Source organism: Eucyclogobius newberryi, unplaced genomic scaffold (genome assembly GCF_026437365.1).
Source record: "Eucyclogobius newberryi isolate DKJ021-1_F unplaced genomic scaffold, fEucNew1.0.hap1 SCAF_15, whole genome shotgun sequence".
In the NCBI taxonomy this organism is placed as follows: domain Eukaryota; kingdom Metazoa; phylum Chordata; class Actinopteri; order Gobiiformes; family Gobiidae; genus Eucyclogobius; species Eucyclogobius newberryi.
Genome location: NW_027315779.1, coordinates 32,031,048 through 32,103,136, shown reverse-complemented (window position 1 = coordinate 32,103,136; position 72,089 = coordinate 32,031,048). Strand labels below are relative to the sequence as shown.

The window sequence follows — 72,089 nt, the reverse complement described above, 5'->3', positions numbered from 1 at the left end:
TCTCAGATGTTTCTCACACGTCTCTCAGATGTTTCTCACACTTCTCTCAGATGTTTCTCACACGTCTCTCAGATGTTTCTCACACGTCTCTCAGATGTTTCTCACACGTCTCAGATGTTTCTTAGACGTCTCTCAGATGTTTCTCACACGTCTCTCAGATGTTTCTCACACTTCTCTCAGATGTTTCTCACACGTCTCAGATGTTTCTCAGACGTCTCTCAGATGTTTCTCACACGTCTCTCAGATGTTTCTCACACTTCTCTCAGATGTTTCTTAGACGTCTCTCAGATGTTTCTCACACGTCTCTCAGATGTTTCTCACACTTCTCTCAGATGTTTCTCACACGTCTCTCAGATGTTTCTCACACGTCTCTCAGATGTTTCTCACACTTCTCTCAGATGTTTCTCACACTTCTCTCAGATGTTTCTCACACGTCTCTCAGATGTTTCGCAGACATCTCAGAGAAACATGTTTCTCACATGTTTAGTGGCTCCTCTGTGAACTGAATGTGCATTTGTTTTGACACAGTGTCCACTCACTGACCACAGGACCACATAGGGCAGACACTCAGCAATAAATGCTGCGCAAACTCTTGTTTGCTCTAATTTGAAGCTAGTTAAATGTTTAGTTTGAGTCAAAGGTCAAACTCCTGTATTTCCATGATTAGAAATTCCATAACCTAGCGCTTTGATTCATGCTGCTCACCACTGATGTTGCCATTTGTCCTGCCTTTAGTGCTATAAAGGGATTATCCATGTTTTATTTCTATATTAAGAAGTTGTTCGTCCTCAGTGCGTAGGTAAACCAGGGTCATCTCTGTAGACGATCATTCACTCATGATGATGATGAAAACTTGTTTTATTCTAGTTATGATTCTAGTTATTATAAGCCATAATTCTACTGCCAGGAGGCAGGCGTCCTCTGTGGAGTCTGCTGCGTCTGTGTGATTCAGGGACAGTCCATATCATTCTGCATTAAAGGTACTGTATTGTGTTTCTGAAGTGCAGCGCCCCCATCCTGCTCCGAGGCGTAAGTGCAGACATGTGCCTTTCATTTGACTCCAGTCACTGAGGTTCATTTGAATTTAGGAGAAAGTCCAAGCATTCTGATGAGAGACGCTGAACTGACCCGCTCTGCACCAGCCGCACTGACGCCCCCTGTTGGACATCACCCCCTCACTTCCACAGCCCCTGTAACAAAGCAGCTCGCTTTTCATCCGTCCATTGTGGTAAAGTCTTGTAGCTATTTGGGAGCGAGAACATTCAAATAATTCTATATAAACAGTTCAGAGGTTAAACCCCGCCCCACTGGGTCAAGATGTCAATCCACTGACATTTTGGGGGTAACCATTAAGCAAAAGTCTCAACTCGCCTTTGTAATAACACTTTTATAGCCTTAATGAAGCATGAACAAAGACTTCAGTTCATAATGAACAAGCAATTTATTAAGAATGAATCGGGCTTAATAACTACTTATTTATACTCATAACCACTAAAGTACCAAGCCTGAATCATTCTTAATTAACAACAAATTATGAATTAAGACTTTTTTCATGCTTTTTTAAAGCTAAGATAGACTTATCTTAAAGTTACTATAAACTCTTCGCTGAGAAATTGAGGAAGGAGTGTTCCTCTTCTTTGTGTGTGCGCTCAAAACGGCTAAAAGCAGATGAGAATCCAGGCTGCCGCTCCCTTCAGTACATACTATGGTCTAACCTCCCGACCCGGGTGCAGCCCGACCTTCCGACCCCGGTGCAGCCTGACCTCCCGACCCCGGTGCAGCCTGACCTCCCGACCCCTGTCAGGTCTGACCTCCCGTCCCCGGACAGTGCGGCCTGACCTCCCGTCCCCGGACAGTGCGGCCTGACCTCCCGTCCGCGGACAGCGCGGCCTGACCTCCCGTCCCCGGACAGCGCGGCCTGACCACCCGTCCCCGGAGAGCGTGGCCTGACCTCCCGTCCCCGGACAGCGCGGCCTGACCTCCCGTCCCCGGACAGCGCGGCCTGACCTCCCGTCCCCGGACAGCGCGGCCTGACCGCCCGTCCCCGGACAGCGCGGCCTGACCGCCCGTCCCCGGACAGCGAGGCCTGACCGCCCGTCCCCGGACATTGCGGTCTGACCTCCCGTCCCCGGACATTGCGGCCTGGACAGGTCAGGCGTGCGGTCTGACCTCCCGTCCCTGGACAGCGAGGCCTGACCTCCCGTCCCCGGACAGCGAGGCCTGACCTCCCGTCCCCGGACAGGTCAGGCGTGCGGTCTGACCTCCCGTCCCCGGACATTGCGGCCTGACCTCCCGTCCCTGGACAGCGCGGCCTGACCTCCCGTCCCCGGACAGGTCAGAAGTGTGGTCTGACCTCCCGTCCCCGGACAGCGAGGCCTGACCGGCCGTCCCCGGACAGCGCGGTCTGACCTCCCGTCCCCGGACATTGCGGCCTGACCTCCCGTCCCCGGACAGCGAGGCCTGACCTCCCGTCCCCGGACAGTGAGGCCTGACCTCCCGTCCCCGGACAGCGCGGCCTGACCGCCCGTCCCCGGAGAGCGCGGCCTGACCTCCCGTCCCCGGACAGCGCGGCCTGACCTCCCGTCCCCGGACAGCGCGGCCTGACCTCCCGTCCCCGGACAGCGCGGCCTGACCTCCCGTCCCCGGACAGCGCGGCCTGACCTCCCGTCCCCGGACAGCGAGGCCTGACCGTCCGTCCCCGGACAGCGCGGTCTGACCTCCCGTCCCCGGACAGCGCGGCCTGACCGCCCGTCCCCGGACAGCGCGGCCTGACCGCCCGTCCCCGGACAGCGAGGCCTGACCGCCCGTCCCCGGACATTGCGGTCTGACCTCCCGTCCCCGGACATTGCGGCCTGGACAGGTCAGGCGTGCGGTCTGACCTCCCGTCCCTGGACAGCGAGGCCTGACCTCCCGTCCCCGGACAGCGAGGCCTGACCTCCCGTCCCCGGACAGGTCAGGCGTGCGGTCTGACCTCCCGTCCCCGGACATTGCGGCCTGACCTCCCGTCCCTGGACAGCGCGGCCTGACCTCCCGTCCCCGGACAGGTCAGAAGTGTGGTCTGACCTCCCGTCCCCGGACAGCGAGGCCTGACCGGCCGTCCCCGGACAGCGCGGTCTGACCTCCCGTCCCCGGACATTGCGGCCTGACCTCCCGTCCCCGGACAGCGAGGCCTGACCTCCCGTCCCCGGACAGTGAGGCCTGACCTCCCGTCCCCGGACAGCGCGGCCTGACCGCCCGTCCCCGGAGAGCGCGGCCTGACCTCCCGTCCCCGGACAGCGCGGCCTGACCTCCCGTCCCCGGACAGCGCGGCCTGACCTCCCGTCCCCGGACAGCGAGGCCTGACCGTCCGTCCCCGGACAGCGCGGTCTGACCTCCCGTCCCCGGACATTGCGGCCTGACCTCCCGTCCCCGGACAGCGAGGCCTGCCCTCCCGTCCCCGGATAGCGCGGCCTGACCTCTCGTCCCCGGACAGTGCGGCCTGACCTCCCGACCCCGGGCAGTGTAAGCCGCCTCTGCCTGCTGCCCTGAGCGTTCTTCAGCACTGTATAAGCAATAATCTCAGCGGGAGTCCAGCAGGCGCTTGCTTCCCCTGTAGTGGCTGCGTGACTGAGCGTGTGGGCAAAGCTGTTGGTCAGGACGCGGTCAGGAACCCTCGTGCCCACGTGTGTGCCATGTGGCGAGCTGATGTGTAGTGCAGGGGCCAGGAACCCAGCTCAGGATCAGAAACAGGACCGCTCCATCACTTTAGAGAAGAAAGAGGTTGTTCTCAGTATAAATGCGATTGTGTGTGTTGTATGTGGATTATTTATCTGTAAATATTAAAGCCTAAACCCTGGCCCTGTCTGTGTTTGCTTCCTTTTAGTTCATTTAGGTGGTCGAAAGTATAGTATTTATTTTTTATTCAATCAAGAATTTTTGCAGATCCAAATCATTTAAAGTGCATATTACAGGTTCTAGTTTTTCTAATTATGACTTAGTTTGGTGAGATCAAACCTTTCTATCACAGTTTTACATCAATCAAGTTGCAGTTTATGAAGAAAAATCGATCAATAAAATAATACATCATAAAGTTCTACTACAGAATCCCTCTGTGATGTCATCAATAAGCGACATTTCATCCAAAATGCAGAAACTTGGCTGCTAACCTGTGCCATCTGCCCCTCTGACCACCAAACATTCATTCACATAGCACACTCAGTCTGAGGCACGCTGGGTGAAATGACAGCACCAACAGTAACACTGTTCGGGCTGAAGGTGGGATCAAATCACCCTCAGGTTATAAGTAACTCGCTCCACGCCAAAGAAGAGTCCGGGGCTCCAAACCCACAAGCCTGGCAGGGGCCAGGCTTCTGTCAGACTGCCTCAGGGCGGCTCTGTTCACTCTGGGCCAACAGAGGCATTTTCAGAGCCATGTGGTGAAAAACAAGAAACATACGTGTACAGAGGTAAGTGGGGAATCTATTGTTTTATAAGATAGTATCCAAATCACTGAATTGAAATGAAACATTATAAAATAGAGTAAAATTATCATAAAGATTTGAAAAAAATAAAATAAAGATATTAATTTGCAGAGTAATTGCTCAAACAAGAGCATGATGTGTTGTCTCTGCTTCTTTATTTTCGGTGGTTAAGTTACAGTCCATTCACTTTTATGCGGTTCTTTTACGGCAAAAATGGGCCGGTGGGCCAAACTTGGCCCTTTGGAGGTCTGATTTGCCCATGGGTGGCACACGCCAAGGTCTTCACCTCACAAGTTTAAGATAAGATAAAATAATCCTTTATTGTCCCACATGGGGAAATTTCATTGTTGCAACGCAAAGGTTCCATAACATGCAAAATCGACTTTTCAGAGCTTCTAACCTTCTTACAGTGCTATTGGTGCCTCATACATGTGCCCAAAGTGTTTTTTTTCTAATTGATTCCCGCAGTTTTTAGCTGGAGAACAGACTATATCCTTTCCTCGAATCTGCAAATTGACGGGGGGTAGAACCGCGTGTCATAATCACAAATCCCTTCCTCCTCTCCCCGGGGGAGGGAGGGTGAGTGGTGCCACGGAGTCTGTTGCTCCGCGTGTGAATGAGGAAGAGGTTTCACGTTGCACAGGAGAGAGCCTGCTGCGCTGTGAATCTTTGGACTTGTGTTGTGGAACTTACAACAGACGATGGAGCGCGAGAGATGTACAGGCTGTGTCTCCACGCTGAGACTACGTCACGGGGTGGGCGGGGGACACACGCTCACGCTGAGACTACGTCACGGGGTGGGCGGGGGACACACGCTCACGCTGAGACTACGTCACGGGGCGGGCGGGGGACACACGCTCACGCTGAGACTACGTCACGGGGCGGGCGGGGGACACACGCTCACGCTGAGACTACGTCACGGGGCGGGCGGGGGACACACGCTCACGCTGAGACTACGTCACGGGGTGGGCGGGGGACACACGCTCACGCTGAGACTACGTCACGGGGCGGGCGGGGGACACACGCTCACGCTGAGACTACGTCACGGGGTGGGCGGGGGACACACGCTCACGCTGAGACTACGTCACGGGGCGGGCGGGGGACACACGCTCACGCTACGTCACGGGTTGGGCGGGGGACACACGCTCACGCTGAGACTACGTCACGGGTTGGGCGGGGGAGCCAGATCGCTCTTCGCAAGGGTGGGGGCGAATCACAAACTAAGCCGTTTGCTTTTCCGGTTTGTGAGCGGGTCCAAGATATGGGTGATATTTCATAACTATTATGTTATGGGTGTTGCACAACCCTTATTATTATCAAATATACCCTTAGGGTGGACTAAGAAACGGGGAAAAAAGCATGATATGGCACCTTTAAATGTAGTGAATTATAAAAAAGAAAATGTCATAACAAATCGATTTGCAGACAAACTTGCAACCCATAATTTGGCACTAATGAAGCCTGCGTAAATTCAGCCTGGAAGACTCCATCCATCCTGGAAGACTCCACCCATCTACGTCAAGGCCTCCATGGAAGGACCCGTCTCCCCAGCGCCATCATCGCACTCAAGCGGGCGCCCGCCTGTCCGTCTGTGAGAGTCAGATCCCTCACTTCACCATGGACTCTCCCAGGTTTCTGCGCTTATCCCAAAGAGGTTATGCAATTTTTCCCGGCCAAGAAGGAGGTTGAAAGGACAGGGGGCGTCTGTACCATGGCCCCTACACCTGCTCCTCATCCCCAATCAACGCTCTCAAGTGACTCACCGCTCCCAATCAGCGCTCAGACGGTCACATTTAAGCCCTCAGGCAGATGGCTCGGCCGCTCAAACCGTACTGCGACCCACCACCTCCCCAGCTCCTCCTCTACATTCCCCTCATCCTCTACCTCCTCTTCACATCTACCACCACCAGTCTCCAGGCTCCGGGGGGAGACATCTAATACAAATAGATCATGGAGTGCCCATGATTGCAACGTCTTCCGCCGGGGTCTGAGCGCCAAATAACTCAAGAATAAAGCTTGCTAAACAGTCCATTCTCGTGGTCTCTTTGTCTCTCCAGGGTGAAATGCCTATTCACTAGCAAGGACCACGCCACAACAATGGAATATGTGAGAATTGTTAATAATAATCATGATGATGATGGATCGATGATGGATCTATTAGAGTTGGCTGACGGGGGCTCCATCTCAGGTAATCAGTCCAGCCGATTCAGAACCTGCACTTCCTTAGATGTGAGGTGAAGATGATAGAGAAGGTAGGATCGAGAGAGCAGAGACAACCAGAGATGCTGGGACAGGCCTTTATAAAAAGGGCTAATTAGAGGAGTGGTTGCAGAAGGAGGAGTGGGAGGTTGAGGAGTGATCGGCTGCAGACTTCCATCTCTGCAGGACCTGTACGTCTCCAGGACTCTGGGACGAGCAGGTCAGATTACAGCCAACCCTTCTCACCCTGGACATGGACTATTGAGCCACTCCCCTCAGGCTAGAGGCCACTCCCCTCAGGCTAGAGGCCACTCCCCTCAGGCACGAGGCTGCATTAAAGGAGGAGTCCATCTGGACCAGAACCTACCGCCATGAGAACAGTTTCTTTCCTTCTGCTGTTGGACTCATGAACACTTCTAAACACTGTCACTTTAACCATAATTTAATCACTCACTGTTCACTTTCTGCACCATAACTGTAAATTGTGTACATAGTAAGCCAATTTTATTCTTATTTTTCTTTAAACTTATACCCTATTGTTATTTTTATCCCATTTGAATTTGTTTTTCTTTCTGACTAATATCGTTTGTTTTATCTTTGTTCATTGTTTTATGTTGCACTGAATCACCAGGACAAGTTCCTATGTTTGTGAATTCTGTTCATTGACAAATGGCAATAAACCTTTTCTGATTCTGATTCTAACTGTGTTTAGTGCCCACTGAATAAAACCCTGAATTATGGGGACATTTGATCATATTTCTAATGGATTTCAATCAAACATCTGATTAAGTCATATCCTGGTGAACCCTCTTACTCATGTCATCAACACTTCAGAATTGGTCAGTTTCCTTACATATGGAAAAAATAATTTGTCAAACCGGGATATAAACCAGGGAGCATTGAAGAAGTTGTCAACTATGGGCCAATCAGCCTTCTACCCGTCATGACCAAAGTTTTGGGGGGAAAAAAACGAAACTAACAATTATTAGATTATTTGGAAAGCAAACATTCTACATAATCTTCAATTTGGTTTTAGAAATAATGATTCAACATAAAAAGCTACAGGTGAAGGAGATAAAAACTTGGATGACGCTTAACTATCTGCTTTTTAACCCTGAAAAAACCGAGGTCATTGTGCTGGTCCTAAACATGTACGAGACACTTTATCTGAGCAGATAGTCACACTGGACAATGTCAGTGTCGCCTCCAGTTCAACTGTAAGAAACCTCAGAATCTTATTTGACCAGGAGCTCTCATTTAAAGCTCATATAAACCAAGCCTGTAAAACAGCCAATTGTTGCCAAAATCAGAAGAATCCTGCCCAAAAGCGATGCTGAAAAACGTATCCATACATTTGTAACATCTAGATTAGACTCCTGTAACTCCTGCTCACAGCAGGTCCTAAAAGCTCCATAAAAAGTTTTCAACTGGTTCAAAATGCAGCAGCAAGATTACTAACAGGAACTAAAAGAAGAGAGCACATTACGCCGGTGCTGGAGTCTCTTCACTGGCTCCTGTCGAGTTTAAAATCCTATTTAAACTCCTCCTCCTGACGTACAAAGCCATAAATGACATGGCCCCATCCTACCTCAAAGATGCTATAGAACCATTTCATCCAAACAGAGCTCTTCGCTCTCAAAATGCTGGCCTTCTGGTGGTCCCAAGAGTCTCTAAAAGTACAGTAGGAGGTAGAGCCTTCTGGTGGTGCCAAGAGTCTCTAGAAGCACAGTAGGAGGTAGAGCCTTCTGGTGGTCCCAAGAGTCTCTAAAAGCACAGTAGGAGGTGGAGCCTTCTGGTGGTCCCAAGAGTTTCTAAAAGCACAGTAGGAGGTAGAGCCTTCTGGTGGTCCCAAAAGTCTCTAAAAGCACAGTAGGAGGTAGAGCCTTCTGGCGGTCCCAAAAGTCTCTAAAAACACAGTAGGAGATAGAGCCTTCTGGTGGTCCCAAGAGTCTCTAAAAGCACAGTAGGAGGTAGAGCTCCTGTGTTATGGAATCAGCTCTGTCCATGTTAAAGAGGCCGACACAGTCTCTTCATTTAAGACCAGGCTCAAAACGTTCCTCTTTGAAATGACTTATGGTCAGGCCAGTTAGGAACAGAAATATAAAACCTACAGTTTCAGCTACGCTGCCCTAGTGGCAACTACGGGGGAAGTATGGCAGCTTGAGCACTATCCTCTGCTAAAGACTACTTATTCTATCAAACAATATTTAATATTTAATTTAACTTGAAATCTGTTCATTCCCTTTTCTTCTTCTTCTCCCACTTCCCACCAGGAGTGGAACAGACACATTGATGACCTGTGGACCCCAATTGTATTTTATTTATTTATTTAAGGACATAGCATTGGACGAACCAGATGCAATGTTTTAAGTGTATGTTGCAGAATATGCTAATTTTCAACACCTGTCCATGATTCAATGTGGCATGAACGGGGTTCAACTATAAATTAAAATGAACTTTACATTAATAAAGAAAACAAAACAACCAACAAACCCACCGGGCTTTAACCCTGGAAAGGAAACTAAAAGGACACACAGGTTTGTTCTTGATTACAAAGAGGCAGATTCCAGTTCCATGACAAAATGTTATTTATTTAATCCAATCCAATCCATTTTATTTATATAGCACGATTTACACAACCAGAGGGTTCCAAAGTGCTTCACAGCAAGGTAAAAGACTACAGAGGCATAAATAGGATAAAAGTAATAAAATAAGATATAAAAACAAAATCAAATAGAAAATTGAATCAAACAAACACACTAAAATCAATGGAATAAAAATAAATAAAAGGTGCTGCCCTCCCAACACATATAAAACATACAATCAACAAACTACATGGTGTTAAAAGCCAGAGAAAACAGATGGTTTTAAGAAGCGATTTAAAAAGAGGCAGTGAGGAGGCTTTTCTTATGAGGAGTGGCACTTTGTTCCACAGTTTTGGAGCTGCCAGGTCACCTCTGACCTTTAGCCCGTGGCACTGTAAGGAGCTGGTCAGCTGACCTGAGGGAACGGCTGGGAGTGTAGGGGTGTAGCAGCTCGGAGAGGTAAGGAGGGGCAAGATCATTTAAGACTTTAAAAGTAAATAGCAGCACACATCAGCTTCAAACAGTACAGGCATATGATCAGAGAAGATAGCATCACAGATCTCCAGGTTAAAAACAGGCAAACCATAAGATAACACAAGATCAAGTGTGCGACCACGTTCATGGCTGAGGCCCACGTACAGACTGCACAAGATTGACCTTACGGCCTTACGGTGTGTAGGTCAGAGAATGAATGACCTCGGTCATAATTAGGCATTATATCCGCCGGGAAAACAGAAAACTCTGTTAAAAAGTCTCTGTTATATTTGGGAGGCCGGTAAAGCACAGCACACAACACCGTGTGAGAACGTCCCAGCTCAAATAGACTCATTTCAAAGCTGGTGAAGGATGACAGCGATAACCGTTTGCATTTGAAGTCTTTTTTAAAAACAGTCGCAATTCCTCCTCCTTGACCAGTCGTCCGAGGAGAATTAAAATAGCAGCACTCATCAGGTAAAAGTTCTGTGAAGACACTGGACTCACTGACACTCAGCCAGGTCTCGGAGATGAAGAGGAAATCTAGTTCCCGGGATATGAAGAAGTCCCTAAGGATAAACGATTTATTCCCCAGTGATCTGGCGTTAACCAGGCCAAACCCAGGAGCTGTCGCGTCGGGGCGAACAGCAGGTGAGGAGGCCCGAGTCAGAGGCCGCAGATATTCCAGATTCACTCTGCGCCAGCAGAGACAAGGGGAGCAAGACACGCGACGAGGCTGGAACACCACATCAGAACCAGCAACGGGGACCAGACCGGCAGGAACAAGGTCCAGGGAACGACGAGACACACACAGGCGAGGACCAGCTCCATGTCCACCACGATCAGGACGTACAAACCCGGCCCTCAGCCTCACAAGACAGCCGCTATGTTTCCCCCGGCGTCGGCGGCGTTTTCGGGGGTGGAGGTGGCGCTAGAGTCCGGCGGAGATATGGCAGGATATCCGATAAGAAATGAGACTCAGTTTTTTTGTCGTAATAGTCAAAATTGAGAAGATTTTCCGCGGTGATTCTCAGATCTAGCAGCGTTTGGCGATCATACACCAGCAGCGTGTTAACGGTACAACAAGTGTTAGAAACAGCAGCAACACACACAACAGCTGGAGCAGCTGACGGCCCGCCTGACACACTGGCGCCATCTTTGTTCCAGAGATTTAACACCCTACACATTTTAATAAATAACATAACAAGCTCATATTCAGTAGGGTAATAGATTACACACTAGGCTGCCGACAAATGTCTCCCACTCAGGATGTACCATGTTAGCTGCACGGGGCCACGTGTTCTGGGGCTATGACGGTGAGACCACCACAATCCCAGAGTCAGCAGAGATCACATCGGAACGTTAACCAAAGCGGTGCCAGGTGACAGGCCACGCCTCTGGAGAGCGGAGGTCTCAAGGACCCAAGGACCCAGGAAGTGTGTAGGTCAGAGAATGAATGACAAAACGGAAGCGCTTTTTATTGGTCAACAGCCATAACGACCATACTGCCACACCCTAACACCATGTCCCGAACAACCTTGTTTAATCTCTGTTTCACTGTCGCCCCTCGAGGCAACTGCTGTTAAAAATAAATTGAAATGAATTGAAACACAAACAGGAACTCCTCAAGGAACCATTCTTAGCCCCATTCTCTTTAGTCTATATATCAATGATCTCATGGAAATCTGTTCTGAAGTCAGTTTGCAAATGTATGCTGACAACACAGTTATTTGTGTGACTGGTAAAAATGGTACGGCATTCAGTGAAATGTTTTACACTTTTACACGCTAAAGAAGTACTTCCTAACTCTTACCATCAAGTGTATTTGTTAAAAAAGTGTGTAGAAAGATTAGATCAAGGCACTGCTGTTGTAGAATTGAGAAATTGATCCACATAATCCCCGAAAAGACAAACAAGAGCAATAAAACGTTTCTGATTCGGAAATGATCGATGGCAAAATCAATTCAATTAACCCGACGGCATCGGACGTTTTACAAGTGGCATCCTTTAACATCAACGCCAGATTGACCCCAATTAATAGATACAAAATGTTAACAAAAATGAGAAAGATAAGACATTATATATTTACCATAGAGCAATTGAACGACATTGAACAACAAAAACTAACCAAATGTTGTTATGTAAAGCCGTGCTACTCGTCATACAGGGGCGAACCAGGAGGAGCTGCACTAGTGAAACGCTTTTCAACAGTTTAGAATGTACAGAAAACCTTGGATGTGCCAGCATCAGCACTGCACTCACGTTTAATGTGTTTCTGATGTAACTTTTCTTGTCCATGTCCCAGTGTTGTACATATCTGTCTTTTTTGTGTGTGAAAAGGGACAAATGACATTGAAAGAGATCCAGGTTTAATAACACTTAACACACAAAGTAAACACATGGCACATTGTTACTGATAAACATTTTATTTATTTGAATGAACATAAATAAGACAAGTCAATTCACAGTCCAACATGCGTCGTCTCCTTATCCCATCGAAATATCCATCTGAATGTGTCAAATATCCAAAACATCTGAACAAAGTGTCGTCCTCACAATGCAAACTTCATGATCATGCATACTATGTAGGTTTATTTACAACAATTACACTTAAAATGTATATAAAAACAAGTATGTTTAGCTGATATTGCACTATATTATGAAAAAATGCAATGGGCAGCAGTAAACCAACTCAGAATCTATTCCAAACCTCTGCCATGTGCTGTACCGTCAAGTTAAAAGTGCTTATTTTGAAATGAAATGTGTCAAAAATATAAGATGATTGCTTTATGCAGATGGCATATGGCTCTATGAAAGATTCTTAGATTAAGATGTTTTTATGTGGCATTTGTTTCAGTGAAAGTTCAGGGTTAGTGTTCGGGTAAGTGTAGGGCTGGGATCCTTCAGAAGAATGGCGGGTGTTCAGGTGCAGTCACCTGTCAGACGACAGGCCCATGTCCTCAGACAGGAGCTGCTCACCTGCAACACAACCAAACGCTCACAAATACAGATTCCCCAAACGTTATTTAACCTATAACCAGTACCACGAGCTGGTGCTGCGCCCAGTCTCGTACTGCACTGAAATACTCACCAGCTCTCAAATACTCTCTAATGCGCGGGTCGAGTCACGCTCGGGTCGAGTCACGCTCGGGTCGAGTCACGCTCGGGTCGAGTCACGCTCGGGTCGAGTCACGCTCGGGTCCAGTCACGCTCGGGTCCAGTCACGCTCGGGTCCAGTCACGCTCGGGTCCAGTCACGCTCGGGTCCAGTCACGCTCGGGTGGAGTCACGCTCGGGTCGGGTCACGCTCGGGTCGGGTCACGCTCGGATCAAGTCACGCTCGGGTCAAGTCGATCAAGTCAGGCACATCACATGCACACATATTAGGAGTGCAAAAAATAGGGCCGATAATTAAGACATAAATAAATAAGGGCAATAAAGACACACTCAAAAGCAGAGACATTGTTTTTACAATATTATTCAACGCACGTGCACCTTCATGTGATGTTGATTAGGGGCCCAACCAAATAAAAATAATACTGAGATCGTAACCCATATATTGAGAGAAGAATGTGACTTGTGACTTAAAAGAATTGTCCCCCTCTAACAGTTTGGTGGTTAAGTGGTTAGTCTATGCAGCTAAGAGACACAAAGGACTGAGAAGTGGACTGGTACCTGTAGGGGGCGTGTGGGGGCCCTCGTCCTCTGTGCCGCTGTCACTGCTCACAGCTGAGGCCTGCTCTGAAACAGAGACAAACCTGTGACCATCCTGAGTGAAGCATTACAGCCAGTACAGCCAACAGTTAGTGAGCAGAAAGTAGAGAATATACCTGTGTTGAGCTGAGGCTGTGTGCAGGGCTGAAGGGCCCCAAACCCCGGCTCCACGGCCCCCCTGAGTCACACACACCAAACACAAGGCCATCCTTTAGTCACAGCCCAAACAATGGCATTTCAATACATGATTTGAAAGCACAAATATTCTGCAGGATCAACTTTAATGAGCGTTATGTTACAACAATGTATCCTCATCATTAGTTGTACTTGAATGGATTCTTGTATGTTTGAGTAATCCTGTATCGCTCGGCACCTGCGGCTCCAGTGCTCAGAAAAATCCTGTTTTCACCTCGTGCCTATCCCCGCCCAAGTCCAACCCACTTGGTTATGATTATTTGAAAAATGAAGACTTTGGGCCGTATTTTGCCCCCGGACTTGGTGTTAACGGCAGCCTTTTCCAGGGGCCAGTTCCAAGGGCCAGTTCCAGGTCGCTCTTTTGCTTCCTTCACGACGTTAACGTTGGAGTAAAGAGGCCGGGCGTGGCCGCTGAAGGGGGAGGGGGGTGGTGCCAGTCCATATATGGTGATAGTGTTTGCTGTCGTGCCTCATTACAGGAAATGAAAGGAGGGAGGAATGACATGTTTTAATTTTCCGTTTTTCCAAATTTCATTATTCCTAATAATAAAATTTAGGGGATAGATGATATTTATTATTTTCACTGTACATGAAGTTGATGGAGAACAGTGATTTTTATGAACTAAAGCATAAATTGAATTTGCCCCGTCTTAGTAAAAGTGTAAAATGTGGAAGAAATTCAATAATACTAAATTAAAACAAAAAAATCCAATATATTAAAAAGCCAACATTATCTATATGTGAAGTGACTGGGCAAATTCAACATAATAATGTCTGAAAAAAAAAATTTGTTTGGTATTCTGTTTTTATTATTTAGTAGGATGATGGTAACTGCAGCCGAACATTTGTAAATGTGCAACAGTTAAAGCATTTCACTCTGAGCGAATGATGTTTGTACCAACAAGGACCTCAGTAGAACCTTCATATGAGCTCAAAGACTGTGGCTCCTGATACGTGGGCTGCGCCTGGTAAGTGACATTGGGCCTTGCAGGCTCTGAATTCCTCCACTTTACAACTGTCACTACATTGCTTGGTTTTTGTGGGATCTTGTCCTTTGGGTGTTTAAAACAAACAGGGACTTTGTGTTGTCTAAAAATCCTTCCCCAGTTTTTCCGACAGTCATAAGGGACCATTTCTTCTTGGTTCCGTTTCCCTTTTCTCCTGCTTTTTGGTTCTCTTACAGGTTAGTTAAGTTAATAGACCTCACTATTACTAAGCTATTTTAAATAAATATTGCAGTTCACAATGAGCAAATTGTAAAATGATGATCTGCATTATGGTTCAATATAGAGTACCTGAAAAAAGCATTAAATATGCAACCATACACTTTTTTGTGACTTTATCCAATGTTTTTGTTTGATTTACTTTTAGAAGAAGTAATATGCTTGATAACCGGGGCCTGGTGCACAGACCTCTCGGCTTCTTGGCTTGATGTTGCAGTGTGTGGAGAGCTCACCCTGTGTTCATGAAGCTCGTTCCAGAGAAGGGCAGGCTGGAGCTGGGGGCCAGTGCAGACGAGAGGCTCTCGGCAGGGGCCTCAGCCTTGAGAACTCCTGCCACAGAAACACAGAAGGAGGCTTCAGACAAGAACGCAGCCAGAATGCAACGAACGACCTACGACCAGCACGCCACCGGCACGTGACCTACGACCAGCACGCCACCGGCACGTGACCTACGACCAGCACGCCACCGGCACGTGACCTACGACCGGTACCAGCACGCCACCGGCACGTGACCTACGACCAGCACGCCACCGGCACGTGACCTACGACCAGTTCGCTACCGGCACGTGACCGGCGACCAGCGCACCTGTCGTGTCTGCGCACCTGTCATGAGCAGTGTGTCTGAGGGCAGGAGCTCCGGGTTTCTGCTGGTCCTGCTGGAGTCCAGGTCTGCGGACAGGGACTTCCTGGCTGTGGAGACACACACTCTTCATGCGGTTTCTTTCTGGAGCCGGTGCTGTTACTGTGGTGGTCTTTGGTCTGTACCTGACAAGCCGGCTCTGCCTCTGCCTCTCCTGAGCGCCAGCTCCTCAGACTTGGGCCCCGCTGCTCGCTCAGAGTCAGGAGGCTGTGAGGGCAGCTCCTCTGCACACTGGGCCCCCGAAGGCCCCGCTCGGGTGTCTCCAGACTCCCGCACATCCAGCATGTGATACTTAGTGTCACACATCTTATTCCGGACCTCTGCCATCTGCGCCTTGAGCCGCAGCAGCACAGCGGAGTCTGGAGTTGAGCGCCGCACCACCTGAGGGCGCCGCTCACGCTCTTTCCTCAGGTGAGCTGCAAGAGACAGAGTAAACAGAGGGGCGGAGTCAGGGGAAATAGAGGGACAAGGTCAGCGATAACGGAGGGGCGGGGTCAGTGGAAAATGGAGGGGCGGGGTCAGTGGAAAATGGAGGGGCAAGGTCAGTGGAAAAACAGAGGGGCGGGGTCAGTGGAAACAGAGGGGCGGGGTCAGTGGAAACAGAGGGGCGGGGCCTGACCTTGACTGAGCAGGGAGAGCGGGGGCCGGGGCTGCAGGCCCCACACAGACTCCACACTGCTGTGATCCTTCAGCTCCAGCAGCTGCAGCAGAATTACAGGGTCCATCTCCAGCAGAGAACTGCCTGAGCCCACCACCGAACTGCTGAAGCCCCGAGAGAGCGCACTGGAGCTGGACAGGCGCCCGCCGCAGCTAGCTCCTCCTGTAACACAGGAAACACACCAGTTATACAAGCTACATAAACCCTTATGTTGTTTTAATGTGTTGATGAGTTAATTCATCTGTTTAACATTCTTCACTCAGTTGTTCCTTTTAATGCTTGGATCCTAAAGACTATGTCTGAGCTATGGTTAAATGACCACACACGTGCTGAGAGGAGCTGGAAGAAGGACAGGCTTCATGTTTCATCATATGATATCCACAAAACATGATATTTCAATACCTTAAACTGCCTAGTGAAACCTCTTGAGTCTATTGGAACTGTATTGTCAAAGTCAAAAATGTCTCACATTTTTGGAGAATAAAATATCTTAAATTAAGGACTCCGCCTTCTGTAAGGCATGATTGTACTGTATCTGTGTGAGAAATAATGACACACTGGAAGGAAATAAATCGGAAAATATTGCAGAAGCTTATTGAAACAATGCCACAGTGGATGTGTGCGCTAATCAAAGCTAAAGGCGGTCCTATCAAATACTAGAGCATGTTTTGTTTCTGCGGTATCTTTTTTTTGGGACAGACTGTATGTGGATTAGTGAAATGTCAAATGTTCTTTATCGGCTTAAACTTGTTTACATTCCATCCAAACTCCTAAAATGTGCCTTTGATGTTATTGGTCCTTATTTAAAGAAAATTAGGAGCAGTTCTTTGAACAAAAGCTGTGTCCCAAGTGCTTTTAAACATGCTATTGTAGTCTATAGTATAAGTCTCTGCTTAAAAAGTCCAACTTGGATTCTGAGGTTCGGTCTAACTATAAGATAAGCCGATCTCTAAGCTGCACTTTCTCTCTGAAATGTGAAAGAAATTGGTCCAAATTCAAACCCATTTGGAGGAAAATTGTGTCTTGGAAAAAAATTCAGTCTGGCTTTAAAATGCGTCACAGTACTGAAACTGCCCTTTAAACATTTTAACCATCTTATTCCAACTGTTGACTCTGGCTCCTTTGATTACTTTTGGATTTTACTGCAGCATTTGATATTGTGGATCACCAAACTTGGATTTCCCGTCTTGGAACTATTTTGGCATCCAAGGTGTGGCCCTAAAATTACTCAGGGTCATCTCGAAGAACAACTCAAAGTTGTTCTCTGTTCAATTAGGCCCCCATAGTTCAGACTTGGCCCAACTTAGTTGTGGAGTTCCACAGGGTTTCATTTTTGGCCCTTTATTATTTTCTTTGTGGATGCTGCCCCTGGAGTACATTTTAAAAGACATTTCTTTTCATTGTTTTGACCTGAAACCAAGCAAAAAACCCTGTTAAGCTGTCTTCAGGATGTAAGGTACTTTTTAAATCATATAACATGGAACAAAAAACTTGAAACAAAACACAACCAGAGAGAAAAGAAGAAATGAAAACAAAAGAAAAAGCTCACAGATTTCCTCTTCAGAAACAACTCATTTGATGTTTTTCAGTCAGGTTTTAGACCTCATCACCGCACTGAGACTCCTGTTGTCAAGGTGACAAATGACATCCGCCTGAACACTGACACGGGCAAAGCGTCAGCCTGACTGGGTGGGCATCACTGGCACTGCCCTAAATTGGCTAAAGTCTCATCTGTTCAACCTCTACATGCTGCCGTTAGGCCAGCTGATACGCAGCAAAAATGTGTCCTATCACAATGATGCAGACGAGTCAGATCTATGTTTCACTGTCGCAGGTGAATATGGACCAGTGGATTCACTCTGTCACTGCATCCAACAGATCAGTGTGTGGAGAACAACTTTCTCCAGCTGAACTCGGACAAGACTGAAATCATCATCTTTGGCCACAGAAATAAAGAGAAAGTGTTAGCGTCACCTCCAGAGTCTCGCTCTAAACCCTAAAAACCAAGTTATAAATCTGGGGGTAATAATGGACTCAGACTTGAACTTCAACAGCAACATCAATTACATCAGCAGATTTTTACCATCTCAAAACATTGCGAAAATAAAAAATATAGTGTCCAAACCAGATTTGGAGAGACTTATCCATGCGTTTGTCTCCAGTAGATTAGACTGTAATGGCCGCTCACTGGTCTCTCCAAACGAGCTGTAAAACAGCTGCAGTACATCCAGAACGCTGCTGCTCGGGTCCTGACCAGAACCAGGAAGTATGATCACATTAGTCCTGTTCTCAGGTCTCTGCACTGGCTCCCTGTGGCTCAGAGAATAGACTTTAAAGCAGCTCTGCTTGTGTACAAGTCTCTCCATGGCCTAGCGCCAAAGTACATCTCGGACATGTTGGTGCCATATGAAACATCTCGGACTCTGAGGACCTCAGGGACCGGCCTCCTGCTGGTGCCAGAGTCAGGACTAAACATGGACCGGCCTCCTGCTGGTGCCAGAGTCAGGACTAAACATGGACCGGCCTCCTGCTGGTGCCAGAGTCAGGACTAAACATGGACCGGCCTCCTGCTGGTGCCAGAGTCAGGACTAAACATGGACCGGCCTCTTGCTGGTGCCAGAGTCAGAACTAAACATGGACCGGCCTCCTGCTGGTGCCAGAGTCAGGACTAAACATGGACCGGCCTCCTGCTGGTGCCAGAGTCAGGACTAAACATGGACCGGCCTCCTGCTGGTGCCAGAGTCAGGACTAAACATGGGGAATCGGTCTTTCAGTTTTATAAAATCTGGAACAGTCTTTCAGAAGATGTGAGACAGGTTCTACTCTGACAATATTCAATCGACTTTTCAGAGCTTTTAAACTTCTTATAGTGCTATTGGTGCCTCATATACCTGCCCAAAGTGGTTTTATGATTGATTCCTGCAGTCTTCAGCTAGAGAAAAGTCTCTCTCCTTCTCCTCGGATGAGCAGACAAACGGGGGTCTACCCTATGTATACGCAGCACGCCGTTTCAGTCCATCCTCCAGGAAGCATTCTGTACCTGTAACACGATCCCGAGAGGAACTGTGGCTAATTAGACACAGTTAGCTTCCAACGCTGCCGCTGACATGTGCCACTGTGTCATGCGCTGTGTAGCGGCGTACGCCTCGGCCTCTGTTTACACCACCACCATCTCCACGTAAGGCTACGTCATGGGGTGGGTGGGGAACGCACGCTTACGCTGAGACTACGTCACGGGTTGGGCGGGGGAGGCTGATCGCTCTTTGCGAGGGTGGAGGCGAATCTCAAACTAAGCCGTCTGCATTTCCAGGTTTGTGAGCGGGTCCAAGATATGGGTGCTGTTTTATAACTATTATGTTATGGGTGTTGCACAACACTTATTATCATCAAATATACCCTTAGGGTAGGGAGAAATAGCATGATATAGGATCTTTAAGCTTTAATCTACTGCAACTTCACAGAGTCTTCCACTGTCTGCAGACGTCCAGGAGTATCTTCTGTTGCAGTTTTATTTTCTAAAAAACACTTAAACTGGATCAAGTGTGTAAGCGAAAGTAAAGCAGAGTATGCACTAATGGAGAATGGAGAAGGTCCAATAGTCTCCCCTGAGGACATGCACAACCAAATTCACACAATAGGACGAAAGGTTCCGCAATGTTACCTGTTGCTCCCATCAGGTCCTCAGGAAGTTCTCCTTCTTCAGTCTCCAGGTTTCCCACAAAGTCAATGTCAATCTCTCCAGACCTGGGCAGAGGATGTGTCATTAGTCTACCTGTCCCCAAGCATGAGTGAGACATGGAGCGCGAGTGAGACATGGAGCGCGAGTGAGACATGGAGCGCGAGTGAGACATGGAGCGCGAGTGAGACATGGAGCGCGAGTGAGACATGGAGCGCGAGTGAGACATGGAGCGCGAGTGAGACATGGAGCGCGAGTGAGACATGGAGCGCGAGTGAGACATGGAGCGCGAGTGAGACATGGAGCGCGAGTGAGACATGGAGCGCGAGTGAGACATGGGGCGCGAGTGAGACATCGAGCGCGAGTGAGACATCGAGCGCGAGTGAGACATCGAGCGCGAGTGAGACATCGAGCACGAGTGAGACGTCGAGCGCGAGTGAGACGTCGAGCGCGAGTGAGACATCAACATCGAGCGCAAGTGAGACATCAACATCGAGCGCGAGTGAGACATCGAGCACGAGTGAGACATCGAGCACGAGTGAGACATCGACATCGAGCGCGAGTGAGACATCGACATCGAGCGCGAGTGAGACATCGACATCGAGCGCGAGTGAGACATCAACATCGAGCGCGAGTGAGACATCGAGCACGAGTGAGACAGAGCACGAGTGAGACGTCGAGCGCGAGTGAGACATCGAGCGCAAGTGAGACATCAACATCGAGCGCGAGTGAGACATCGACATCGAGCGCGAGTGAGACATCGACATCGAGCGCGAGTGAGACATCAACATCGAGCGCGAGTGAGACATCGAGCACGAGTGAGACATCGAGCGCAAGTGAGACATCAACATCGAGCGCAAGTGAGACATCAACATCGAGCGCGAGTGAGACATCGAGCGCGAGTGAGACAGAGCACGAGTGAGACGTCGAGCGCGAGTGAGACATCGAGCGCAAGTGAGACATCAACATCGAGCGCGAGTGAGACATCAACATCGAGCGCGAGTGAGACATCGAGCGCGAGTGAGACATCGAGCGCGAGTGAGACATCGAGCACGAGTGAGACATCGACATCGAGCGCGAGTGAGACATCAAGCAATAGTGAGACATCGAGCGCGAGTGAGACATCGACATCGAGAGCGAGTGAGACATCGACATCGAGCGCGAGTGAGACGACGAGCGCGAGTGAGACATCAAGCGCGAGTGAGACATCAAGCGCGAGTGAGACATCGACATCGAGCGCGAGTGAGACATCGACATCGAGCGCGAGTGAGACATCGACATCGAGCGCGAGTGAGACATCGACATCGAGCGCGAGTGAGACATCGAGCGCGAGTGAGACATCGACATCGAGCGCGAGTGAGACATCGAGCGCGAGTGAGACATCGAGCGCGAGTGAGACATCGAGCGCGAGTGAGACATCGAGCGCAAGTGAGACATCAACATCGAGCGCGAGTGAGACATCAACATCGAGCGCGAGTGAGACATCGAGCGCGAGTGAGACATCGAGCGCGAGTGAGACATCGAGCGCGAGTGAGACATCGAGCGCGAGTGAGACAGAGCACGAGTGAGACGTCGAGCGCGAGTGAGACATCGAGCGCAAGTGAGACATCAACATCGAGCGCGAGTGAGACATCAACATCGAGCGCGAGTGAGACATCAACATCGAGCGCGAGTGAGACATCGAGCGCGAGTGAGACATCGAGCACGAGTGAGACATCGAGCACGAGTGAGACATCGACATCGAGCGCGAGTGAGACATCAAGCAATAGTGAGACATCGAGCGCGAGTGAGACATCGACATCGAGAGCGAGTGAGACATCAACATCGAGCGCGAGTGAGACATCGAGCGCGAGTGAGACATCAAGCGCGAGTGAGACATCAAGCGCGAGTGAGACATCGACATCGAGCGCGAGTGAGACATCGACATCGAGCGCGAGTGAGACATCGACATCGAGCGCGACAACACCGAATGGATGTTCAGGACTTTCTAAACGTGTGACAGAGACATGTCTGCACTCACATGGTCTCCTCGTCAATGTCGTTCTCCTCCGTGTTGCTGGTGGCCGTGGAGCTCCCCGAGGTGCTGCTGCCGTCCAGAGGGTTGACCTCCTCCTCGGTTAAACAGTCCACCTCCAGGTCCCCGTCCGACAGCTCCTGAGCACCACAGACACAGAGTCAGAAGTTGGACAGAGGAGCTCAGGGGAGGCATGTCTCAGCAGCAGAAATGAGGCTCACGTTGGAATCGTCCTGCAGAGGCCTGGGCGTGTCCCCGCCGCTCTTAGCCTTCAACGCAGACTTGTCTTCGGAGCTCTTCACTGAGGCCAACTCCCGCTCCGACGCCGGAGTGTCCGAACACAAGCGTAGGTCAGGCGGCGAGGAGCTGCGAGACGTCTGGCAGCGGAACAGCTCGATGGCGAGTCTCTGGAACACACATTCCCCCTGATCAGTGGCTGATACTTGCAAAAAGCCTCGGACAGACGGGACAGGACACAGACAGTACCTCCTTCAGGTTATTAATCTGCTGGATGTACCCGCTCTGTGCAGACTCCAGCTGGCTGATGTACCAGTACTGGTCCCGGCACTTCTGGAAGAAGGTGGGCGAGCGCACTTGGTACCTGTGACACAATAAGCAAATGGGCAAAGAACATGTTTAAACCAGTCTGAGGACTAACTACCCTCTAGGATCTACATGGCTCACTCTTAAATTTAAAGTAAGCCAGTCCGTTCAGACGTGAATGTTCTCCAAGCTCTAAACGGGCTGTGGCAGCTGTGCCACGCCCTCCGCTCTACATCTCCTGTAAGTCCTGCTCTTAGAAAAATGGCAGTGCGAGTCACTTGTCTGGTGTCCGACTAGAGAAAGTTCAGAACACATCAAACAGGAAAGGGAATGTGAAATTCATCCAGATTAACTACATTTATTAAGTTAATTTATTTATTTCATTTTCAACTCAATACTTTTAATCTATAGATTGCTGCTTTGAGAGTTGGACTCAATAGACTAGGCATGTCCAAACTACGGCCCTGGGGTAGTACTTTTTGTTGTAAAATGTGAAAAATTCAAGTATTTTGATACTATATAAACCTAGTATTAATGTTTCAAGTCTTGATAAAGGTGGAAGGTCATTGAAATAATGTCAAATGCAAAATTTCGAATGCCATTTGACACAATTTGTCTGGTTTTTGTCACGCTCTGCTCCGTATGAGTTTCAAAATGCGGCCCTCGTTTGGACACCCCTGCAATAGACTGTTAACCAAGTTATCTTCACTTTACTTTAGAGTAGTTATTTGGTCTTAAATAAGGACTTTCAATTCAAAATCTTGTGGTCTCTGTGCACGCTCTTCTTGACCTTTTTGGCCGAGCGGACTCAAGCCTCCTTTCGGAGGAGTGTGTGTGTGTGTGTGTGTGTGTGTGTATGTATGTGTGTGTGTGTGTGTGTGTATGTGGTGTGTGTGTGTGTGTGTGTATGTAGTGGACCCACCGTAGCACCAGAGTGTCCGTCTGCATGTTGAGGTAGCCCTCACTGGCCAGCAGGTCCAGTCTGAAGAAGCGGTTATACCCCCAGCACTCCCCCACTTCAAAGTCTGAGGCGAACTCTCGGATGATGTTTTTAGTGGGATCACTGGAGGACTGGTGCACCATCTCCACACGGTACTCATACCTGAAGAGCAGAGACACTGTAGGCCCACAGTGCAGCACCAGCATCTACCTTGTCTAACTGAATTCAAGTACACTGAATTCAAGTACACTGAATTCAAGTACACTGAATTCAAGTACACTGAATTCAAGTACACTGAATTCAAGTACACTGAATTCAAGTACAATGAATTCAAGTACACTGAATTCAAGTACAATGAATTCAAGTACAATGAATTCAAGTACAATGAATTCAAGTACAGTGATCCCTCGCTATATCGCGGTTCACTTTTCGCGGTCTCGCTGCTTCGCGGATTTGCATCATGCATTGTGTTCTGCATTCTGATTGGCTAAACAGTCTCTCCGCGTCTTCTCTACCTGTGTCAATAACGTTATGGATTAATATGTACACGTACGTAAAACCGCTTGCCAAATTGAAGTTTGCGAGGCCGGTGAGAGTGCGCGTGTGAGCTTCAATGTTTTATGGAGTATTTCATTGTATAATAACTGTAAAAAAATAAAGGTTTCTACTTTGCGGATTTTGCCTATCAACGAGGGTTCACTGTACACTGATTTCAAGTACACTGATTTCAAGTACACTGATTTCAAGTACACTGATTGATTTACAAATGATATATATATTATGTATAAAGAACTGATGAGATCTGTGGAGAGGTGAGCCTGCTCACAGTATGAATGTGTTTGTTTTAAATCAATAAAATCACCTGAAATTGAATAAATGCGACATGGACAATGTAAAAGCTGTACCGCTATATATCTAAAGCAATAACATGGGGCCTCACAGGGGCCAGAGCGCAGACAGCAGAAACGTACTTGGAGGTTTCCGGGAGTCCAGCAGACAGCTCGAGGAACACAGACAGGTAGTTCCCTCGCACTACGCCGTTCCCGTCCTGTCAAAGCAACACCATCAGTCCACAACAGACAAACACAGCACATATGAACAAGCTGAAATGGAAATGCAGTTTAATTCTTTTCCATTGGGATTTGTATTTTACTTATATAAATTCACATACACAACTGGGGTTCAGTGGCTTTCACATGATAGAAATGTATTTGTTTGCGATATAACTCCTTTACTACAACTATTTTTGAAGGTGTTCACGGGACTGTGTGGCATGAACAATATAGAGAGTGTAAAATGAGATGTGCAATATTGTCGTATCAGCATTAGAAACTCACAGGATAGACTTTGAGCCTCCAGCACAGTCCGGAGATCTGCAGGGGCGGGCTGTAGACCGGGTCGGCCCGCTGCCTCAGAGTGCTGCACGCACACACATATGCACGGGTCACACACGGGTCACACACGGGTCCGCACACGGGTCCGCACACGGGTCCGCACAACATGGGTCCGCACACGGGGTCGGACACGGGGTCGCACACAAGTCACACGCAGGTTGCAAACGCAAGTTGCCAACGCAGGCCATACACGCAGGTCATATACAGGTCACACACACGGTTCGCACACACGGGTCACTCACACACACACACACACACACGGGTCACACACACACACGGGTCACACACACACACGGGTCACACACACACACGGGTCACGCATCACATGTCAGCCCCCGAACGGGAACAAACGGTAGAAAATTAATAAATGAATACTGAACACGGCCGATATCGATCACATTGACTTTGTGTCAACCTTTTTAGTCACTCAGTCACTCACTCAGTCACTCACCTGAAGTTGACCAGGACAAAGGTGCTGGAGTCATACGCAGGGACCAACTCACTGAAAACAACACACACATCTCACGTTACAACCCTCCATTCAATATGTGACAGAGAGAACAGCAGAGGGACAGAGAGAACAGCAGAGGGACACAGGGGACAGCAGAGGGACACAGACCTGGTGAAGTCGGGGGGCACAGGCGTGGTCACAAACGACTGCATGGGCTTTCTGTGCACCTGCTGGAACATGAGCAGGATCTCGGGGCTCTTGGAGATCAGCTCGCTCTTGCTGCACGAGTGGAGCTGCCACACATTTATATTAGAAGTTACTTTGGCACCGGCTTTCTTCACGTGGACACAAACCGTTGAGACATGGATTCTCTCAACAGACCAAGTTCACACATGGCATCCCCTCCAGGGCCAGGACTTCCAAAAATCTGTGCGCTCATTCTGGTTATGCGGTTGACAAAAATGGAAGGTCTTGACTATGTTTGATGCACATGCACGCGCTGGTTTAAAGGCCCCCGAGGGCCTGTGCTATGGAGCTGGATTAGAGTGAGGTAACTTCAGGATTAGCCCTGGTTTAGCAGTACTATAAAGCTGGAGAACGTCCTATCGGGGAAGATCTCTATGGCAACAGTCAGGCCCTAAATGCATTAACTGGTCTGGAGCAGGTTGCGAGTTTGACCAATCAGAGATGAGGATTCAGCTGAGCGAGTGGATGGTGAGAGAGGAGTATGGACGAATAAGGAAATGCATAAGCAACAGCGTGTTCTTTATATTGAAGGGAATACCAACTACATTAACTTTAGATTGTATTCATTTTAGTCACTCCAAGTTGTGCTGAAACTGGCCTCACACAGACCACATTCCTAGATAAGGAGAAAGCTGCAGACGAGCCCAAGGACATCTCTGTGCAATAGAACGGCGAATGGAAGAATACTGAGAGAAGGCGTCAACCTTCATATCACGCCCATATGAAAATGTATCCATTGTTTGAGCGCACAGGGCCAGGGCGCGTCCGGACTATGCCCGTGTAAGACGCCGTACATTCGACAGGGACATTTTAGGTAAGCGCTCTGTTTATATGTATTAGTATTGTACATGGCAGTGATTAAACATTTCATTCATTCTAACTCTTTTGGATTCTTCTCCCTTCTTTCATAAACGAGCAAGGCAACAATATCAATGCGCACGGATTTAAAAAGAGGACACATATTTAAACAGGCTACACTTGATTCCTAGATATATTCCCATAATCGTTACTCATACTGTAATACATTCAATACGTTATGTACAGAATGAAACAATGAGTGCAGGCGTTGCTGATTGGCTCAGACATCTGCATAACATCTGCCCACAGCAGATGTTATGTCTTATCTACACGACTTGTGCCCTCATATGTGGGCGAGTCTATTCAGGTCAGAGAAACTAATCAAGGATAAGTTCAGCCAGCGATGTGATGAAGGCCTCAGACGGGCCTGGGCAGTGGGCGGTGCGGGGCCCTCCACAGAGCTCTGGTGCGGGGCCCTCCACAGAGCTCTGGTGCGGGGCCCTCCACAGAGCTCTGGTGCGGGGCCCTACACAGAGCTCTGGTGCGGGGCCTCTGGTGCGGGGCCCTACACAGAGCTCTGGTGCGGGGCCCTCCACAGAGCTCTGGTGCGGGGCCCTCCACAGAGCTCTGGTGCGGGGCCCTCCACAGAGCTCTGGTGCGGGGCCCGCCACAGAGCTCTGGTGCGGGGCCCGCCACAGAGCTCTGGTGCGGGGCCCTCCACAGAGCTCTGGTGCGGGGCCCTCCACAGAGCTCTGGTGCGGGGCCCGCCACAGAGCTCTGGTGCGGGGCCCGCCACAGAGCTCTGGTGCTGCTCACCTGGTGCTCCACCTCCTGCAGCAGGGACTCCAGCAGCTCCGTCTCCTGGGTCAGAGACGTCTTCTGGCCTGGGCACAGAGAACGGGCCTTTAGTGGACAGGTCACGTTATAGCTTTGTGTCAAGCTCAACATTTTGGATCTTTGGCATGAAAATTGCCCCAAAGTGTATACTTTGATTCAAACAAGAAGAAGCTAATCCTCAGGTGTGAGCATGTGACGGAGCCTGACCCATGAGTGTGATGAGCTTGTTCTTGAGCTGGTTGTCCAGACGAGCGATCATCATCTCCACAGCGTTGCGTATCTCCCGGACCCTCTCGTCCTTGGCCCCCCTCACCGCCTCCACGTTCCTCTCCTGAGCACAAGAGGGAGAGGCCTCAGCGTGGTCACATTCTCACGCTCCAAACCCAGGGACAGTCACACAACCTTCTGATCCAAGTGGCCTCCATGGATCAGAAAAAGGTCCCATACCACTTTTTTACAAGATAAACTCAAATAGACTGAATGGGCACACACTGGAACATGGTGACGAAGTCTTATCTAAGCCTCTACTCGGTTCCTCGGCCCACAAGGAAGAAGGACTTTGTGCCTTTGGGGACAATGCTCACCACTTCCTGCACCAGGCTGATGAGTTCAAGCAGGCGGCGCCGCAGCTTGGACACCTCCTCTTTCACTTTGGTCACATGCTGCTCATAGATCTCCACCAGGGGCTTGAAGGTGTGGCCTCCATGCTGCAACACAGGAGCGGTTTCACACAGCTGTACAGTAAACAGCAAACGCAGTAATATAGTACAATTAGATACATGATCATCTAATTAATTAAATGTATTTGTCCATTTCTATGGGAGATTTTTTCAACAATTATAGTTGTGTTTAGAATTTTAGAAAAGAAAGACGTCACACTGGAGGACATCAAACTGACCCACATTCGACACAGAGCTTGTCCTGGAGCAGAAACTGATGAATGTTTAATATGATAATACTTGGATTTCAGCATCTATTTGAATTATTTGATTTAAAGTAGAGAGTATACATAATTATATCTATGCCAACATTTAATGAGCCGTTTCGAACACAAGTGAGTCAGTGTTACAGTGACACTACAGGACGTGCGAGTGTTTTGTTCAAAATACAAAGAAATTAAACACAACTTCAAGTGGAATTTTGGAAGAAAATATTTAGAAAGTCATTTTAATTGAAACTGGACATCAAGTCAAGTGTCCTGCTCCACGCCCTCCCACAGCCGTGCCCTGCTCTTACCACGCCCTCCCACAGCCGTGCCCTGCTCTTACCACGCCCTCCCACAGCCGTGCCCTGCTCTTACCACGCCCTCCCACAGCCGTGCCCTGCTCTTACCACGCCCTCCCACAGCCGTGCCCTGCTCTTACCACGCCCTCCCACAGCTGTGCCCTGCTCTTACCACGCCCTCCCACAGCTGTGCCCTGCTCTTACCATGCCCTCCCACAGCGTGCCCTGTGCCCTGCTCTTACCATGCCCTCCCACAGCGTGCCCTGTGCCCTGCTCTTACCACGCCCTCCCACAGCCGTGCCCTGCTCTTACCACGCCCTCCCACAGCTGTGCCCTGCTCTTACCACGCCCTCCCACAGCTGTGCCCTGCTCTTACCATGCCCTCCCACAGCGTGCCCTGTGCCCTGCTCTTACCACGCCCTCCCACAGCATGCCCTGTGCCCTGCTCTTACCATGCCCTCCCACAGCTGTGCCCTGCTCTTACCACGCCCTCCCACAGCTGTGCCCTGCTCTTACCACGCCCTCCCACAGCTGTACCCTGCTCTTACCACGCCCTCCCACAGCTGTGCCCTGCTCTTACCACGCCCTCCCACAGCTGTGCCCTGCTCTTACCACGCCCTCCCACAGCTGTGCCCTGCTCTTACCACGCCCTCCCACAGCTGTGCCCTGCTCTTACCATGCCCTCCCACAGCCGTGCCCTGCTCTTACCATGCCCTCCCACAGCCGTGCCCTGCTCTTACCATGCCCTCCTACAGCTGTGCCCTGCTCTTACCACGCCCTCCCACAGCATGCCCTGTGCCCTGCTCTTACCATGCCCTCCCACAGCTGTGCCCTGTTCTTACCACGCCCTCCCACAGCTGTGCCCTGCTCTTACCACGCCCTCCCACAGCTGTGCCCTGCTCTTACCACGCCCTCCCACAGCTGTACCCTGCTCTTACCACGCCCTCCCACAGCTGTGCCCTGCTCTTACCACGCCCTCCCACAGCTGTGCCCTGCTCTTACCATGCCCTCCCACAGCCGTGCCCTGCTCTTACCATGCCCTCCCACAGCCGTGCCCTGCTCTTACCATGCCCTCCCACAGCTGTGCCCTGCTCTTACCATGCCCTCCTACAGCTGTGCCCTGCTCTTACCATGCCCTCCCACAGCCGTGCCCTGCTCTTACCATGCCCTCCCACAGCTGTGCCCTGCTCTTACCATGCCCTCCCACAGCTGTGCCCTGCTCTTACCACGCCCTCCCACAGCTGTACCCTGCTCTTACCACGCCCTCCCACAGCTGTACCCTGCTCTTACCACGCCCTCCCACAGCTGTGCCCTGCTCTTACCACGCCCTCCCACAGCTGTGCCCTGCTCTTACCACGCCCTCCCACAGCTGTGCCCTGCTCTTACCACGCCCTCCCACAGCTGTGCCCTGCTCTTACCATGCCCTCCCACAGCCGTGCCCTGCTCTTACCATGCCCTCCCACAGCTGTGCCCTGCTCTTACCATGCCCTCCTACAGCTGTGCCCTGCTCTTACCATGCCCTCCCACAGCCGTGCCCTGCTCTTACCATGCCCTCCCACAGCTGTGCCCTGCTCTTACCATGCCCTCCTACAGCTGTGCCCTGCTCTTACCACGCCCTCCCACAGCTGTGCCCTGCTCTTACCATGCCGCCCCACAGCGCACACTGGTGACAGATGCATTTCTTGCAGGTCCAGCAGTACACGCTCAGCTTCTCGAGGTGGTTCTCACACCTGCAGGAGACACTTAGGTCAGACTTAGGGAGCACATGGAGATACAACATCAGAGTGGTCCAAATGCAAAAACAAAGTTTAAGGTAAGGATGGGACGAGTGTCTTAACAGTAACACATCATTCGGTACTGGTGTTTCCAGAGAGTTGGGTGTTAGGTTTCGATTCTCTCGTGACCCTCCATGTGCTCTGTGTTGACAATTTGGTGCTTTAGGAAAGGCTTTGCAGGCAGAGGAAGGAGGTTTCCTCAGATGTCGTGTAATGCGCATGCTCTTGGCAGTGCATCACTTTGCATCCTCGATACGGCTTGGTCCGTATTGGACTTTAAGCTAGAGTAAACAGGAATCTACTTCCGGATTTTCCTCAGCTTTTTCTGCATTCATTTCACTTCTCCACAAAGCCACGTTTGAAAGCGAGCGTGTCAATAAAGAGGAAACAGCTGGTGCTAACGTATATCGATAATGCTAGCATTGTTTTGCTGAGCATCTGGGCTCAGCATATAAGTTAGCATCAGTGGAAATACAGTGTTTTATCACAAGATCAAGTCAGTGTAGGGTGGTACTCACTTGTCTCGGTCGTTGTCCTCGTGCTTGGACAGGCTGCATAGCTGTAAAGTGTCCAATTGTTGGGTCACCTCTTCAGCCCAGCGACAGTTTACCAGCTCCCTCAGCTGCAGAGGAGCCCTGCAGAGCACATCCACAGAAAGTCATTCCCTGTAGACTGATCCCAAACTAAACCTTAAAGAGCATATGTCATCATAAGTGATATTTCATTACCGTCAGAATGGACTTGGGGACAGCGTTCTCTAACCCTGACCCTGGCTGACCCTGACCCTAGCGACTTTTCTTCAGGGATGTGCCAAAGCATAAAATGGATGTGATGTTTTGACGTGAGGTGTTATAGTGCGTGTTCTTGAGCGTATTATGGTATTTTGGCACAGTAAGGACGCTTGTTTGATCAGCGAAGGTGTTTTTTGACACAGTTGTGCCCCATGTCCGCTCATTTAGGTCGAGCTATTTCAACTTTCTCCCGTTTGTTTTCTTTTGTCCATGGAAAGACCACAGTCGGGGTCCTCAGCGCTGCTCGGCATTGGTGTAGTAGCGTCAGGACTTCAGGAAACACTAAAGGCTGAAAAAGCTCTCATCACTATTTAGCCATGTCTTTTGAATAAAACAAGTTGTATTCCTTTCATCTGCTCTTATTTTAGTGGTTATAGAAGCAATTAACATTATCAATGAATGAATACCAGTGAGTACATAGTGTCATCACCGAAGAGGGAAAGCGCGGGCAAAGATATTAATTTACTCGGGTGAAGTATTCCTTTATATAAATATCTGGGTATGACACATGTAGAGGAACGTGTAAATGTAAATGACCGTCTGCTCCTTGTTACAGTGAAGTGTCACTGTGGAGCTGTAGTATTTAGGCGTTTCAGATCAATGATGTTCACTTCATAATGAAGGTGCTGCTTACCACAGACTCCCACTGACTAGGGTGGTGTTCAAAAATATCGATACAGCAATATATTGTCACAAACTCCATATCGATACTGTTTTGTTTTTTGGAGAAAAAAAAATATTACCGTATAAGACTATTGTGGCCCGTAAGCTTTAAACGAGGTGGAATAATACTTTTGATCTGCCGTTTGTGCTGCTCCTCTGGGACGAGGTGAGGAGGAGCTGTGGACCTGATCAGAAGCTGATCTGTGCAGAAGATGCTGTTGCAGCTGTTCAGACCATGAAACATGCAATACTTTACTAGAATGTGTTCCATATATTTCTATTTGGATCAGTTGGATGTATGAAGTTATTAGAGCAGAATGGATTTATAAATAAGTGCTTTGTGGATAAACATGAAGTTTCATACATTTTCTTATCCAGAGTAAAAACATGACCCATTTGGTACATTTTTAAGACCCCTTTTTCAAAAATGTATTGGGATATGTATCGTAATGAGGGAATTGTATCGGAATAAACATGTATCGGGAAACGTATCTGTGTCGCGAGGTTCTTGGCAATACCCAGCCCTAGTCCTGACAGGGTCTTACCTGCAGTGAGGGCACTGTGCTCTCTGCTCGGTCAGCCAGCGCTGTGGACACACAAGGAAACATTACAACTCTGAGCTGTCTGCAATCTTTGCCACAAGAACACATTTGAAGCATGAAATACAGATACAGAAAGTAAATCACAATAAACAATAATATTGAAACTTCCTTATGCCACAATAAGCATAAAGAACAATCTCCTCACTACAAAGAAAATGTATCCACTATAAACACACAATAACGTTACTCACAATTCTCAATATGTATTTGGGTACATGTATAACACTTCCTACTGCAGTAGTGGTAGTCGTTCACTCCTAACTTGTAGGAGTCTTTAGCGTGGCTGTGAGTCGGGCTGGTGCAGACCCCTGAGGTTGAGTCCACCAGAACAAATAGAATTTACAATTATCGGTCTATTACGTTCATACATTACGAACCACCTGCAGAGTTGTGTTTGAATACGGCTCGAGACAGTTTGCTGCAATGTCCTGCCCCAGTCTCATCTCTATTTCATGCTCTACTGTCCTGTCTGATGAAGCCTACGGCCAGCAACACTTGATTCTGGATCTTGTGGCATGAGACCTCGTTCGATCCCTAGTGGAGGCCCAGCCTGGTGACCAGTGAGGACGGTACACTAGATTGGTCATAGGTGGGTTTCCTTAGATAATGATATCACTCTGATATTGAGCAATTTGTTGCCCCAGTCTGTGTGTGTCATTCCCTGTTTGTCCTCAGCATTACATTGTCGTTTTGAATAGACTAAATAGAAATATGGTCACAGGTAAGACAAGAGTCCATTCTTTCGACAAACAAGCGCTAAATGTCCTCGACATAACACTTTTTCGTCATCATCACTGCAGTATTTTGGTCAAATACAATCTGTCAAATTGGGAAAACCATGTACATTTTCATGATGCCAACCTGGTTTTTAAAATCCTGCATGGGCTTGTCCCACCACTTTGTCATTTCTTTAGTCAAAGTATCAGACACACCAGATCTGCTCCTTAAATAATCTCGTCTCCCTGAAAAAAGTACTTGGTCAATCTGCTTTTTCAGTACAAGCAGTAGAGTTTGAACACAGTAGCATTGCACATATACAATGCTATTATGTTACTTGAGAATCAAACATGTGACCATAGTTTAAATTTTTTTTCTCATCTTGCTCCGTGAGTCTGTGTCTAGTGTCAGGCTCATCCCATGTTATTGTTGTTATTTGTTGTCTATAGTTAATAGACCAACTTCGTGGGTTAATTAAATATGTAAATTAAAACTAAATTAAACTAATCATCGAGGCAATAAAATCGGCACCACCATCACCCAGGACCTCAAGTAAAAGCCCACCATCAGAGGATGTACTTCCTGCAGCAGCTGAGGAAAGCTAAGCTGACAGCGAAGATGATGGTGCAGTTTTACACGGCCATCATTGAGCCCATCCTCACCTCCTCCATCACCTCCTCCATCACCGTGTGGTACGCTGGAGCCACAGCCAGGGACAAACAGAGACTACAGCGCCCTCTGCTGAGAAGGTGATCGGCTGCAGACTTCCATCTCTGCAGGACCTGTACGTATCCAGGGCTCTGGGACGAACAGGTCGGATCACAGCCGACCCTTCTCACCCTGGACATGGACTATTTGAGCTACTCCCCTCAGGCAGGAGGCCACTCCCCTCAGACAGGAGGCCACCCCCCTCAGGCAGGAGGCCACCCCCCTCAGGCAGGAGGCCACCCCCCTCAGGCAGGAGGCCACCCCCCTCAGGCAGGAGGCCACCCCCCTCAGGCAGGAGGCCACCCCCCTCAGACAGGAGGCCACCCCCCTCAGACAGGAGGCCACTCCCCTCAGGCAGGAGGCCACCCCCCTCAGACAGGAGGCCACTCCCCTCAGACAGGAGGCCACCCCCCTCAGGCAGGAGGCCACTCCCCTCAGGCAGGAGGCTCGCCAAAATCCTCTATTATTCCACACGTCATATAACACGTCTGCTTAAGAAGCAGTAGGCCTACCTTTTTTAAACCACTCATGAACACTTCTTAAACACTGGCAATTAAACCATGATTTAATCACTCACTTTCTGCATTACATACATCTGTACAACTGTAAATTTCTGTACATATTAAGCCTATTTTTTATTTCTATTTTTTTTTTATCTGATAGCTTATTGTTATGACTTATTCATTGTTCATTGTTTTGTCTTGCATCGATCACCAAGACGAGTTCCTATGTTTATTGACTGTAGCAATAAACCTATTAAGATTCTGACAATCACCCCCCCACCCTCCGGTTCTTTTCAAGAGAACCATTAAACCTTGTGCGGAGGCACGCAACAGCCCCGCTGCGACACGTGCATTTGTTTATTAGGAGTGTCTACAGAGCCGCCGAAACTGCTAGGCTATTTTGTGCCGCGGCTCCTGAAACTGATGGGCTATTTGGCCGCGCCAGGTTAGACCGCGCCGGGTTAGGGTCAGGGTTAGGGTCAGGGTTAAAGGTTAAGGTTAAAGTTAAGGTTAGGGCTATCCATGAGGCTATATGGCCGTGCCGCGGCTCCTGAAACTGCTGGGCTATTTTACCATGCCGCGGCTCTGTAGCCACGGCCTTGTTTTTTAGCGCGACAGATCGCATCGCATCTCTCGTCTCGGCAGATTTCCGTCTCTTCTGAGCTCAAACACAGTCTTTCTCTCATAATTTTTGTACTGTACACTGAAGGAAATCGCTAAACAAACACAGGCATATCAACCACGCATGCACAGCCAGGGAAACGTGCTGCTATCCTGAGAACGAGGCTGCAGGTGTGCAGTAGCACGCAGGGAATGATTGACAAGTGGGAGAACTACTCGGCTGTCCACGCCACGAGGAAATGAGACTCAGATTGGTCGCCAAAATCCTCTATTATTCCTTTAACACGTCTGCTTAAGAAGCAGTAGGCCTACCTTTTTTAAACCACCAGATGGCGCAATAGAGGGCATTAACACAGTGTCAAACCTGGGAATGTGTAACTCACACCTTGACGCGCCATCTACCCATCACTATCATTGCCTTAGTTCTGCTTTAAATCAATAGCTGCAGCCCAGAACAATGTCTGTTTCATTGTCTTCTAACTTTATGTTGGTAAAATGACTGCGGTTGAGGTTTTGGCCATAAATACCCGGATGCAGCTGAAGCAGCAGAGTTTGGAGCAGTGTGGGCAGAGCCGGGCGTCTCTCAGCTTCTCCATGCAGATGAAGCAGCGGAAGACCTCTGCGATGCTCTGGAGGAACACCACACAACATGGTTACACTCACAACACGCATGAACCTCCTCACTGTCTGCAGACGCCGTACCACAGAGGGCCCACACGTCATCCAGACAGGACTAAAGGCCAGATTTCTATCATTTGTCTTCATCACAAATGCTACGTGATAGTATAATCTCATTTTAAATCTCCAGTAAATGCAGTAAATCTCATGTGAAATGTGTTTAAAGCACCTTGGACATCACTCATATGTGTCTAAGATAAGATAAGATAAGATATTCCTTTATTGTCCCACATGGGCAAATTTCATTGTTGCAACGCAGGTCTTTCCTTCCTGCTGCTGTCAGACTTTATAACAAACACTGTTAGTCCTGAACACTCGCAATACTGACCTAACCATGTGCAATTACTGTTGTGATTCATGTGCAATTACTGTGAAATTCATCTGCAATCCATGTGCCGTCGTGACACATATTCATGTGCAATTACTGTCGTGATCACATGCAATGGTATTTATTTATTTATTTGTCTATGGGAGTTTTTGTTATAGGAGATCTTCTACTGAGAGTGTTTTTCAGACTTCCTATAAGTGATCTGTTCTTTTCTTCTGTATCTACCTCTGTATCTACCTGCGTTGCACCAATGAAATTTCCCCATGTGGGACAATAAAGGATTATCTTATCTTATCTTAGATACAGAGGTAGATACAGAAGAAAAGAACAGATCACTTATAGGAAGTTTGAAAAACACTCTGAGGCTTTTACTGTGACTAAACCACTTTTGCCCTATTTTGTGATATTCTGAGGTTAATCCCAGTTTCTTTATTGAAGTCACATCATCAAACATCAAACTTTTGCCTTCATTATAGAATTTAGAATGTTTATGTTAAGAAATTCTTTGAGGCTCTATGAATAAAGAGGAGATCGGGGCCTTACCTCCACACTTTGTTCATCCATCTGTGCCACTCTGGAGAGTTCCCAGCACAGAGACGAGACGAGCTGCTGATCTCAGGGCTCTGAAAAACAAACAATATGAGATCTGAGGACCACTGTAAACCCCTGTCCCACCGCCAGCATGTCCCAACCACCGCCAGCATGTCCCAACGCCAGCATGTCCCAACCACCGCCAGCATGTCCCAACCACCGCCAGCATGTCCCAACCACCTCCAGCATGTCCCAACCACCTCCAGCATGTCCCAACCACCGCCAGCATGTCCCAACCACCGCCAGCATGTCCCAACCACCGCCAGCATGTCCCAACCACCGCCAGCATGTCCCAACCACCTCCAGCATGTCCCAACCACCTCCAGCATGTCCCAACCACCTCCAGCATGTCCCAACCACCTCCAGCATGTCCCAACCACCTCCAGCATGTCCCAACCACCTCCAGCATGTCCCAACCACCGCCAGCATGTCCCAACCACCTCCAGCATGTCCCAACCACCTCCAGCATGTCCCAACCACCGCCAGCTGTAGAAAAGAGTTGAGGAATATGGTGGGACTCAGAGTGAGAGATAATAATAACTGCAATAAGGATAATGAGTACTGCATTTACTCACTCACTCACTCACTCACTCACTCATTTAATCACTCAAATATGAAATATGAAAAGATATCTAAGCCAAATGATTATTTACTTCAAATATTTTTGAAGAAATGACTTAAGTATTGAAAGTACTTTTTGTCGTGAACGATGATGTTGCGAAGCAGGAATAAGACAATAAGACAAGGCAAGTTTATTCGTAGAGCAAAATCCGTACACAAGGCAACGGTGCTTCAAACAACCGGAACAACTGCATGAAAATGACAAAGATAAGGAAATAAAAGAGAAGAGCGCAAAATTAAATCATTTTAGTCATACACGCAGCTAAACAAAATAGTTTTTAGCTTAGATTTGAACATTGTCAGAGTAGAAGCCGTTCTCACATCTTCAAGAAGACTGTTCCAGATTTCAGCTGCATAAAACTGAAACGCAGATTCCCCATGTTTAGTCCTGACTCTGGCACCAGCAGGAGGCCGGTCCCTGAGGTCCCCAGAGTCCGAGATGGTTCATATGGCACTAACATGTCCGAGATGTACTTTGGTGCTAGGCCATGGAGAGACTTGTACACAAGCAGAGCTGCTTTAAAGTCTCTTCTCCAAGCCACAGGGGGCAGTGCAGAGACCTGAGAACAGGACTAATGTGATGGTACTTCCTGGTTCTAGTCAGGAGCTGAGCAGCAGCGTTCTGGATGTACTGCAGCTGTTTTACAACTCGTTTGGAGAGGCCAGTGAGAAGGCCGTTACAGTCTAATCTACTGGAGACAAACACATGGATAAGTCTCTCCAAATCTGGTTTGGACACTATATTTTGGATTTTGGCAATGTTTTTTGGATGGTAAAAACCTGCTGATGTTATCGATTTGACGTGGCTGCTAAAATTCAATTTTCAATTAAAGTTCAACTCAGTCACTGCAGAGTGAATCCACTGGTCCATATTCACCTGCGACAGTGAAACATAGATCTGAATCGTCTGCATAATTGTGATAGGTCAGTTGATAAGCAGCGAAAATGTGTCCTAACGACAGCATGTAGAGATTGAACAGAAGGGGTCCCAGGACTGATCCTTGGGGAACCCCACAGGTCAGGGGCTTGTGGTCTGAGACACAGTTGCCAATTTCAACAACGTTTTCCAGATAGGACCTTAAAGGCGTAATGGACGATTTTTCGCCGATTTGAGAAGGCATGCGCACTCCCCCCGTGCCGACCTACACAACACCCTCGTGGCTAGACGTGCGTTTGTTTATTAGCACAACGGATCACATCGCATCTCTCGTCTCCCGTAGATTTCCGTCTCTTCTGAGCTCGAACTGTCTTTCTCTGTCTTAATTTTGTTCTGTACACTGAGGGAACTATATTATGATAGATCCATGCGCTTTGACACAGGTAAACGTGCTGCTCTCCTGAGGACGAGCCGACGAGCCTGCAGGTGAGCAGTAGGTGAGTTCTATGCACTCACAGAACTCACCTACACATACGTGGCAGGACTAATAGGCAGTCCACGCCACGAGGAAATGAGACTCAGATTTGGGCCAAAAAATTGTCCATTCAACCTTTAACCAATTTAGGGCAGTGCCAGTGATGCCCACCCAGTCCTCTAGTCTCTGTAAGAGGATCCCTTTATCAACAGTGTCAAAAGCAGCACTCAGATCTAAAAGAATTACGACTGAGGCAGATGTCATTTGTCACCTTGACAACAGCAGTCTCAGTGATGTGATGAGGTCTAAAACTTGACTGAAAAACATGAGTTGAGTTGAACCTTTCCGAGGCATTTGCCCCAAAATGGCAGATTAGAGATGGGCCGGTAATACTGCTGCATCAAGACAATTCAAAGTCTCTTAAAACTGATTAAAGCCAAAGCACAACAAAATGACTAATGAACAGAGCAGCATCTGCACAGTCTGGAGTGAGCATCGTGAGGCTTTACACGGGACAAAACACACAGCAAACTCCATTTAAAAAATAATAAATATATAGTAGAACATATTATAGTATTATACTGATGTTTCAAATGCAGTGGAATAAAAATAATAAGTACTTAACTCACATTTTAAATGTAGTGGCAAGTGGCATCAATGGAAAAGTGGGCCAGTCTCTAAATAAGTGGGACAGAGGCCTAAATGGCTGTGCAGGACTAAAAGTGGGACAGTCAGAAAGTAACTCTAACCAGCCCCTCGTGTTTGCCTCCTCCAGCTGTGGTAAGATCCGCATGGTCCAACTCCAAACTAGGGTTACAATAAATCAAATATGTTGCTATTTAAGCAGCATTTATTAAAGTGAGATTCCTGGTGGCGCATGTCTCCGTGGAGATAGAAAGTTACATCTACACTTTGGGACATTCTGGAGACCAATAGGTTTTCAGCCTTCTTAGAAATGTTCAATGGTCCAGACTCCAGAGTGCATGTTTTTTTCAAGGTTTGGCAGAAATCTCAATCAGGCGCCTTGTAAATAACATATTGTATCTTGGAAACGTTTGTAACATTGTTATTAGAGTCTAATTTGAATCAGGGTGTTACTGACAGCAGTTTCCAGGAGGCCTTGGTAAATGACTGCCACATTTTTATTAAAACATTTACTATGTAATGAGGTTTATTGGATATTTCTGACAGATCATGCGTTTATCAGCAGTGGTTTTAGTGTAGTCTCAGCTCTGAGAAATCCAGCCACAGTTTAATGTCTCATCAGGCGCCATAAAACACTATTATTATATTACTTGAATGATAAGAAATGCATTTTATGAAAAGAAAATGTTAAGCCACTGATTTGACATTAGAGAACTTTAGCAGACATTTAAATGCTTGAGCTCATGATGCACTGGGAGGTTATTGACAGTGATTCGAAAAAGATTCTAAACTCACATCTAAGATATTATATTTTACAAAAGGAAGAAATTGCATTCCGCAGTTCATTAGGAACATGACCTTTTCTGTCCGAATAGACCTTTTAAAAATATTTGAACAAAGGATTCCAAATTCCAGAATGGAGGAAAAGTTAAGAGGTGCATGATGTGATTTCAACAAAGAAACTGGGATAAACTCAGAATATCACAAAATATGAAAACTTGGTGTGGTTTAGTCATAGTAAACATGTAAGTGACGTCAGAGCTGCTTTAAACACATTTAACATGGGATTTACTGCACATACAGGAGATGTTACAGCACATTATGCCGCACTTAGCATTTTAGGTTTTACTGGACAAATACTCACAGAAATGTTGATCCCACGATAGTTTTTCATTTTATCTACAGATATATTACACACTTTACCACATATATTATTCGATTTGTGAAGCTTCCTGAGAATAGAACATTTTTTTGTAATAGTAAAGCAGACAAACTAGAATTTCTCCTCAAAATTCAAACATGTATCTTGTCTTTTGCCATGAAAACTATCATCATGTAGATCTGAGCAGTCACTCATTCAACGTGTTTTCTTCATTTTGCCTCCTGTCGCCTCCATTCTGACATTTTGAGAAATGTATTGGTCCAAAAAGGGGCCATTGACCACCCTAATCCAGAACCACACCGTCCCACCCTCCAGCGGCACCGACCCCGTCCCAGCGGCACAGACCCCCGCGCCGCAGCCTGGTCCTGGTCCCTGTGTGCGGGCCTCGTCGGTACCTACTTGCGACCGCCGACTGTGCCACGCTGGTGCCGGGGCCTCTGCGGGGTTCTGCGGGGTTCTGGGGCCCGTGGGGCTTCTACCGATCCGGTCCCACAACAGTTTGCACGGAGCAGGAGATGATTTGTTCAGTCCAGGCTCCAGGGCGACGCACGGATCATGGCACTGATGCAGTCCGCTGTAAACACACACGGGACGGGTCCGTCTGCGAGCAGAGTGGCGCCCTCTTGTGTCCAGGAGGAGAAGGGACATGACACCGTTCTTTAAGGTTTTGTTTGTCTCTTTTAAGCTCAGGGATTTTTTTTGAAGGCGCCTTTTTCTACATATTGTTGTTATGAAGGGAAAAAAGTCACCTTCAGTTAAATGTAATTTGTGAAGTGCAAAAAGAAGCGTAGTAGTAAGTGTAGTGGCATACAGTCAGAGAGAGATCATCACCATAGTAACAGTAAGCGATAACCGGTACTCTAATTCTCACGTTCAATCATAACAAATACAGTTACACTTACACTTTAGGTAATACATTCCTCTTCTATAGTAATGTTGGCCTCGTGGAGTAACAGAATAACGTCCATGTGGTCAATTACACAGACGTAGTTTAATTCTGAAGCGTTCGCGTTCCAGTTCACACTCCTGATCGGCTGGTGGCGGTAATGCGTCTTTAAGTTCCCACACATGAAGAAGAGGAAGGTCCTTCCGGCCAGGCCACTGGGACGCGCAGGCGCACAACAAAGTAAACAGATTTTGCACGAAGCGAGCGCCGTGTTGTGTCCACAGAGTGGCCCCTGGAGCAGGAGCATGGACGGAGGCCCCTATGTGGAGCCCGGGAGCCACGGCAGAACATGCTGATTACGCTGTCCTACGTGTACCTGTGGCTGCGCTTCCAGCGGGGCTACGCGGTGCTCCTCCGGGACACGCTGCGCCGGCTCCAGTGTACACCGGGACACGGACCCGGACATGGCCGCTTGTCCTTCAGCTTCTGTCGGTGCTCCAGCAACACCAACTCCGCGCCCCGTCACACCACCGCTCCGCACTGGCATCTGAAGCCCCGGGACGGGGAGCCTCACGGGGAACCGGGTGTGTTCCTCCAGCTCCGGGACGCGGTGGTGTACGTGACCGAGCCGCAGGTGCGACACGGGGCTCCGCAGGTCATTGGACTGAGCGCGTTTACATACATACATACATACATACATACATACATACATACATAGGACATACATACATACATACATACATAGGACATACATACACACATACATAGGACATACATACACACATACATACATAGGATATACATACATACATACATACGACATACATACATACATAGATACATAGGACATACATACATACATACATACATACATACATAGGACATACATACATACATACATACATAGGACATACATACATACATACATAGGACATACATACACACATACATAGGACATACATACACACATACATAGGACATACATACATACATAGGATATACATACATACATAGGACATTCATACATACACACATACATAGGACATTCATACATACACACATACATAGGACATTCATACATACATAGGACATATATACGACATACATAGGACATACATAGGACATACATAGGACATACATAGGACATACATAGGACATACATAGGACATACATACGACATACATACGACATACATACATACATACATACGACATACATACATAGGACATAAAGGTCCTGAACAGCGCAGAAGGGACGGCGCAGATGTTAGAATGTCACAAAAACAGACCCAGAGTTGTTTGTTTCTTTCAGAGTCCAGTTTCTATCTCAAAAGTTCAACACACTTTGTTCCACCTTCTGATGTCATTGAGTGGTAGTTTTTAGTTATTAGCAGTTATTTTGACCACAATTGAACTGCTTTACTCTAAAAAAAAAGTCAGCAAGATACATTGTAATCAAATGAAATCGCAATTTGAATGGTTACAATAAAATTGCAAAAGTAGCATTATAAAGTGTAATTTCCTCCACAAACATCTCTTATTCTGCTGAAAACGGCCACGTCTGCAGTCAACATCTGTACAAACGTTCTGAAGTACATGAGACTCTTTCATGAGTTTAGCCTGAACAGAATCCTGTGGAAACAAATCTAATTGAAATCAAATCAATACTTGTAATCAGAAATACTTTGTGCAGTATACAATGCAGCTTTACCTTCAAAGTTTGAAGTCTGAAATGATCCAAATAATTCTAGTGAAGGTGCATGTAGTTTAAATTACAGCGAAGCTATTTCTGTATTACCACTTAATGACATCACAAAGTGGAATAGAGTGTTTAGGGTGAGAGAAAAACACAGCCTAAATATTCAGGATTTGTGTGTTAAATGTGTTTGAATGAAACAAAACACAACTGCTGGTATGTTTTTAATGGAGGGACATTAATACAACATAGATCAAGATTTTCATTTACACAGAATTGACTTCTTTGAACTAATGCTGTTATTTTGAAGTAACAGTTCTCTACATTTGGCACCTTTGTCGTCTCTCACCGTTTGGAAGTCATGTCTTGTGTAGTGGGTGTACGACACAGTGAGCGCAATGTGGGACACAGTGAGCGCAATGTGGGACACAGTGAGCGCAATGTGGGACACAGCGAGCGCAGCATGGGACACAGCGATTGCAGTGCAGTGTGGGACACAGCAGGCGCAGTGCAGTGTGGGACACAGCGATAGCAGTGTGCGACACAGCGAGCGCAGCGTGGGACACAGCGAGCGCGGCGTGGGACACAGCGATAGCAGTGCAGTGTGGGACACAGCGGGTGCAGTGCAGTGTGGGACACAGCGGGTGCAGTGCAGTGTGGGACACAGCGGGCGCAGTGCAGTGTGGGACACAGCAGGCGCAGTGCAGTGTGGGACACAGCGGGTGCAGTGTGGGACACAGAGGGCGCAGTGTGGGACACAGAGGGCGCAGTGTGGGACACAGCGGGTGCAGTGCAGTGTGGGACACAGCGGGCGCAGTGTGCCACACAGCGGGCGCGCAGTGTGCCACACAGCGAGGGACACGGCGGGCTCTGGGACACAGCGGGCACAGTGTCGGGCGCAGTGTCGGGCGCAGTGTCGGGTGCAGTGTGGGACACAGCGGGCGCAGTGTGGGACACAGCGGGCGCAGTGTGGGACACAGCGGGTGCAGTGTGGGACACAGCGGGCGCAGTGTGGGACACAGCGGGTGCAGTGTCGGGTGCAGTGTGGGACACAGCGGGCGCAGTGTGGGACACAGCGGGTGCAGTGTCGGGCGCAGTGTCGGGTGCAGTGTGGGACACAGCGGGCCCAGTGTGCGACCGGAATTGGCACCACGGCAACAGCAACTGCACATGTGCAACGCCACTGACCACTGTTCTACCGGCCAAGCACTAAATCACACTTTTTAATAACTAGTTATAGTGGCTCCAAAAGAGTTGTGTGCATTTAGGACATAGTTATTGTAGGCCCCTGACAATGCTGCGTGCATGTACCGTATGACTGGATCAGGGCCCCTGACACTGCTGTGTGTATGACATAGTGGGCCCCTGACAGTGCTGTGCGTGTATGATATAGTGGGCCCCTGACAGTGCTGTGTGTGCGGTGTGTTTAAAGCGGGCCCCTGACTGTTGTCTGTGTCCCCAGGCCTGCTGTGACCTGAGCCGCTGGACCCCGCTGCGCTCCTCCTCGACTTGCAGACCTCAAACAGACCTCATCTCCTTCATCATCGAGGCCACTGGAGCCTCCTTCGGCCCCGCAAAGCCCAACAACAAGGTGAGTTCCGGGGCACGGGGGCCCGGAGGCAAGCTCGGCTTCCCAGAGAGTTTGTAGAGGCAATAGGGCAATATGGCAAAAAAGTCGCTCGCGGCGCAGGAGTCACTCGCGGCGCAGGAGTCACTCGCGGCGCAGGAGTCACTCGCGGCGCAGGAGTCACTCGCGGCGCAGGAGTCACTCGCGGCGCAGGAGTCACTCGCGGTGCAGGAGTCATCAGAGAAGCATCGGAAACTCTGCAGTAGCAAATGATGAGCACATGGGGGTGCTGTAGCCCACTGTGTTCCAATCATGGAAGTCTGGCCTTTTCATCCTGGTTTTGAAGCTTTCCATTTCAAATCAAATCAAATCAAATCAATTTATTTTTGTAAGGCCCAAAATCACAACAACAGTTGCCTCTGAGGGCCACAGGGAGAAATGAATCAACAATGTCTGTGGTGGCGATGAAGTCAGACAATGTCTGTGGTGGCGAGGGACGATGTCCCAGGGTCCTCTGTCCTTAGACTCTCCTTCTCGGCCAGGAAAAACTACAAAAAAAACCTCTTTGGGAAAAAAAGCGTAGAAACCTGGAGGAGTTCCAGTGAAGGAGAGATCCGACTCTCACAGACGGACAGACGGACACAAGGAGACTGGAGCTGGACCCACTCTTCAGGCAGAAGAGGGACCGACTGAGTCGAGCTGGACCCACTCTTCAGGCAGAAGAGGGACCGTCTGAGTCGAGCTGGACCCACTCTTCAGGCAGAAGAGGGACCGTCGGAGGCGAGCTGGACCCACTCTTCAGGCAGATGAGGGACCGTCGGAAGCGAGCTGGAGCCACTCTTCAGGCAGATGAGGGACCGTCCACACAGGGCAGGGACCACTTCACCAGGAGAGGGGCATCTGGGTCCACAGGTCCTCAGGAGTGAGAGAAAGAAAAGAAGGCGGTGAACAGTTTGCAAGTGGAATCAAAAAATAAATATTGTTTGATAGCATAAGTAGTCAGAAGAAGAAGAGGATAGTGCTCAAGCTGTCATACTTCCCCCAGCATAGTTACTCCTAGGGCAGCGTAGCTGAAGCTGTGGGTTTATGTTTCTGTTCCTAACTAGTCTGACCATAAACGATTTCGAAGAGGAACGTTTTAAGCCTGGACTTAAATGAAGAGACTGTGTCAGCACATTTAACATGGGTCGGGAGCTGATTCCATAACACAGGAGCTTGGGAGCTAAACGCTCTACCTCCTACAGTACTTTTAGAGACTCTTGGCACCACCAGAAGGCCGGCATTCTGAGAGCGAAGAGCTCTGTTTGGATGATATGGTTCTATAGCATCTTTGAGGTAGGATGGGGCCATGTCATTTATGGCTTTGTAGGTCAAGAGTAGAATTTTGAATTTGATTCTAGACTCGACGGGGAGCCAGTGAAGAGACTTCAGCACTGGCGTAATGTGCTCTCTTCTTTTTGTTCCTGTTAGTAATCTTGCTGCTGCATTTTGAACCAGTTGAAAGCTTTTTATGGAGCTTTTAGGACACGCTGCAAGCAGGGAGTTACAGTAGTCTAATCTAGTCGTTACAAATGCATGGATAAGTTTTTCGGCATCACTTTTAGGCAGGATTCTTCTGATTTTGGCTATGTTGCGCAAATGGAAATAGGCTGTTTTACAAGCTTGATTTATATGAGCTTTAAATGAGAGCTCCTGGTCAAATAAGACTCCAAGGTTTCTTACAGTAGAACTGGAGGCTACACTGACATTGTCCAGTGTGACTATCTAATTTAATTTACCTTTTAAAGTTGTCCTGTAATTAGTATGTTTGGGCTGCTAGATCATCAATACACATCCATTTCATATTTTCCAAATTAAACCAGATTAAAATGGCTCTTCGTAAAAAGGTTTATGAACAAAAACACGACACAACACTAATTCTCATTAACAACAAAGACAAGACATGCATAATGTTCCACCGTGTGGCATTACACTTCTCTATCATTCATTCTTATTTAAAAAACAAAACATCTTGCAGTGAACACCCCACAAGAAAAGTTGCATGTCCATGGGTTTCAGATTTATGAGAAATTAGCCATAACACCATTGCCATAACAATGAACCATTTAAAACTAAATATAATATTCTTTGAAAGAGGAAACATCCTTAAACAGAACAAGAATCTGAAACCCATGAATCTGACTCAGAAAAAGCTTTGAGCCAAAAAATAAATAGTGTGTTTCCGGTAACATTGAAAAAAAAATCCAGGTAGGTCTTCTTTCCTCAGAAGTGAGCGCATCACATTGAAGTTATTGGTGCAGATATTGAATAAAATAGTTCTCTACATCTAAACTAGTCCAACCACAGGAAAAGGGCCATTAGCAGACGACTTTTGAGTCATTACCGCTCTGTTGCTGCGTCGTCGTCGAAACATTTCTTACAGACTTCTACGTTCACTATTTTTCTTATTGTCACTTGATGTGAGCACTTTTCAACAGTCACTCCAAATAACTTCACAGCTGAAACACCGGGCGTACCTGTCGCCATGGCAGCCAGTCTGCACGCTGCCCAAATGGAGCATCTGCGCAGGTTGCATCTACAAACATGAATGCGCCCGTAGGTAAAACGAAACGAAAATCAAAAGTGCAGCGATTTTCATATCTTACGATCCCCACAGATGATTTTTCCCCGCAGCTTTTGGATTCGCTCTCACAATTTAACATTTTCGAAACGTACGGCCGGTAAATATGCGATCAAATGTTTACGGTCAGGTTTTCTTTATTTTGAAATCCAGATCGGTCGGGTTACAGGAAACACACAATTTTTTTCTTCTTGGCCTTATTGAAAATTGTTAGTGAACAAAATTCATAAACTAGGAATGTGCTTCAGTGATTAAACATGGCTATCAATAGTCAAATATAAAATAAGATTAGATCATAGGCATGCATGAAATAAGATGTGATTGAGGCGCTGACTCCTTTCCTCTGCTGGGCCTTTACTGCCTCAGGGTCGGCCGTGGCCCCGCCCGCTCATTAAAAACACTGTCCTCAGTATGTCACAGTGTCCGTGTGCAGGTGCTGGGGTGGTCCGAGCTGTGTGTCCCTCTGGCCCACCGCCCTCTGACCCCGGGCCAGCCGTACCAAGCCCTGGCCCAGGCCTCTGTGGAGGACTTCAGCCGCCTGGGTGTGGCCTTCATCGAGGACCGCCTCCAGCTGGACGACCACCTCTGGCCCTCCAAGATCGTCCGTATGTAACGCACTGTTTACACTTTTCTTTATACTTTTAGTTCGTCCTAGAAGTTTGGGTTTGAGTTTCTCTTTCTATATTTCAAATAAACCATACTTTTCGGGCTATACCGCACTCCTGAATAAAAATCACACAAAATTACAAAGAAAATAGAACTTGTCGATACACGGCCCGCACCTGACAATAAACTTCAGGTGCCCACATTGTAACATGAGATATTTACCTTGCGGTGCACTCGAGGTCCTTTGTACTGCATTACTAATCAGACTAATTTCTAAGTGAATAGGAGTTGGATTGTAATAAAACACACAGCATTTTGAAACTTAAACAGAAAACGCATTACAGCTGTCCCTACTGTCTCCTCTGTCCCTACTGTCTCCTCTGTCCCTACTGTCCCTACTGTCTCCTCTGTCCCTACTGTCTCCTCTGTCCCCTCTGTCCCTACTGTCTCCTCTGTCCCTACTGTCTCCTCTGTCCCTACTGTCTCCTCTGTCCTTACTGTCTCCTCTGTCCCCTCTGTCCCTACTGTCTCCTCTGTCCCTACTGTCTCCTCTGTCCCCTCTGTCCCTACTGTCTCCTCTGTCCCTACTGTCTCCTCTGTCTCCTCTGTCCCTACTGTCTACTGTCTCCTCTGTCCCTACTGTCCCTTCTGTCTACTGTCTCCTCTGTCCCTACTGTCTCCTCTGTCCCTACTGTCTCCTCTGTCCCTTCTGTCTACTGTCTCCTCTGTCCCTACTGTCCCTACTGTCTCCTCTGTCCCTACTGTCTACTGTCTCCTCTGTCCCTACTGTCTCCTCTGTCCCTACTGTCTACTGTCTCCTCTGTCCCTACTGTCTCCTCTGCCCCTACTGTCTCCTCTGCCCCTACTGTCTCCTCTGTCCCTACTGTCTACTGTCTCCTCTGTCCCTACTGTCCCTTCTGTCCCTACTGTCTACTGTCTCCTCTGTCCCTACTGTCCCTTCTGTCCCTACTGTCTCCTCTGTCCCTACTGTCTCCTCTGTCCCTACTGTCTCCTCTGTCCCTACTGTCTACTGTCTCCTCTGTCCCTACTGTCTCCTCTGTCCCTACTGTCTCCTCTGTCCCTACTGTCCCCTCTGTCCCTACTGTCTACTGTCTCCTCTGTCCCTACTGTCTACTGTCTCCTCTGTCCCTACTGTCCCTTCTGTCCCTTCTGTCTACTGTCTCCTCTGTCCCTACTGTCTCCTCTGTCCCTACTGTCTCCTCTGCCCCTACTGTCTCCTCTGTCCCTACTGTCTACTGTCTCCTCTGTCCCTACTGTCCCTACTGTCTCCTCTGTCCCTACTGTCCCTTCTGTCCCTACTGTCCCTACTGTCTACTGTCTCCTCTGTCCCTACTGTCTCCTCTGTCCCTACTGTCTCCTCTGTCCCTACGGTCTCCTCTGTCCCTACGGTCTCCTCTGTCCCTATGGTCTCCTCTGTCCCTACTGTCCCCTCTGTCCTTGATGACTCTGTGTGAGCTGATTTACCTGTGTCTTCACATCTGGTTCAGCTGCTCCTGAGCTTGTACTTATAGATTGAGTGTTACGTTGTAACATGAGATATTTACAGATAAATATATTCCACCGTGATTCAGGTCTGACCAAGAGAGTTTCATTTCAATGTGGCAGGTTCTAATCTGCAGACCGCTGTGTATCGCATGTTCACGCTCCACGTGTGTCTTTGTGTTCTGTCGTTTCACTTCGTCATTAGACTAATTCCTCTGTAAAAATTAGTTTGATTGTAAATAAAACACACAGCGTTTTGAAGCTTAAAATATAGAAAACACGACGTGTCCCTTGCAATGTTCCCTCTAATTCTTCATGTGTCTGAGCAAACACACAAACTCCCTGAGCGGCCCTTGGACCACTGTGAGCAACATCAGACGTGTGCAATGTGGCCACGCCAGACACAACTGTCCAAGTGACATGCTTTGTTAAAAGATTCAAATTACAAGAGTCATTTCTGCTTATTACTTTTAATAAAGTGCTTTAATCCACTTACAATGAAAGAAAGACTAAAACCTTGTTCATGACCTGTGTAGCAGGAGCGGACTGGGTGAAAAAAGTGGCCCAGGAGTTGAAGTAATATTTACTACTGGGAGTCTTGCAGGGGGGTCTGGGGACCCATGAAAAAATCTATTTATTTTATGGACTCAGTTGGCCAGAGTTGTATGATAGTCTACTATATAATGTCAGCTTAATTCATTAGGTTTGTTCCATAAACAGAGCTGAATTTGGTTCATATTGATTTTTGTATTAATCTCCTAACTCTCCCCGGAGGAGGGCCTTAGGGCCCGAACAAATCCGCAATGTCCTATCACCGATTAATTCTTGTCCTGGGCATAGGATGTGGGGGCATGGATGGGTAGGATGGAGAACTCCCTTTCCCACCTGCTGCTCGGTCTTTCCACTGCACTGGAGAAGTCTAATATGGATGTACCGACACAGGGAATGCACGCGTTTGCTCTTATGTCCAGGGAGCTTGGTCGCGTGTTGTCCACGCGTGTTGTGCCTGTGGACCCACTGTAAGATCCAGGGGGCTATTACTCCCGGTATTTCCTGGTGCCAAAGAAGACTGGCAATCTACGCCCAGTTCTGGACCTTCGAGGTCTCAATGTGTTTTTAAAAACCCTGTCATTCCACATGTTGAAAACCACGGAGATGTTTTAGGCAATATCTCCGAACGAGTGGTCCACTTCCATAGACCTCAAGGATGGTCTGCCCAGGGAGTAGACTTCAAAAGTGAAATGTTGTCTTCCACTCCAGAAGTGGGAGACAACATTTGGGGAATGTTTGGCAAGGTCAACCTTTTTGTGTCCAGGGAGCCGAACCTATGGTTTTCCCTGACGGACGGTGCTTGTCATCTGGGCCAGTCAGGATGCGCTGGCACAAGACTGGCCCAGAACTCTACTTAATGCATTTCCACCACTCCCTCTGATTTTACCGACCCTATTCAGGCTGAGAAATAGATTTTCAAAGTTAGGGGCCATTTCAGGGGCCCACAAGCGCGCGCGGCGCGGCATCGCAGCGTCATAAGAACAAGATAAATGTGTTGTTTTAAACCTGGTTATTAGCATGTAAAACAATTTAAAGTACTTTTATCTGTTATTTGATATGAAGGAAGAGCACAGATACTGAATCATATAAACCAGAGATCATTATCTTTAAAACTGTTTAATTCAATATAATAATGTTTCTTAGATACAAAATAAATACTGTTTACAACATTTGACACAAGGAGATCTTGTGGAATATATGAAATCACAGCCTACAAAATGAACTACTAACATATATATGTGATATATGAATATGGCCAAATTACTAGTTAAATCTTGATTTTTTTTTTGAGGAGGGGCACGGCGGACCCCCTCCTATCTCAAACCGCGGGCCCGCCGGAGATTCAACTGCTTGCGGGCCCCGGGCCCCTGTCTATTTTGCAGCCTGCTATTGAGGGTTCATCATGGGGGACACAGCCTTCTCCTGGTGGCTCCGTTTTGGCCGGCCAGGGTTTGGTTAAAATAGGGTTTGGATAAATATAGAACGGAAGTTACGGATGTAACTACGGTTCTATGAATCCTGGATGGCCGCCAGAGCGATCAGTTCCTCAGAATCCGCGTTGCTTGCGAGAAGAAATGGGACTGGGCTCTCGGTGTCACGTGACCATATAGCTTCACGTGGGTCACAGAGAGATCACAGGTGGCTTTGTTGTCATTAGTTTTGCGACTTGCGCATGCGCAAAAGAAGACAGAAAACAGACAAAGTTGCAGACAAATGAATCACACCACACGCGTCGACGTTGGGGCCGACAGCCAACAAACTGAAACAAGAAATTTAAACCTGGCTCCGTACATTTTTTCCTTGCATTTAGTCGCGTAAATTTGGAGAGAAAATAAAAATGTATATCTCTAAATTTAAGATTCTTTCCGATTCCCCTGCAGTGTCTCACCTTAAAATGTAATCATGAATGAGGAAATGTTATCCAAAAATATTTTTTTCTGAAAAATTCATAAGATAGGACTTTTATTTATTTTTGGTTTCTTTGTTATTTAATTTCTCAGCTGTCCTTCTGGAGGAGTCTGTCGTCGCAGCGTTACTGGACAAGTCTCCCTCTCCGGAGCACCAGCCCTCACTCTGCCACCTCTCCGTCGACGAAGCCCCTCTCCTGTGCCGCAAAGGCAGTCTCCATCTGCCCCCTGACCACCCATGCCGCCTGGACGAACGCCGAGGCTCCGAACCTCTGCACGGGGCCCACAACCTGGCTGCTCTCCTCTGCGACCCGGCGAGCCAGCAGCAGCACATGTCAGAGCACGGCCACCACCTGCATCTCTCCAGCTGCCATGAGTGTCTGCAGCTGGAGAACAGCACCATCCTGTCGGTGAAGTACGCCTCTGTGGAGAACATCCCCGACCTCCCGGACGACTGCTCTGTGCTGAATGGAGGAGGCGACATTCTGGAAGATGGCACCAGAGGTAATCTTAGCTCTTCCTCCCTCAGGACCAGTGGTGTGCCTCAAGGTTCTATTTTAGGTCCCAACAATTCTGCACTTTCAACTCTCACACACATTTTGATTTAAATAATGGTTCTGTTTTTGCTATCATAAGGTCTTTTCATATCTGTTTTAGAGTCAGTATTGTCCAGCTAGCTTTTGTGGGTGTCAGAATACAATATATATATATTTTTTTTTTTATAGTCGACTAGTCACAATTAGTCCATTAATCGTTGCAGCCTGTTTGAGCCGTCTATTTTTGTCCGTATTTAATTTGATCAAAAACTATTTTTATGATTTTATTTTTTCTACTGCTGACTGTGCAGCAATTTGTTCACTCTGTTTTTAAAAAGCAAACAAAGACTATTATTATTTTCTCCACAGGCGTCGACGTGAACTCCAAGCCGCCGAACGTTTTGGTGTACACAGGAAATAGCGAGCCACGATTCCAGACCATTCAACAAGTTTTATCCAAATCCATAAACACGGACAACTACATGATCTACCATCTAACAACACAGCAAGCTCTGAGTGATCCGTGGCTGGACAACTGTCGTCTCCTGGTTGTAGCAGAGGACACGGAGCAGGAGCGGGAGGAGGAAGCTGTCTGGGCTCATCTCCAAACCCGCTTCCTGACCTACCTGAGTGGGGGCGGCAGGGTGCTGGGGCTAGTCTCCCACCTGTGCCCTGCCGGCGTCTCCCTCAGTCGGCAGGAGGCGGAGGGTGAAGGCAGGGTGAGGACACTGAGCTTCACCCGGGAGGACAGCAGCATTATGCAGCTCCGGGTGCAGGCCAGCGGGCAGGTCTACACCAGGGACACACAGGGCGGGGGCGAGGTGGAGCTGTGGGGGGAGCTGAATGGGGGACACATGGTCATCATCAGGGTGACGCACGGAGACGACGGGGGAGAGGCTGTGCTCTGTCAGGTAATGTCGCACACAACGCTATTCTTTTGCTTTTCAACAGCGGTGGAACAAGTACTCCATTTTTAATATACAAGAAATCTACTGAAATAATAGTATAACCTTTTTAAAAAAAAAAATGCTTTTACAGTAAAAAAGTATTTCAGACACATTTTGAGGCGTCCCAGATCTTGTTCATATTTTTGTTTGCTCAAAGTTGGAAACTATGAACGTTAAATAAACATGTCAGGCGTCTCTAACAGTCTGGGCTTTTTTAGACCTGTTCAAAATGTAGTTTTGACACTTGCTCTCAAATGTAATGAAGTAAAAAAGTTTAAACCAATTTTGACCCAGAAAAAGCTCAAGTGTCGTCACTGTTAGACGTGTCGATGCCATGATAGTTTAAGAATATGTCCACATTTAGAGAATATCACAAAAGCTGTTGAAGTTGAACATAAATAGTTTATAGTAAAAATGCTACAAAAAGAGCTGATTATAAATAGACATTTTAAAAGTTATGTTGTTTCAAATCAGGATATGAGGTGATTTATATGCACATTTGTGATTAATTTGGCTGGGGCTGGGCAAAATGAATCTATTATTTTGGAGTATTGTGTGATACATGACAATATTATGTTAAACTCAACTCAACCGTTATTGGAATGTTGCTATATAAAAATGAACATTTTCTTGTATTTGGTTTTATATATATATATATATATATATAAGCACACATGCATGCAGACACACACACGCACACCCACATACACACACAGACACACACACACCACCAAACTCACCTCGCAATTTTTACATACATACATACATACATACATACATACATACATACATACATACATACATACATACATACATACATACATACATACATACATACATACATACATACATACATACATATAAATTGTATTGAGAGTGGGGGATTCTAACGACACTGCGGCCGGCTGCACATGGAGCCTGGCATATGTGCCGTGGCTTAACCACTCTTAACACCGGGCAGCACCAAATTGAGCATTTCTATAAAAATGAGGTGATTTGGCGTAATCCCTCGTCCAGGAGTGTTCCATTGTAAAAAGGATTCAGTGGTTGGACACTGTTTTTTTGTTCAGATGTCGACAACTGAATATTTTTCTACAATGGTATAAGATGATATTCCTGCACTTTTATGATTAATCTTTACAAACGTTTCACATTTGTCTGATAATTAAACTTCAACTAATATGTTTAAAGACATGTTTTCATACTCCAGAAAAATATACATCCCTCCTTAAAACTTGCAGAATTCCATCATTGAGCTTCCACATGGCGGCCCTGCTCACATTGTGCCCGTAGGTTCACCTGGAGAAGGCTGCAGACCCCCAGAGCTTGAGGTTAGAAGGTGTGGACCAGCCCACAGGCGGTGAGGAGCTTCAACTGGAGGTCCTGGAGGAGATCCTGAGCTCTCTGGGTCTGAGCTGTGAGCAGAGCATGGCCCTGTCGCCCAGCCCCGTGCACCTGCTCAGCACCAACACGGTAATGCTGCGTTGTCAATGGAAACTGTACAGAAGACGTTTTAAAAAGTACAATTTTCAACATTTTCCATGTGGTGCAGAGCAGGGTTAGCTTCAGAAGCATCTGAAAAACCGCCCCAAAACCTGCAGAAGGTCCAGCGTGGCTGCTCCAGTGACACAGACCTGCCCTTCCTCCACACAGCAGCTTTTGTAACTGAAATTCACAACTTTTTTAGGTGTATTTTCTCAAATTAATACATTTTACATGGAAAATTGCTCTGGCCAAACCTGCAGAAAATATATCTGCAGCACAATTCTGTCTCTAATTAAAAACCCTTTGGGACAGAGACATCTTTACTATAACTATATTAACTGACAACAGAACACTGAATATTAACCTAATACAATCAATGTTGATGTCAAATGTAAAATCGCTATAGTTCTATGATCTGGACAGGACCATTATTCAATAATTATTGATTATTATAGTTTAGAAAATAAAATGTTGTCCGGTTAACATGTTATTGCATTTGTTCCATTATTGTTATAGTTGGTACATTATTTTTCGCTTGCTCCCAGCACATTTTGTGTGCTAAAATATCAGTTTTCCCCAGCTCTCGTTAGTCGTATCATTAACATGTCTGTGCTCATAGTGCTCATATGGAAACAATATGGCCTGATGTGTGTAAATGTATGTAAATGTATGCACATACGTTTAAGCTCTGGAACAGCAGGGCGGGCGGTCAGAGTGCAGGTCACACACACACATGCAGACACACGCACACCCACATACACACGCGCATGCAGACACACACCGCACACCCACATACACACGCACGCACACACAGACACACACACACCACCAACCTCACCCCGCCATTTTTAGTTTTGGTCAGTTTGCTCTCAACATAAAAGCTTTCTCTTGACAACAACAAAACAGCTTAAGATGTTCCACTTCATCCATAGAATTATACAAAATGTAACATACAAGCACAGAAGGATTTGTTCGGATCTAATTCTGAGCTCGATTTATTGGTATTTATGTTTTAACTTTTTAAAATATGAAATTTTAGGCAAATTTTCAATCAAACTCCTCAAATACACAATACGATATCCAACATGTCCTCTCTTTTTTTTGTCAAATAAATGAAATTAGATTAGTGATATTTTCCATTTCTTACATTATAATTGTTGGTTATATCTTTTGGCCCGTAGGCTTTATTTGTTCAATCAGAAACTGATTGGAGCCATTCAAGATGAACTCCCCAAACCCAAGAGTGCGGGAAAAGTCCAAGGAAAAGAATAATAAACAATGATTTAACCAAACAACCAAAACATATGATTATATTGTATTGATATTTTGGTCTCACTAATGAGTTGGTGCTGATTTGAAGCCCACTCTCTGTATGTTTGGCCTCGTCTGTGTCACTCAAAGGGGCTGGATTGTTGCCAGGTGCAGCTCCACATGTAAATCAGGATGCAAAGTAACATGAGTGTGCTCAGGTGCTCAGTCAGCTCACACTCATTTCAGAGCCACACAATCATTACAACGCCTGCCATTCTCTTCTAGAAATTCACTAACGCTCCTATATCAGATTTATTAAATTATAATAAATGTATTATTTATTGCGTCCATTCAAATAGTGATTTTGATCGGATTACGATCAATCTTGCAGCTCTTGTGTATGTGCTGAAATGAAGAGATTGCGCGGTTTATGGACTATAAAATCACAGTTGGGTTGTGGGCTGGATTAAATTGCTTGAAGGGCCTGATTTGGCTCCCGGGCCCTGAATATCCTTGGTCTATGTCATCAATGCAGTGACAATTTCTGCACAAGAAACAATTTTTTTCTGACAGTTTAAATCAACAAGATTTTTATATTTGGCCCTTGTGTACAGTATGCAATGACCTCTACCTGTGTCACATCACATTTAGATTTTATTCCTGAAACAATCTTCCCAACTGGATGTCTTAAAGGCGTTATGGACGATTTTTCGGCAATTTGAGAACTCAGGAGGAAGTGCGCATGCCACTCCCCCGTGTGGACTGATACAACACACACGTGCCTTTGTTTATTTGCACGACAGATCGCATCGCATCTCTCGTCTCCCGTAGATTTCCGGCTCAAACTGTCTTTCTCCGTCCTAATTTTGTCCCATACACTAAGGAAACTATATTATGATAGATCAATGCACTTAGACACAGGGAAACGTGCTGCTCTCATGGGGACGAGCCACACGCTGCTGCAGGTGAGCGGTAGGTGCGTTTTATGATTGATACGTGGCAGGACTAATCGCCAGTCCACGCCACGAGGAAATAAGACTCAGATTTGGGGCCAAAAAAATCTTCCATTACGCCTTTAACTTCAGGACGAGCCGTTCCTCTGACAATAATACATAAATTGTTTTATATATAGGATTATGTTTATTATAAAAATGAATATAGTATGATAGTATTAAAAAACTTCTTACCCACTCACAGGGCGTGTCTAATGTCAGATTGTGTCCACAGGAAGCAAAGAGTGAGTTTGTGAAGTGGTTGAAGGACCAGGCGGATGACACAGGCCTGCTGCGTCTACCTAAAGTCTCCCTCAGACTGGTGTCTTCCTCAGAAGCAGAGTCCGACCCTCCAGAGGGCCTTGTGTCGCTGGTATGGGACAGCGCCGAGGCCCCCTGTCCACAGCACTTCAGCCTGCAAACCTACCAGTCCCACCTGAGGAGCAGGCTGCTGGGGCGAACGCTTCTGTACGCCGAGGTGGTCAGCTCCACCATGGATCTGCTAGACGGGTGAGCTCAGCATATATATATATATATGCATATATATATATATATATATGCATACATATATGCATATATATATGCATATATATATAACACACATATACATTTCTTAGCGGGTGTGAGTTTATCAAGTTTGTTGAGCGTCAAACCACCAGTTCTATACAACGTAAAACCTTATGGAGACATTTAGTTCAATTAGTGATTAAATTACCTAAGTAATTGCAGCCTTCAGCAGTTTGTTAATTATAACCAATCCATCTGTACGAGTTTGATTTCTGCTTTATCAGCCCTGCTCGTTATATGCACACTCCTGAAGAAAGTGCTTGTGACCCCTGTGTGACCCTTCTGTGACCCCGGCTGTGAAAGCGCTCTGCTTCTGTTAGCCCTCTTTGTGCCGGTCCACATGTGCGCTCCAAGAGGCTGTTGAGGGCCAGAGCACTGCAGCTGGGAGCCATTACGGCTGTCATAAAGTTTGACAAATGGGCCGGGAGAGGACACGAGCTGATGGGAGCAGACAGTGTTGTCATTAGGGCTGTGTGTACAGAGAGAAGTAAAGCCGAGCAGTGGTTTGGCACAGACGGCTGATGGAATGCAGTGTGTGGAGGCTGTGGAGGTCAGTGTCCAGCAGGTACAGTGAGGAAAGTAAGTATTCGAACATCCTGCGATTTTGCAAGTTCTCCCACTTTGAAGGGTCTGAAATTTTAATTGTCGGTGCATTTCCACTGTGAGAGACAGAATCTAAAAAAAAATCTGGAATCACATTGTATGATTTTTGAATACTTTATTTGTATATTATTGCTGCAAATAAGTATTTGAATACCTGAGAAAATCCATGTTGATATTTGGTACAGAATCCTTTGTTTGCAGATGTCAAATGTTTCCTGTAGTTCTGGAACAGGTTTGCACACACTGCAGCAGCAGCTTTTAGAATAAACAAGTAGCTTCGGCATTCTCTGGACTAATAAAAAGTACAAAAAAAATGTGTGCTTGCGCCAAAGCCAATATGATCACACTCCGCCACTTAGGAGCGGCGTATCGCAGCGTATTTTCGGCCACTTTTACAAAATAAAGCAGCACTTTTAACACCGTGCGCCGTAAACAAGCGCCGTAATTTACGCTAGACGGTGCCGCCGTTCTCTTAATTTATGCCATACGCCGCTCCTATGTGGCGGAGTGTGATCATATTGGCTTCCCATATTATCGAGCGCCGTGGGCGGCGCGAGCAGAAAAGTTCCTCTACGGCGCGCGCGCGTGCATGGTCATCTGGTGAACAGGTGATCTGGTGAACAGGTGATCTGGTGGAACAGGTGATCTGGTGAACAGGTGATCTGGTGAACAGGTGATCTGGTGAACAGGTGCCAAATAAACATTTGGGACCAGAATGGAAGTCGTCTATGTTATTGAGTGTAGCTTTCCTAACTATATGATAGCGTTGTATGTTACTTGAATAAAAAACACGATCTTTGTTTTTCAACCTGGCGGATGTTTTTTCAGCCTGGCGCTATCTTTTGGGTAGTACGCCGCCGTTGTGGTGGCCCTCTATCTAAAAGCCTGTGCAGCAGGGACTTTGGCCACTCCTCCACACAGATCTTCTCTAGATCTGTCAGGTTCCAGGGCTGTCGCTGAGCAACACAGAGTTTCAAGGACCCATATCATGCTATTTTGCCAAGACATTGCTACACAGCGACACACGGGAATGCCAAGTTATCGAAGAATAAAAGCAATAATCACATTTCAAGCACTTGCAGTCATCATAATAAATGAAAAACATCACAAAACAAAGTAATAACAAACGCCTTGTCAGGAAGCTTGTACTTGCAGCTCTCGCGCTCTCTTCTTTTATCTTGGGAATAGCGCGTTCCATCCCACAAGTCCGAAGGTTCACAGAGCAGCGGACCGGGCTCTCCTGTCCAACGTGAAACTAACTTCACCGCGTTGGCTCTCCCAGCGTCCTTTCCTAGCGCGTCCTCTCCCAGCCTGCCACAGCGCTTTCCCCAGGAAGACTTTGCTTTTCGTCCTGACGACTTTAGTGAAGTGTCGTGGGCAAACAAAACACCCTAAATAAACTCCAGACACCTTCCATGTACTGTGTTCTCCTTCAGCAAATTAAACAGTGTAGAGACATATTTACAGCCCTTAACACATTTTCTCAAAGAAGACACGGTGAGCAAATAAACAAGCTGTGTCCCAGTTGGACCAAAAGAAGTCGCCGCGGCTCCTCTCACCTGGGGGAGGGGGGAAGGGGGGGGTGTTCCAGGTACAGAGTGCTTCCTGGGGGATGGGCTGAAACCGGCTGAAACAGGGAAGTGTGCCGCGGCACTCAACGCTGATGACGCATTGCTGGGGTAGGCCCCGTCCATCTGTTCATCCGAGGAAAAGGATATAGACTGTACTCTCGTACTTTCAGCTCTCTCCAAAGATGTTCTACTGCATTTAGGTCTGGAGACTGGCTAGGCCCTTCCAGAACCTTGGTTCTCTTGGCTGTGTGCTTCAGGTCATTGTCATGTTCATTGTCATGTTGGAAGACCCAGCCAAGCCCCATCTTCAACGCTCTGACTGAGGGAAGGAGGTTGTTGCTCAAAATCCCACTATACTAGAGCCCCATTCATTCTCTCCTTGTTACAGAGCAGTTGTCCTGTCCCCTGTGCAGTTTCCACCCCCATGCTTCACAGTAGGGCTGTGTTCAAAATATCAATACGGCGATATATCGTCACGGACTCCGTATCGATACGCGTATCGATACTGAGTCACAGTATCGATATTTTTTTATTTAAAAAAAAAAAAATTTAAAATAAAGATTTTTTTGGGCCCGTAGGCTTTAAACGAGGTGAAATAGTACTTTTGATCTGCTGTTTGTGCTGCGCTCCTCTCTCGAAGGAGCTGTGGACCTGATCAGAAGCTGATGTGTGCAGAAGATGCTGCTGCAGCTGTTCAGACCAGGCCAATTGTTTGGCATGAAACATGCAATACTTTACTAGAATGTGTTCCTTATATTTCTATTTGGATCAGTTGGTTGGATGTATGACGTTATTAGAGCAGAATGGATTTAAAAATAAGTGCTTTGTGGATAAACATGAAATTTCATACATTTTCTTATCCAGAGTAAAAACATGACCCATTTGGTACATTTTTAAGACCCATTTTTCAAAAATGTATTGGGACATGTATCGTATCGTGACCCCTGTATCGGGATACGTATCGTATCGCAAGGGTCTTGGCAATACCCAGCCCTACTTCACAGTAGGGATGGTGTTCTTGGGATGGTACTCATCCTTCTTACTCCAAACACGGCGAATGGAATTTATACCAAAATGTTCTATTTTGGGCTCATCTGACCACATGACTTTCTCCCATGATCCAAGATCCTGTTTACTCAAATACTAAATAAGATAAACAAATTTAAACCTGATTTCAAATTAAATTTATATTTGGTATTTTTTACACATAAAATGTGAGAGATATGAGAACATTACATGAAAATTATATTGTGAATCACCTGCAGTGTCTCGTCCTACCCTTATCTTACATTCTACTGAGAACTAAATGCTCCTTTGGCTCATTTCCATCTGTAGTCCTGCATCTGCACTCACTCTTTCATACACCTGTGTACTTCTACTCTGTAAGCTGGCTGAAATGTCTTGCCTAAGAACACAGCAACAGTTTGCACACAGTGGTCTCCCATCCAAGTACTAACCAGACCCTGCTTAGCTTCAATTGGGCTTTCTCTCGGTGGTGTGACCGTCTTCTCTTCAATAATAACGATTGCGATCTAGTTTCTCACTGAAACAATCAACACTTTGGGAGTTCACATAACCATGGCAGGTTTAACCGTGAAATCAAACAGTCCATTGACCTCCAATGCCCCACTTGCAATTAGAAAGATTGTAAGCAGATGTTCCGAAGGCTCGGTTACACTAAAATATGTGGTGAGGCGTTCAAATGCAGGTATAGGCTGCGGTCTCGCTGTGGGATGTTCCAGTGCAGACATGGAGCTGAAACGTCTCTGGAGAGTTTCACCATTCACTCTAATGTAGAAAAAGATTCAGTTGAAGTCATTCTAGACATTTCGACTCCCATCCAAGAGTCATTCTCAATCTGCGGCTCTAGTCTGAGAACTGGGATATTTATCATACTCTGAGTAAGCCCCGCCCGCCGGGCAGAACCTCCTCACATTAGCCTGTCCTGTTCATCCATCTGTAGTACTGTTTTTACATTTGCTCTTTAAAGGTCCCATAACATGCAAAATCAATGTTTCAGAGCTTTTAACCTTCTTACATTGCTATTTGTGCTTCATATATGTTCCCAGAGTGTTTTTTTGATTGATTCCCGCAGTTTTTAGCTATATTACAGACTATCTCCTTTCCGCAAATCTCCAAACTGACCGGGGGTGGGTGCAAGACCGCGTCATAACCACAGGCACGCGTCACCATCCCCCCTCACCCTCCCCAACTCCCCCTCCCCCCTATCGCCTCCCGCCCCCTTCCCCCCGGCTCCGCGCTGCTCGTGTCTCCCTACAAGCCCCGGAGTTTTTCTGCTTCGATTTACGACGAAACACGGCTCAAAGAAGCCCAAAACTTCATTAATGATATCACACTCTTTACTATTATCACAATGGTGAAAGGTTTATGAGGCAATTGATGCAGCAACCGGGAAAATAAACGGAGAGAAGTTCTATCTGATACCGAAAAACCAGGAAATAAGAGCGCGATGGACATAAGACTTTTTTATATATATATATATATATATATATATATATATATATATATATATATATATATATATATATATATATATATATATATATATATAGTCATTCATTTATACTATACACTGCCTCTTTCCAAACTCGGTGGGTCTGTGAACTGACCGTTCATTTGAGGTTGGGCTATCGTAAAGAGACTCAATATTTTTTACTATTAAATAATCTATTTTAAATGTTCTCAGTACTAACAGAATACTATCTGAATCAAAAGCTTTTTCAGCATCCAGACGTATTATTACAGCTTTATTTTGTTGCTTTTGTATATGGTTCATCGTGTGTAAAGATCGTCTTGTTATTTTGTGTTTGTCGTTTGTTAATAAATCCTGTCTGATCATTGTCCATTTGGGAGTATTTGTTCCATTCTTTTTGACATAAATGAGGTGTATATACAATAGTCCACTCAGTCCATTCAGAATAGAGATTGGTCTGTATGAGGCACCGTCAAGTCGATCCGTCCCCTTTTTAGGTATTAAGGATATGATGGCGTCTTTCCAACTCCGAGCTTTTTTAAGGGCCCAGTTAAAAGTTGGCAAAAGTAACGGAGAAAGTGTGTCTTTTAGAGCCACTCGGAGGTGAACTTGTCACTCCCCGGACATTTATGGTTTTTTAGTCTTTTAAGTGCACTTTGAATTTCAGTAACTGTTATTTCAGCACCTCATTTTTTGTTTTTCTCTTTGGTTATGTGGGTAAATTGAGAGTATCTAGGAAAAAATATATTTTGGTCTTGATATGTTGGTGAAAAGATGTTTGCAGAAGGATTCAAACGGTGATTGTATTTGTTTGGTTAAAATTTAATTATTCTGCCCATCTTGTTTTTTTCTCAATATTTTTGGGATTCAAACTCACGATACTGTGGCTGGCCGTTCATTTTACCTTTCGCCTGTAATGCCCACATTTCCCCAAGAGATGGCACTGTTCCCTCTAAGCTGCTCGCACATAGTGCACTGCTCGCACATAGTGCACTGCTCGCACATAGTGCACTGCTCGCACATAGTGCACTGCTCGCACTTAGTGCGCGCACAAGAAAATCTATGGCGCGCAGAAAATAAAATTCACCACAAACGGCCACCGGGGCCAATCAAGCAGGAAGCGCAAGTGTTTGACACACTGTAGAAGACTCTTGTGGACAGTAGAAGTCAGTAGATAATTAATCATTATTTAATGCATTTGGAAAACAATTTGTACATTGAGCCTTGCTTTGTTACAAGTTACAGGTCAAATCTTGCGTGTAATTTATAGTAATTCATTAGTTCACACAAACACACCATATTTTCCTGTGGCCCCTCGGCCACATTTTAGAACCCAATGTGGCCCTCGAGTCAAAAAGTTTGGGGACCACTGTACCAGACGATCAAAAACAATTCATGGTGTTACAATTGATGGGATGGAACATAAAAATGTTCTGCTACACAGATCATTTTCTATTATATTAGACCAAACCAGAACTTCCCATATTGTGCTCACAGCTTGGAGAGAACAAATCAATACGTAAACCTGAACAAAAATGTTTAAATCTTAAACTGGTTGGCTTATGATCAAAGTATTTCCTCGTGGCGTGGACTGCCGATTAGTCCTGCCACGTATCAATCATAAAACGCACCTACCGCTCACCTGCAGCCGCGTGCGGCTCGTCCCCACGTTTCCGCGTGTCTAAGCGCATTGATCCATATAGTTCCCTCAGTGTACGGGACAAAATGAAGACGGAGAAAGACTGTTCGAGCTGACTCATTAGAAGACGGAAATCTACGGGAGACGAGAGATGCAATGAGATCCGTCGCGCTAATAAACAAACGCACGTGTGTTGTATCAGTCCACACGCACTTCCGCCTGCGTTCTCAAATCGCCTTTAACAGCAAAGATTTGAGATTTAAAATCTGGATAACAAAAGGTATATTGGTTTTCTACCAGATTGTAAAAGATAATCACATTGATATGTTGAAAAAAAACATTTGACTTGGAGAAACGGGACTTTTATAGGTTTTACAAATAATGAGTTATTATAATCAAGAAATCATAAAGAATGATGACCATCAGAGTCCTTTGACTGAAATATTTTTTTAAACTAAAATCTGAACTTTCAAAGGTAATAATATCTAAGTTGTAGAAAATGTTTGAATAATCTAGACCAGGGGTCAGCAACCTTTGATGTTCAAAGAGCCAAATTGGACCAAAAACACAAATCTGCCTGGAGCCGCAAAAATGTCAAAGCCTTATATGACGGGAACAAAGGCTGTAAGTGGATATTAGCTACATGATCCCACTATCAAAATGACAAGGCTACAAATACATAATGAGTATTCCTAATTAAATGTTTATTGTCCCTGCAACGCCCCCTGGAGAGAGAGACGCACCACGTGACTCTGCTATACGATTGGTGCTTTACGTTTAACTTCCATTACAATGTTAATGTATCATATTTTGTTGCATTGATGAAAATATAGAAATACAATTAGGAAATCAGATTTTTGGTGTCTTTTTTATTTTGAGGATTAGAAAAAAACAAAAACGTGGTCCACTTCAAACCTCAATAACAATACAATCCTCTTCTTTTTCCCACCATAACTGGGCAACAGTGGAATTGAACACTGCAATTACATATTTGATCATTTCTTCAAAATCATCCCATCAAAGTTCACATACCTGCATAACAGCGCTGCCTCGTCGATATCGATCACGTCACGACTCATCACAGGGACTTTAGTTTGTTGGAGCTGAATTAATGTCATTGATTTGCCGATTGGTGATTTTGCCTAATGTTTTAATTTATCTTTCCTTCACTGTCTTTGCGGCGAATCCTTCATGTCATCCTGAAAATGTCTTTCCAAATGACTCTTTTTGTTATTTGACAACAGGCTGTGATGCAAATCTTCGTTGACGGAAATGTTGAAATTTAATATTTATTATAAAAAATGTTACAGCATTGGAAAACGTTAAGAATGTTTGTGTCATGTTTATCCTCCTACAGAAATCATATTAAAACAACAAATATATCCCTCCCATCTAGTTTCATTTTCATGCATTTTTGAAAAGCTCCAGGGCCACCTGCCACCGTACCGCCTTAAGGGGCATTTAGGGGTTTACTCCATAGCATTGATTTGAGGATCAGCCCTGAATTACGGCTGTTTTTCAAAACAAAAATATCAGAAGTTTTGAGTTGGACTTTGCCAACAATTCTTACTGGTTTACTGTATTAAACTCTGTAAAAGAGCAGACTCAGGCATTTTATTATTGGCGTCATAAAAATGTCGAGTTTCATAGATAAAAACAAATAAAAAACGCGACTTCTCATCTCATGGAACTTGGCCCTCTTTTCACAGGTTGAACATGCGTGTGCCCGGCAACATGGGTCTGGTGGCAGTGGCAGCTCATCAAAGTCACGGTCGAGGTGAGTTTTGTGTGCATCATAGGGACCTGCCCCCTTATGGAAATGCAGACAAATCAATGTAATGTCCCTTAAACGATGAAAAGTCAACATGTCCCCATCTCACTGTGTGTGCGTGTGTGTGTGTGCGTGTGTGTGTGCGCGCGTGTGTGTGTGTGCGCGTGTGTGTGCGTGTGTGTGCATGCGCGTGTGTGTGCGTGTGTGTGCATGCGCGTGTGTGTGTCTGTGTGTGTGTGTGTGCGCATGCGCGTGTGTGTGTGTGTGCATGCGCGTGTGTGTGCATGCGCGTGTGTGTGCATGCGCGTGTGTGTGTGTGTGTGTGTGCATGCGCGTGTGTGTGCATGCGCGTGTGTGTGTGCACAGGCCGCAGCAGGAACGGCTGGCTCAGTCCTTTGGGCTGTGCCATGTTCACAGTCTGCCTGCAGGTGGAGCTGTCCTCTCGCTTGGGTCAGAGGATTCCTTTCCTCCAGCACCTGGTGGCCCTGGCTGTGGTGGAGGCTGTGCGCACACTTTCTGGTTATGAGGTATTTAGTATTAAACATAAGTAGATCGTCATTATACATTTTGTTCTTTGTAAACCGCAATTTAATCTAAAATGGCTTGGTAATGGAAACGGGTTCAATGACTTTCTGTGCATCTTCATGTTGACATTTCAGCGTTCTAAGCAGCAGATTGTCATTTTCATGTTTTTATTTTTGAAAAGTGGCAATTTTAGGTATTTCAAACAATCACAACTAAGTACAGAGATGTGGGCAGGGACAGTAGTTGAAAACAAGAATGTTCTGAACATTGGCACCTCAGTTACAGGACAATGCACGAATCAATACAAAATACAACACTGAGAATACAAATGATGAGGAAACATTGTTGTAACAAGGTTAAAAGCTCAAAGTTGACATAGCATTATATGTCCATCTTAATGGAGAACTAATTGACATTTTACCATATTAAAATCCCTGTGATAATTAAAATGTGTATTTTTGGGGCGTTTGACATGTCTGTCATCTCCTCTTGCTGCCTCTGAGAAGAAAACCTGCCTTGCAACATTTGCTGACATCGACCAGAAAAGAACTCTCCTTCTCTTTTTTATATTTGGCAGTGTTACATGTTCCTTCACCAGGGGCCTCAATATCCATGGCAATGCTTGGGAAGGAAGTGGAGCTCACTGGAAGAGACTCCAAAAAGGCACGGCCCTCACACTTCTGCCTGCAGGATAGGATTAGTCGCCTACAAAGTCCTGACTTACCACGTTTACCTCCTAAAGGAGTGGAGGAAGTGTCCCGTCCAGGCTCCAGCAAAAGTCCTGTTTGGCAGAAATTGGACAAAGATGAGGACGGGTAAGAGTCGGACATGGGACTGGAGGAATTAAGTGAAGTAAGTTGCATAGCTGCTCCATACCTTCAATCAGTCCTCGCTGCTAGTCCTGGAAGAACTACAGTCAGCTGGACAATTTGACAGGACTTACCGAGGTCCACAGCAGCTCATTGGGAAGCTCCAGAATAATGAGATCTGAGATGCTGAGGCTCAGAGTCAATCAACCCTCCAACTTTGTTCTGTCCTTCATGAACACAATCACTGAAAAAGGACTGCTCCACTGACCCAGGATATTCATAGACTCCCGTAAACTGTGTCCGAGATAGACGCATATCCAACGTTAAGGTTTGATGACTTACTGAAGAAGAATGGTGCAGGCAAGTACATCACAACATTGAACCTTTTGAAAAGGATACTGGCAAGTGCCCCTCAAAGAGTCTCCATGGCTGTACACAATGTTCCAAACTGCTTTCACTTTACGGTCATGCCGTTCAAGCTGCATGGAGCACATGCCACGTTTCAACATATGATGGATGGAGTTCCCCAGGGGTGTGAGCAGTGCAGTGCAGCTTATCTCGGCTATGTCGTCATCTTCAGCGAGACCTGAGAGGACCATGTCCAATACCTCTCCCTTGTCCTGAAGAGGATCTTGCAAGTCGCTGAATCTGTCAAAGTATGAGCAGGCGCGAACGTGGGAGAAGAAGGAAAAGCAATGAACTGATTGCAAGTGAAATTAAATATTAAATATTGTTTGATTGAAAAAGCAGTCAGAAGCAGAGGATAGTGCTCAAGCTGCCATACTTCCCCTAGCATAGTTGCTCCTAGGGCAGCGGAACTGTAGGTTTTTTTTCTGTTCCTAACTCGCCTGACCATAAGCGACTTAAATGAAAACTGTGTCGGCCTCTTTAACATGGACAGGAGCTGATTCCATAACACAGGAGCTCTACCTCCTACTGTGCTTTTAGAGACTCTTGGGACCACCAGAAGGCCAGCATTCTGAGAGTGAAGAGCTCTGTTTGGATGATATGGTTCTATAGCATCTTTGAGGTGGGAGGGGCCATGTCATTTATGGCTTTGTAAGTCAGGAGGAGGAGTTTAAATGTGATTCTAAACTGGACAGGAGCCAGTGAAGAGACTCCAGCACCGGCGTAATGTGCTCTCTTCTTTTAGTTCCTGTTAGTAATCTTGCTGCTGCATTTTGAACCAGTTGAAAACTTTTTATGGAGCTTTTAGGACCTGCTGCGAGCAGGAGTTACAGTCTAATCTAGTCGTTACAAATGCAGGATAAGTTTTTCAGCATCGCTTTTAGGCCGGATTCTTCTGATTTTGGCTCTTGTTGCGCAAATGGAAATAGTCTGTTTTACAGGCTTGATTTAAATGAGCTTTAAAAGAGCTCCTGGTCAAATAAGACTCTGAGGTTTCTTACAGTAGATCTGGAGGCGACACTGACATTGTCCAGTGTGACTATCTGCTCAGATAAAGTGTCTCGTACATGTTTAGGACCAGCACAATGACCTTGTTTTTTACAGGGTTAAGAAGCAGGTAGTTAAGTGTCATCCAGGTTTTTATCTCCTTCACACAAGCACTAAGTCTGTCTACTTGATCGCTCTGATCAGGTTTCATTGATAAATACAGCTGAGTGTCATCTGCAGAGCAGTGGAAGTTAATGCCATGTGACCTGATCATGTGACCTAACGGCAACATAAAAAAGTATACTGAATTGGACCGAGTACTGACCCCTGTGGCACATGAACACACATGAACAAATTGGTACCTATCAGATAAATGGGATTTAAAGCAGCTGAGGGCGGGGCCTCTGAGGGCGGGGCCTCTGACACCTACATCACATTCTTACCTCTGCAGTAGAATGTGATTATACACTTTTCTTTCATGTATTCATTTTTGGACGAATCTGAGAACAGCTTAACTAGAATGGAAATACTTTATTATTCGCTGAATATATCGCATATCTAGTCTCCTTTTGTCACAAAGTGCTGCTTTTACAATATCTTCTTTGGGGGAAAACACAAAATGCACTCATTTACAAGACAAAAATTCAGGTACCCCAATGTTGAAGGTGGAGTTTGCATTGTATGTTGTCTCAGTTTGAGTGTGCTTTTAGGACCTGGACCTGAGGGTGAAGTGGCCTAACGACATCTACCACGGCAGTGGGCTGAAGCTGGGCGGAGTCCTGGTGACCTCCACTGTGCTGGGCTCCACCTTTCACCTGCTCGTAGGTACGTCCCACCTGCTGCTTATAAGTACGTCCCACCAGCTGCTCGTAGGTACGTCCCACCTGCTGCTTATAAGTACGTCCCACCAGCTGCTCGTAGGTACGTCCCACCTGCTGCTTATAAGTACGTCCCACCAGCTGCTCGTAGGTACGTCCCACCTGCTGCTTATGAGTACGTCCCACCAGCTGCTCGTAGGTACGTCCCACCTGCTGCTTATAAGTACGTCCCACCAGCTGCTCGTAGGTACGTCCCACCTGCTGCTTATAAGTACGTCCCACCAGCTGCTCGTAGGTACGTCCCACCTGCTGCTTATAAGTACGTCCCACCAGCTGCTCGTAGGTACGTCCCACCTGCTGCTTATAAGTACGTCCCACCAGCTGCTCGTAGGTACGTCCCACCTGCTGCTTATGAGTACGTCCCACCAGCTGCTCGTAGGTACGTCCCACCTGCTGCTTATAAGTACGTCCCACCAGCTGCTCGTAGGTACGTCCCACCTGCTGCTTATAAGTACGTCCCACCAGCTGCTCGTAGGTACGTCCCACCTGCTGCTTATGAGTACGTCCCACCAGCTGCTCGTAGGTACGTCCCACCTGCTGCTTATAAGTACGTCCCACCAGCTGCTCGTAGGTACGTCCCACCTGCTGCTCGTAGGTACGTCCCACCTGCTGCTTATGAGTACGTCCCACCTGCTGCTCGTAGGTACGTCCCACCTGCTGCTCGTAGGTACGTCCCACCTGCTGCTTATGAGTACGTCCCACCTGCTGCTCGTAGGTACGTCCCACCTGCTGCTTATGAGTACGTCCCACCTGCTGCTCGTAGGTACGTCCCACCTGCTGCTCGTAGGTACGTCCCACCTGCTGCTTATGAGTACGTCCCACCAGCTGCTCGTAGGTACGTCCCACCTGCTGCTCGTAGGTACGTCCCACCTGCTGCTTATGAGTACGTCCCACCTGCTGCTCGTAGGTACGTCCCACCTGCTGCTCGTAGGTACGTCCCACCTGCTGCTTATGAGTACGTCCCACCTGCTGCTCGTAGGTACGTCCCACCTGCTGCTCGTAGGTACGTCCCACCTGCTGCTTATGAGTACGTCCCACCTGCTGCTCGTAGGTACGTCCCACCTGCTGCTTATGAGTACGTCCCACCTGCTGCTCGTGCTGTGTAGTGCTTTGAGGCCTACTAATGTAATGTAACCAAATAATTAGCTATTTTAATTGTTGTTTCATACTAAATAACAAAGTCAGTTTAGCAGAAAATGGGAAATTAAAGTCATTTGCACTTCTTTGTATCTGTACATCTGAAAGCCGGAACATGACGGCACCTCACAGCTGACCTCCTGTGTCCCTCAGGCTGTGGCTTCAACGTGAGCAACAGCAGCCCCACGGTGTGCATCAACGACCTGATCCAGCGACACAACCAGGAGCAGGGGAGCAGCCTGGGGCCCCTGAGCACTGCCCAGCTCATCGCGCGCTCCCTCAGCGTCCTGGAGGAGCTCATCAGCCAGTTCCAGAGAGAAGGTCCAGACGCTGTCCTGCCCAAGTACTACAGCCGGTGGCTCCACAGGTCAGACACTCGCTCTCTGCACGCTAACGCTTTAGAATCTACTTTGTCAATATTCTTCTATTGTAACAGTTACAATATTAGGATGCAGTGTAAACATTAGATTGATTAATAAAATGTGAGTATTATGTTTGGCGTAACAGAAATTTATTTTATTGTCGACTTTCCCTTCCCGATTCCCTGGAGATTTTTTAACAAATATTGTACCAGTTCAAAGAGGAAGTTAAAGCTAAAAATTCCAAATGATCAAACACGCTTGTCATAAGTTGTCTTACTGTTGCACGTCTTTGGTTGTACAACTGTTTAATTTTTGGGAGAGGTCTGTGAGGCGGCCAAAATCGTCTTGTGGGGACACTCCAGACATCACCAAATCCTCAATTATAACGGGATTGTATGGTTTTAATCACGGGAACAGGAAGTAACAGTCAACCATTTAGTTTTGGACCATTTGGAGTCTATGGAGGGAATGGGAGGAGATGCCAGTGAGGAGGGAGTTGCAGTAGTCGAGGCGGGAGGAGATGAAGGCATGGATGAGGGATTCAGCAGCGGGGAGGGTGAGGCAGTGTCGGATTTTGGCGATGCGGCGGAGGTGGAAGTATGAGGTCTTGACGATGTGGCTGACATGGGGAGTGAAGGAGAGGGTGGGGTCCATGATGACACCGAGGTTGCGTACCAGGGTGGAGGGGGTGATGGTCGAGGTATCAACATTCTAATTGTGACCATTTTAGAAGCAAAATTAAGTATTTTTTGTTCAATATATCGCCACAAAATAGACCCAAAGGAAAATAACTTTTTTCACACTTAACTTCATTTTGTCTTTCAGAAAGTTCAGTTTTGTAAAGCTGGTCACAAACTTGTGGAAAAGTAACATGTTAGAAAAAGGGAATGAAAGAAAATGAAAACTTTCACTGTTTGGTCGCAGTCTCACTAATCTTGAATAATGGTTAAATTCTGATGTTTTTTCTCACAATAATGGTAACACAGTTGGTGACCTCTGTGTCCCTCTTGTGTGTGCAGTGGGACCCGGGTGCGTCTGTGGAGCGAGGAGGGGCCTGAGGCGGACGTGGTGGGCCTGGACCAGAACGGCTTCCTGCAGGTGCACTGTCCCGAGCGTGGCCTGCTGTCTCTGGAGCCCGACGGCAACTCTTTCGACATGCTCAAAAACTTGCTGGTCATGAAGCGCCACTGACTGACCACCCACGGACTGGTTCCTCCCACTAAGAGACAGGCCACTCCCTCTGGATGCTGGACACACCCACAGGGATGCTCACTTGAGACGCACTTCAGTCATTGCTGAGCTTAAACCTTTCTTCAGGCAGTTTTCAGACAGTTAATGCTTAATATTATTAGTTATTATTATTATTATTAGGTAGTATATATATATATATATATATATATATATATATATATATATATATATATATATATATATATATATATATATATATATATATATATATATATATATATATATATATATATAATATTGGAGGGAAAATCTTTACTATTTTTTGTTTTTAAAATAAAATTATTATCTTTTCCACTATGTTGACATGACGTGACATGAGATCGGGTCCACCAGAATGAGACTGTAATGAGCCTGGAGATTTTGACATCATTTATAGTGAATAAATTGTGGAATCCAGTTTATAATTTTGGCATCACAATTTCCGATTTCTTTTATATTTTTGCTGTCATTGGAGCACTGTTTTTTTGGAACTGCAGCTTCTGAAGAGTTGTAAGTGTCACCAGCGCTAAAGCC

The 72,089-nt window shown here is 46.8% G+C and overlaps 2 protein-coding genes across 3 annotated transcripts; one reads left to right on the top strand and one right to left on the bottom strand.

Moving 5' to 3' along the window:
• Positions 1-12,192: 12,192 nt before the first annotated feature.
• Positions 12,193-40,625, bottom strand: trim37 (tripartite motif containing 37). The gene is made up of 25 exons (XM_072446989.1): positions 40,373-40,625; positions 36,200-36,279; positions 35,178-35,279; positions 32,045-32,085; positions 30,564-30,680; positions 29,913-30,000; positions 27,631-27,753; positions 27,254-27,377; positions 27,026-27,093; positions 25,334-25,458; positions 25,166-25,216; positions 24,658-24,739; positions 24,292-24,368; positions 23,303-23,482; positions 22,324-22,438; positions 22,059-22,244; positions 21,844-21,977; positions 19,809-19,891; positions 16,109-16,309; positions 15,615-15,905; positions 15,453-15,539; positions 15,083-15,179; positions 13,548-13,609; positions 13,393-13,458; positions 12,193-12,697 (listed from the first exon to the last, which is right to left on the bottom strand). The coding sequence occupies exons 2-25, from the start codon at positions 36,218-36,220 to the stop codon at positions 12,651-12,653; spliced, it is 2,568 nt and encodes an 855-aa protein (XP_072303090.1). The 5' UTR covers positions 36,221-36,279; positions 40,373-40,625; the 3' UTR covers positions 12,193-12,650.
• A 519-nt stretch (positions 40,626-41,144) lies between these two features.
• Positions 41,145-71,661, top strand: hlcs (holocarboxylase synthetase (biotin-(proprionyl-CoA-carboxylase (ATP-hydrolysing)) ligase)). Of its 2 annotated transcripts, none has more exons than XM_072446986.1 (12): positions 41,145-41,547; positions 44,071-44,199; positions 47,229-47,400; positions 51,457-51,867; positions 52,269-52,810; positions 54,140-54,319; positions 56,810-57,084; positions 65,158-65,225; positions 65,586-65,746; positions 68,659-68,773; positions 70,117-70,330; positions 71,345-71,661. In XM_072446986.1, exons 1-12 carry the CDS (start codon positions 41,263-41,265, stop codon positions 71,514-71,516), a joined length of 2,724 nt encoding a protein of 907 aa, XP_072303087.1. In that variant the 5' UTR covers positions 41,145-41,262; the 3' UTR covers positions 71,517-71,661. The 2 variants fall into 2 exon arrangements, with proteins under 2 accessions (XP_072303087.1, XP_072303086.1); XM_072446985.1 differs by having other exon boundaries at positions 41,145-41,568.
• Positions 71,662-72,089: the final 428 nt, after the last annotated feature.

Bases quoted from the DNA above. Each gene is read 5' to 3' on its own strand.
- trim37 (XM_072446989.1), bottom strand. From the start codon at position 36,220: ATGGATGAACAAAGTGTGGAG. The intron at 22,439-23,302 runs GTGGGTCCACTA...ATTGTGTCACAG, and splicing joins ACGGACACTCTGGTGCTACG to GTACCAAGTGCGCTCGCCCA. The intron at 12,698-13,392 runs GTACCAGTCCAC...GTTGTGTTGCAG, and splicing joins CCCCCACACGCCCCCTACAG to GTGAGCAGCTCCTGTCTGAG.
- hlcs (XM_072446985.1), top strand. From the start codon at position 41,263: ATGCTGATTACGCTGTCCTACGTGTACCTGTGGCTGCGCTTCCAGCGG. The intron at 44,200-47,228 runs GTGAGTTCCGGG...GTCCGTGTGCAG, and splicing joins CCGCAAAGCCCAACAACAAG to GTGCTGGGGTGGTCCGAGCT. The intron at 52,811-54,139 runs GTAATGTCGCAC...TTGTGCCCGTAG, and splicing joins GAGAGGCTGTGCTCTGTCAG to GTTCACCTGGAGAAGGCTGC.